Below are 72,089 nucleotides of genomic sequence, written 5' to 3' on the forward strand. Positions count from 1 at the left end.
AATAGGATAAGGCGCGGAAAATCTGTCAATGAGGACAAACTAGCAAGAAAGCTAACAGCATTAAGAGTTTTCACAAGGATATATAAAGTAAAATAGTGCTGACTTAGGTTTTGGTCCATTAGAGAATGAGAATAATAACTGGACAACGATATACCAGAAGAGGTGAGTTAACATTCAGTATCATAGTATCTGTCTTCATAGTGGATGACAGAAAAAAAACGATGATTAATAAAAAACATCAAGAGGCAGAAAGGATGTTGGGAACCGCAATTATCATCTTGAGAGAAAAATACTTGGAAAACTAACGGTATGAAAGGCTGACATCTCACGGGCTTGATGTTCATGCATCTAGCTTCCTAAACTAAATGGCTGCAGAGTTAGTAGAAACATTGGCTGAAAACTTCCAAAGTTTGCCTGATTCTGGAAGACTCCCAGCGAACTGGAAAGCCGCACATGTAACACACCCATTTCCATTCGAGAAAGAAGCGACACATAAAGCAGGAAGCGATAGGGAGGTTAGCCCAACATCTGTCATTGGTAAAATGGTAGGGTCTATCATTAAGCAAGTAGTAACAGGACGTTTAGAAAATTACCGTACGATCAGCTAGATTCAGCGTTTGGGCAGCAAGTCTTTTAATTCTGCATCTGAACCAACGGGAAAGTAAACTCTTAATGTAAAGGATTTAAAAAATGTCATTCCCTTTCTGCAGCTGCAGAATGAAGTAGAAAGGAAAGCGCTGCTGTGTGCCTTTGCTTTTCGTGTGAATATAGGAATAGGAAGAGGCTATTCATTTACACCCCTCCCTAAGTCTGTATTTGAGTATCTGGAATAGAGTACTGGGCTGCATAAACCTGTTAATTTGCAACAGGAAGCGCACATTCAGCCCATTGAGGTTATTCTGTATTTAGTTTGCTCATGATGGCCGACACTCCTTTTACCCGCTTTGCCTCCATGTCCCTTTGACAATTTTCCCCAGTAAGAAGCTGTAGTCTTTATAAATTCAAATGACCTCCAACCCCCACAGCATCTTTGGAGTAAATTGCATCTACTGAACTGTGCATCACTGACCTTTTCAAATGTCACCGCTGAAAGGTTCAGCTATGAAGTTAACCAGCAACATTCACAGTGTTTGATTGCTATTTTTATCTGTGCACTAGTTCTTTGTGCACTGTAGACAAAAATACCCAAAGCTCTTTTCTCCAGTAACAATCCTCTTAACAAAACAAAAACATTTCCATTATGTCTCAGTTCCAAAGGAAATGTCTTCACCACACCACCGATTAAAGTCCGTTTGACACGGAGTTTCGTCCTTTCATTTCTTCTGTCTACATCCCTTTGTGACCTTTTCCTCGGACGGGCATTGCTTGCTATCCCACCTAAGTTGGTATCAGCATCAAAGTTGGATGTGCAACTCTCATACGGCCCTTCAGGATGTCACACTAGTCATTAAAGCCATTTGGTAAATATTGACCCCAATTCAACTTTTCCCCCTGATCGACAGTTCCCGTGATTCCTCCAGAATCCAAAAGGACGTCATTTATACAAATCTTAATTACGCTCAACGACCGATCATCTGCAGCTCTCTGGTGTAGATTCTGCCAAAGCGTTATACCCCTCTAAGTCAATGACTTCTTCCTTTCTCAGTGTCAAACTTCTGACCATTTACCTGAGACTGTGCTCCCTCGGCCTAGACTCTTAAACCAAGGGATACAACTTCTCAGCATCTACCCTATCGATCACACTCATAATCTTGCAATTACAATTCGATCAACTCTTATTATTCTAAATTAAAAGGCTATATTCTCATTCTGTCAACGTCTCATGGGTGGACAATCGTCTCTTCCCAGGAATCCATAGGCCCTTTGCTGCACTGCATTCAAGGTAAGTATATCCTATCATAGATAAGTAGATTAACATTGTACGAGGTACAGCAGGTTTGGGCGTGCACAACTGCAGCAATACTCTCGCACTGTTCTTCTGTCGCCACGATGCATGAAGAGCCATGGGCCTGCATGCAAAATCAAAACTTGTCGCCATTTAAGCGATATTCCCTAATTCTTTTCTATTCTTCCCACCGAAGTGAGTAATTTCAAGTTGCCAAATGGTACTCCATTCCTCAACCATTTTTCTCGCTCACTTAGTGTTTTGCCTCCACATGGTATCCCTTTGTGTCCTCTGCGCTGCTCAGTTCCTAACTGGCTTTGCATCATCAGCAAGATGTGGATGCATTGTTCATGGGCATTCATCTTACTCATTAAAATAGCTGATGCCAAATATGATCCTTGCAGCACCCTGCCAGGTATGAACTAACCACTCGAAAATTTTCAGTTTATCCCTACACTTTACTCTTTCTCCATTAACCAATTATCTATCCATGCCAAAATGTTATTCCCAACCCCATGAGACCCTATCAAGTGTAACAAAGTTTAAGGTGACGCCTGGTCGACTTTTATTTTTAGAAACCCAAATATATTACAGTCACTGGTTCCACTTTATCTCTTCTAAGATTTACACCCTCAAACGTTTCCAAGAAATTCTTCAGGCAGGACTGGACTTCCATAAGGCCACGTTGACTCTGCCTAGTCATGATCTGATCGTCTGTGTATCTGATTCACACCCATTTGAATATAGACTCCAACTATATTCCGACGAGTATGACAGGCTAACTGCTGTCTGGCTCGCAGTTGTCACTTTCCCTTCTTTCTTGAATTGTGACATTACGTTTCCGACCTTTTGGGGCAGATCTGGAACTTTGGGAACTTTAAAAGTTCACAACCAATACTTCAGCCACATCTGCAGCATCTCATTTACGCGCATAGACCATTAGACCCACGGGCGTTCAGTCCATTCAATACTCTGATACTTCCTCTCTCCTGATACCAATTATTTTAGGTTCATTATGATCAATCGTCCTTTGGCCCACTAGTGTTTATATTGTGTTTTATGTCCCCTACCGTGAAGACAGATACTCAATGTTTGTTCCACGCTTCCTTATTCCCAGTGACTTGCTCACCTGCCTCTAAGGAATGGACGATCACTTTTGCTACTTCCTTCCTTCTTTCATCCTTATAGAAACACTTTCTTCGTTTCTATATTTTTTGCTAGTTCTATAATTGTATTTTCCCCCCTGCTATCAACTTTTGATCACCCGTCTAAAACTCGTCTAATCCTCACATTTACTACTATTCTTCGCAACACCATAAAACTCTTCCCTTAATCTGCATGTTGCCATTAATTTATTAAAATCTCCCAAGGGGTTTCAGATGAATAATTTAAAACCAAGAACGGCATTAAGCCACATAAAGGGATATTGCGATTTACACCACCAAAGGCTTAACCAATGAGGTCAGTTTTACGGAATATCTTAAAGAGGGAAAGCGAGGTAGAGAATTGGGGAGGGATAAGGATGGAAGACCATAGATTACAGGCAACTGAATGCACCAATGACGAAGTGATTAAAATAGGAAACGTTCAATAGGCCAGAATTAGATGAGCACAGACATTTTCGAGGGTATTAGAGCTGGATGAGATTCAAGGAAGTGTGGGGTTGGCGGGCACAGGAGGCAAGACCACGGAGAGATTTGAAAGCAATTGACTAACTTAGTGTCATTTCTTTTTTGAATTTATAGTGTTGTGCATCTTTCTGAAGTGCCCAATCTAGGGCGTTTGGAGACTGCTATTCAGGGAATGACAGGGTATTATACCAGACTCTTCCAACGAACGGGTGAAATTATTGCATGTCTGGATGGTGTGTGACTTGCCATGATGTTCCTGATTTTCTTCCTCTGGTTGGTCGAGCTTAGAGTAGGCGATGTAAGATTGATTAGCGGCTTGATGCCCTGCCTCCTAATGTTCATGAGTTAACAGTTCCACTCGCTTTCTTTGTTACAGGCCCAGAAACGCCAGCTTTTAAAAAGGGAGCTAAAGACATCAAGCTAGATATGCTGCTTACGTATTCATTCGGTCCACGAGAGCCGACCAACATTGGTGCCACACAATTGCCCGGCAATGATCATCTCCAGTGAGAGAATCCAACCATCATCCCTTGATGTTGAATGGACTGGAATGGCCATATGAATACTGTGGCTACAAGGGCTGGCCAGAGGCTAGGAATCGTGTGCCTGTTAATCACCTCCTGAAACCCCAAAGCCTGTCCATCATCTACAAGGCACAAGTCAGGAGTCTGATGGAATACTCCCCGAGATGATGCAGCCCCCACAACATTGAAGCAGCTGGACACCATCCAGGACAAATCACCACAGTTGTTTGGTACCATATCCACAAACATCCACTCCCTTCTCCACCGACGCAAAATAGCAGCAAAGTGCACCATCTGCAAGATGCGCTGCAGGAATTCAGCAAGATCCTTATACTGCACCCTACAAAACCACGCCCACTTCTACCTAGAATGACAAGGGCAGCAGATAGGTGGGAACACCACCACCTGGAGGTTCCCCTCCAAATAACTCAACCATACTGACTTGGAAATATATCAGCCATTCCTTCATTGTCGCTGGGTCAAAATCTTGGAACTCCCTTCCTAACAGCAATGTGGGTGCACCTGCCCTACATGGACTGCAGCGGGTCAAGAAGGCACCCACACAGTCGGTGAGAAATGGAAGAGCAGGTATGCAGGCAAATTTCAGGGAAATGTAAAAATAATAGAGCACTAATACGGGGGGATTTCAACTTCCCCAGCATTAACTGGGTTAGTCATAGTGTGATAGTTTTAGAGGGAGTGGAATTTTTAAAATGACTCCAGGGGGACTTTTTAAGACAGTACATAGAAGGTCCTATAAAAGACGGGGCGGCCCTGGACTAAATTTTATGGATTGAAGGCGGCAAGTGGTAGATCTATCAGTGGGGGAGCATTTTGCAGATAGTCATCATAATTCCATTAGATTCAAGGTTGTCATGCAAAAGACAATGATGGGCCTGAAATCAGGGTTCTAAATTGGGGGAAGATGGATCTTAATAAGATCAGATATGATTTGGCCAAGCAGCTACTTCTAAGTAAATCTGCGTCATAGCAGTGGGGCTCAATCAAGAAGGAAATAGGGAGAGTACAGGGCCAACATATTTTAGATAAGACAAAGGGTAGGACCAACAAATCCAGGGAAACGTGGATGTCGAGGGATATACAGAATGGGATTAAGAGATAAAGGGAGGTCTATGGCAGTTACTGAGGGCTCAAAGCAGCGGAAGCCCTACTGGGGTATAGGATATGTAAGGGGGAACTTAAAATGGAAATTAGGAGAGAAAAAAGGGGCCTGAAAAAATATTGGCAGGTAAAATAAAAGAAAATCCAAAGTTATTTTACGAGTACATAAAGAATAAGCTAAGGAAAGAACAGGGCCCATTAAGGACCATAGTGGAATTTGCGTGGAGCCTGAAGACGAATGTAGGGTTCCAAATGAATACTTTTTGTCAGTGTTCACAAGTGAGAGGGACGGCTTTGATGTGGATATCAGGCTGAAGGACTCTGACAAAACTAAAAAAATTAGCATCGAAAGGGAGGAGGTTCAAAGTGGTCTGGCAGCCTTAAAAGTAGATATATCTCCAGGCCCTGGCGAAATGTATCCCTGGCTGTTGAGTGAGGCAAGTTAGGAGATAACAGGGACGCTAGTAATAATTTTCAATACCCAACTTGCCGCAGGAGAACTGCCAGAGGACTGGAGGACAGCAAATGTGGGACAGTTATTCGAGAAGGGAGGAAGGGATGAACCAGGGAACAAGAGGCTAGTCAGTCGAACCTCAGTGGTGGGGAAACTATTGGAAGCAATACGGGGGGACAGATTTAATCTACACTGGGAGAGGCAGGGATAAATTAAGGACTGTCGGCATGGTTTTGTTAAGGGGGAGGGGGGTCATGTCTGAACAATTTGATTGAAGTTTTCGAAGAGGTGACCAGGTGTGTAGATGAGAGCAATGCATTTGATGTAGTCAACTTGGACTTCAGCAAGGCATTTGATAAGATCCCGGATGGGAGGCTGATAAAGACTCTAAGAGCCTATGCGTTCCAAGGAAATTTGGCGAATTGGATCCAGAATTGGTTGAGTGGCAGGAAGCAGAGAGTGATGGTCGAGGGGTGCTTTTGTGACTGGGTGCCTGTGTCCAGTGGGGTTACACAGGGATCGGTGTTGGGTCCCTTGCTGTTTGTGGTATATATAAACGATTTAGACTTGAATGTAGGAGGGTTGATCAATAAGTTCGCAGATGACACAAAATTGGTGGGGTGGTAAATCGTGAGGAGGATAGCCTCAGATTACCGGAGAATATAGACGGGCTGGTCAGATGGGCTGATCATTGGCAAATGGAATTTAATCCGGATTAGTGTGAGGTGATGAACTTTGGCAGGACAAACAGGGCACAGGAACACACGATGAATGGTAGGACCCTGGGAAGTACCGATGATGAGATGGACCTTGTTGTGCATGTTCACCGGTCCCTTAAGGTAGTGGGGCAGGTGGAAAAGGTGGTTAAGGAGGAATATGGGATATTTGCCTTTACTAGCCGAAGCAGCAAATATAAGAGCAGGGACGTTATGCTGGAACTGTATAAACCGCTGGTTAGGCCACAGCTAGCGTATAGCTTGCAGTTCTGGAATCTGCATTGTAGGAAGGGTATGATTGCACTAGATAGATGCCTACTTGCGTTGCCATGGCAAACAAGGCTATGTGCCTAGTGCTGGAAAATGGGGTTAGAATAGTTAGGTACTTGTTTGACTGGCGCAAACTGGTTGGACCGAATGGCCTTTTTCTGTGCTGTAGACCTCTATGACACTAGATTCTAAGGAAGCTCACTGCCACCTTCTCAAAGGCTACTGAGGATGGACAATAAATGTTGTGCCAGCCAGCGATAACCACGTTGCATGAATGAATGCTAACACAAATATTACCTGGAAGGAATGGGCTCGGACATAATTCCTCCAAGCGTGCGATGAGGCAAATAAAGCTTTGGGACCTCAGTTCACCATCCCCCACCCCTCCTCCCCCCGGACTGTGGAGGGAGCTCCTGATGGTCATTCATGCTTGCACTCAAAAATCCTCATTGTACCGGCAGTCGGCAGGTACGGCACAATCAACCCCATTTACCAGAGGAAGTTCCAATTCAATAGTTGCCTTTAGCTGCTCTCCTCCCCACTGCCTAAGTTAAGTCATAAATCCTACTTAAACTACAGGGCATTTTGGGTGCTCTTCAACGCCACGAACGGGGACAATGTCCGGCTTGGAGAGTTTTCTTGGAATTTCTTGGATCGGGTAGCATCAATGGAATTCCTGAAGCTAAATTCATGGGACAACACACTGTTCCAAATGACCACCGTCTTTCGGAGCCCGAGTTAGTTATTTCTCGGCCTCGCCTTTGGCAAAGGAGGTCCTCGCCCCCATCCACTGAGGTTTTTCAGGTGTCAGAGTGCCAAGTGTGGCGCACCGCAGGTTTAGAATATTTTGCCTTGTGTTGGCAGTGCATGAGGGCACCGCCGTGACAGTGCAGACCCGCAATGGTGCACTTGAAGCAAAGAGGGGGTTGGAATTGTCCCAGGGTTTGCAAGTGCCTTCTGATCTGAGAGATTCATTAGCGTAACATGGCGACATTGCTTTGCAAACCAGCAGTCGCCGCTAAGATTTAAGGATATAAGGATGAGAATTGATGAGGTTTGCCTATTAATCATTAATCCGCGTTTGATTATTCATAATGCACGCTTGATGATTGTTGCCCTGCATATTACAAGCTGACATTGTGTATATCTGTCCCTCCCACTCCTATCCCTTTACTTGTCAGTACCTTTCTTAACTCTCCTCATGCATATTTGTACCTCTTACCGTGTAGGTAAGCATCTGTTTTCATGTGTCCCTTTGTATCCCAGTAGCTGCTTCTCTCTATGTTGGTATATGACACTACTTGTCCATGTGCATGCTAGTGCCTGTTCCTACCTGCCCTTGTGCATGATGTACCAGTCACTACCTAACACAGTGCATACCATCACCTGCTCCTCCGTGTCCCTGTGTGTAACAGTACATGTTCCTATCTGTCCCGATTTGTTTCAGTACACGACTCTTCTTGTTCCATCCTCTCTCAGTACCTGACCCTATATGCCTCTCTTTGTGTCAGAACGCATCCCCGAGTATGTCAACACTTGTCCCTGAGTTTATCAGGATATATCTTTGCCTGTCACTGTAGATGCCAGTACAGCCTCTACGTGTCACTATTATATTTCAATACTTGTCCCTCACTTCCATGTATGTGTGTGTGTTTGTGTGTGTATGCCTGTTTGCCTGTGTGTCTCTGTGCATGTGTGACTATCTCATATGTCCCTGTCCCTGTTTGTGTGACACTGCATATGTTTATCTTTCCATGCATATTTCAGTACATGTACCTCCTTGTCCCTGTGTGTATCAGGAGATACCAGTGTCAGCAGGTGTCCCAAAGTGTGCATAGAGATGGTCAAAAAAGGGGAAAAGTGGAGGTGTGGTTGGATTCAGTATACAGAAGGGGAAGACGGGAAAGGGAGAGAGAGAGAAAGACAGAGAGATAAAGAGAGAGGGAACAGGGGATAGGGGCGAGAGAGAGAGACAAAGGGAGAGGGAGAGGGAAAGAGATATGGGGCAAGAGAGAGAGAGGGAGAGAGAGAGAAAGAGAGAGAGAGAGAGAGAGACAGAGAGAGAGAGAGAGAAGAAAGAAAGAAAGAAAGAGTAATGGGTGGATGATTTGGTGCAGGGAAGATCAGAATGAAACAGAAAGCGGTGAATGTCCAGCATGTGAGGTATGCACACAATCGATCAACAAATAGAACATTTAGAAAACTGCAACAGGAATTTATTGTGGATCGTCAAAATTCTGCCAGACCTTCTGACCTTGCAAATATTGCTGAACAAACTACGTAGCTTTAGGAAAAAGAAAATAATTTCCTCCCTGCCAGTTACAATTAGTTGATGTCCTGAGATAGTGGGTGGAATTCGAATATATGGAATAGATGGACAATCTTTCTGCTATTGTACAATCACCTATCCCCTGAACTTAGAATTAAAGGTTGTTGAGGAGGGGCTCTGATCCGCAGCACTAAAAAAAGAAAATGCTGGAAGAACTCAGCAGTTCTGAAAGCAACTGTGGACACTTGCTTTTGTTTCAGATTTGCAGCATCCGCAATATTCTGCTTTTATCTCTGATCCGCAGGACTGACAGTTTTCTATAGGTAATATTGCAGTTTGCCCTGCCTGGGCACTCGTTAGGCAGAAAAGTCAGTTTTGTGCCCCCAGTTGGAATTTATTGACACTGAATCATGTTTCAGAAAATGTGCTGCAGTTCTGATATTTACACGTAATAAAATCATGGAATGATTACAACATAGACTGAACCCATTCGGCCCTTCGAGGATGTGCTGGCTTTATGAGGGGATAGATGGAGTGGACAGGATAAAATTGATTCCCTTGATGGAGAATTGTAGAAGCAGGGGATATAGATTCAAGATAAGTGGCAGAAGGTGTAGGGGGACATGAGGAAGAACTTTTTTACGCAGAGCGTAGTGAGTGGCTGGAATTCGCCGCCCAAGTTGGTGTTAGAGGCAGAAACTTTAAACTCTTTTAAAAAGTACATGGATCTGCACTTAAGGTGCTGTAAACTGCAGGACTGTGGGCCGGGTGCATGAAAGTGAGATTAGCAAGGGCACCAGGGTATCCTCGGGCTGGCATGGACAAAATGTGCCGAATGGCCTCCTTCTGTGCTGTAACTTTTCCATGGTTCTATGGTTCTGCATGTACTGCACTCTCCCATCCTTTCCCCGGATTCCTATTTTTATTTTCCCTCCGGGTGATTATCCAAATCTCCTTTGAATGTCATGATTGAATCCGCCTCTCCCACGATTCCTGGCTGTGCATTCCGCAATCCACTTACTACATGAAGAAATTCTCCCTCGCCTCGCCTTTGATTTGTTCACCAATTAGAATCTTTGTTCTCCTGGTCCCCGAACTTTCCGCCAATGACAACCACTCCTCTCTCTCTCTCCCTATTCTGTCCTGATATCTCGTGATATGGGCCATTCTATGAAAATTCCTCTCAACATTCACAGCTCCAAGAGGGACAAAGCCGATTTCCTGAACCCCTCAATGTAGCTCTAGCCCTTCATCCCTGGAATCATTCCCCCAAATCATACCCCCACCCTCTCTAAAAAAATTCTCATCCATCATAATTTATGATTCCATTTGACGAGTTATTTGTAGATGGTGGATTTGAGGGGGCCTGGGGGAGGTGGGGGGTGGGGTGTGGGGGGGTGGGGGCGGGGTTGGGTGGGGTGGGTGAGCAGATGAGTTGCGGGCTGAAAAAAATCCAGCCCGCACTTTTTGCCAGAGTATTTCTATTGCTGGTCCAGTTAAATTTATGATAAAGTCGATTAATCCATTATTATAGTATCCTCATTTTTTAAAAAATGCAACCAATAGAGGACTTTAGTATTTAAGATCATGTGACTCCGCTTCATTTGACAGAGAAAGGCACCAAGAGACTTTAGTCAACACGGAGGTAACTTACCAGTGAGTTAATTATAGAACAGCTGCTGCATAGGCCCCTTTTGTTCTTGTTTCCATACTACAGAGTCATATTCGTATGCAGGCTTCAATTTTAAATGGGCAAACTTATATTCTTCCACATGGTTGGATGCAGTATTCCAATTGAGGGCGAGCCAAAGTTTTATAAAGCTTCTGTATACCTTTCCTGACTTAGCCATCTGTTTATTAAACCCAGGGATCCTGTATATGTGTTAATAAATTTTTCAAACTGCCCTCTCAACGACAACTTAAAGCACTAATATGTCAGCTCCGTTGACCACTTTAGAATTGCACCTTTTAGATTATATTGCTTGCATCATTACATTTGGGTTATAATTAGTTCATAATCAATGTTATATGTTTGTAAGTTTCTTCCTGATGCTGCATGATGCAATAATTCATTAAAATTACATGGAAAAGTGGCTTGTTTAGTAGATCTTGATTAAAAGCACTAGAGCACAACTCTCCTGATGTTCAGTGTCACGGTGTACTGTAAGATATATTTGCAGATGCTTTGCATTGAGAAGAAAAATATCACAGTATTCTGCGAATATATTGAAAATAAATAAGGACGATCTGTCATTCCCTCCCCGAACTCCCACTCCCCCCGCACCTTCCAATCTCGGCCTCACTCTGTGCCATTTAACTTTGCAGTGCACGGGTGCCAGGAATTCTCCAGCGTGTCATCAAGAACTGGGTGGATACCCCAACCCAAATCCTAATCCTAACCATAACCCTAACCATAACTCAAATCCTAACCCCTGCCCGACATCCTTCATCACCTTCAAGATCACCAAATGGTCAGCTCTTAGCACTGTATAGAAGGAAGAGCACCAGCGTGGATGATGTACATGAAATATTGTAGCAAGGTCCCGGGGGTGGTGATGAGACATTGCCGTTTGAAATGGAGTGCTGGGTTCCAGAAAACACGTGTTTTTTTGTTTAAATTTCCTCCCCCTTCCCTTTCTTTCCCTAGGAGCAAATGGCATTGTAGTAAACATGGTGGGGAACTGGGAGACTATTCCCCTTCCTACCTTTGTTTGAGGGGCCCAAGGTGCAAAGCTGTCGGTCTGTGAACGTTTGTCTCCCTTGGAATTAGGAAACAACTTGTGCCACTTCTGTGACTGGAGGACACGTGACTTGTTGACCACCCCACCTCCCCCCCCCCCACCCCGCCTCTACCCAACCTACCCCCAAACCCCCTCCCAACATCAGAAAGAGGAATCCTTTCCGCCCCTGTATCTGGGATGAGTTTCAATCCCATTCCTAGGGAAAGGATAATGCATGACGTGATTACCTAAACAGCCCCAGCAGGCAAAGGAACTGCTTATGTTATGGTGAATCTGAAGCTGAAACTATGTTCCCCGATGCGAAATGAGAATATTAGAGCCACTTCCGAAAACCTGCCCCATGTGGGGAGTGGGAGGCTTTTGGAGAGAGCAAAAGGGCTGCAAACATTAAAATATATGATCATATGAATCGGGAGCAGGAGTAGGCCACTCAGCCCATCGATCCATTCAATGAGATCATGGCTGACCTGATTGTAAACTCACGCCCACATTTCCGCATCCCACCCCCCCCACCTTCCCCTCCTCCAACCCCCGCCCCCTCACTGTGACGATCTTCACCCTCTAAATCAAGGAGGGGTGGTAGCTTTTATTGTCTTGTTGGTTGGATCTGGCACTGTACACAGAGATAGAAAAATCCTTCTTAAACATTCTCCAAAATAGCCCCTCATCAGAGTCCGAGGAAATATTCAGCCCTTCTGTCCAAGGAAGATTCACCTCAGGACCAAGAGTGCACTTGGAATTTTTCCTTCCTTCACTCTTTATAAGAATGTTGACGCAAACTATTTTTGCCCCAATTTTTTAGAACATCCTCTTCACATCCCTCTAACCGCAATCACATATACCAGAACCTTTTGCCAACAGACAGCCAGCATTTGCAATGTTAATTTTTGATTCTCATTTTCACACCCTGACTGCATAAAAACCTCACTCAAACACCTCCGCCCATGAATTATTTTTATTTAACCAATCAGCAATGTAGAACAAGAGAGCAGTCATCAGCAAAGCCCGAATGGTGTTTTGATTCCAAGAATATATGATATTGCCCCTACTAATTAACACTGAGATAGCAATTGGTTTGTTCTCTCTTTGAAGGTTACGGGTATTCTGGCGATTTGTAGCATTCTCAAGGTGGTAAGTTTACATTTTACACTTTGATTATTAGCCTGATGTTTGCCTGTGCTGCAAAGTTTATTGCAGTTAATGCAATAGCTGATCCTAATAAGAGATGGAGAAAATATCAATGGCATCATCTTACAGATGATTTACACAGGGGACAGACCATAAAATACAGGATATAATTACGGCACAATTGACTAATGGGGAAGAAAAGGGCAAAAGATAATCAAAAATGCCCTTTCAATTTTTTTAATGCGCCCATGGGCATTTGAGAGTCAACAACGTTGCTGTGGGTCTGGAGACACATGAAGGCCAGACCAAGCAAGGACAGCAGATGCCCTTGCGGAAAAAGCATTACTGAACCAGATGTGTTTCTTTGACAATCGTTCCATAAATACCATTAGACATTTAATACCAATTTTTTATTGAATTTAAATTTTACCACCTGTGCTGATACTCGAACCCTAAAGTGTTACTCCGAGTCTCTGGGATACTAATCTAGTGACAATAACTCTATGCTACCATCAGTCCAATAGGCACCTTACGAATGAAAGAACGATAAAGATAATGGAAAACTTGAATGATTTGAGCTGGGGTATACAAGGCATCAGTGCAAAACATGCAGATGACACCAAACTGGGAAATGCAGTAAATAGGGCGGTGGTTTACAAGCGTCAGGAAGACATAGGCTGATGAGATGGGAATGGCACAGAAGGTTCTCTAAATGGATCTCTTGCATGAAGGCGTTCTCCTGGGATAAGAGGCTGAGTGAATTGTGTTGAGATTATCTGGAGAGTATAAGAATGGGAGGTGATCTCATCGAAACATGCAAAATTCTGATGGGGCAAGACAGGGTGGAAGCGGAGAGATTGTTTCTGTTGGCCTGGGAATCTAAAACGTAGGACCACACCCTCAGGATAAGTGGGGGGCGATCATCTAGGAATGAGATGAGGCAAAACTCAAACGGTTGAGAATCTTTGGAATTCTTTGGAATTTTGAAATGTGGTTGCTCCATCATTGAATACATTTAAGGCTGGGATAGGCAAATCTTTGGTCTCTCGGGGAGTTAATGGATTTAAAGAGCGAGCGAGAAAATGGAGTTGAAGGCAAAGGCCAGCCATGATCGTGCTGGAATACTGGAACAGGTTCGATTGGCCGCGTTGTATTGTCCTCCTCCTATTCACATTACCATTACTATCAAAATCCTAGAGTTACCATGGACCGCAAACTGAACTGGACCATCCATATGAATACCGTGGCTAAAAGAGCAGGTCAGAGGCTAGGAATCCTGCGACGAGAAATTCACCCTTTGACTCCCCAAAGCCTGTCCACAATGTACAAGGCACAAGTCAGGAGTTTTATGGAATTATCCCCAATTGCCTGGATGAGTGCAGCTCCCACAACACTCAAGAAGCTCGACACCACCTGGGGCAAAGCCGACCATTTAATTGGCACCCCAGCAACAAACATTCACTTGCTCCACGAGTGACGCACAGTAGCAGCAGCGTGTACCCTCTACAAGATGCACTGCAGGAATTCACCACATCTCTGTCCTGAAAGGGCGACCATTAATTTCCAACTAATGACGCCTAGTTCTGCACTCACCCTTCAGGGGAAATATTATTTCCACGTCAAGACCGTTCAGGGCCTTTTATATTTCAATCAGGTCACCCCTCATTCTTCTAAACCCCAGTGGAAACAAGCTCAGCTGGCCCAAACTTTCCTCTGCAGATAACCTGCTCATTCCGGATATCAGCCATCCTGAGGAGGGAGGACAGCCTCTTGTGCTCTATATTCCAAATGTTTTCTAAGGTTATGGCGCGGAAATTGCGGGAGGAAGGGTGAAGGTGTTTTTTTGAATTGTCTCGAGACTGTATATGTTATTCTCTGATTGAGATAAATGGTTTATGAGAGGTGCCATACTCACATGAAGCACAGATGGTGAAGAGCTTCATGCAAGGGAGGTCGAGAAAGCATGCGGGACGCTTGAGCCTTGACCCTTAACCCTTGATCCTGCATAACCAACTTCATTAGTTAACGGGACAAAAATGCAAATTAATAACAGGCTGTGGGGAAGGTCTTCCAAAACAATGGCCAACTGACAGCAAATATATTCCCTGAATTTTCACCGAAGTGGTGAGGATTTGTACAAGCGTACGAATGGGATCAGAAGAGTGAGGAGTGGTGTGGGGGTGGACAAGAATGATTCAGAGAGAAATGGCACTTTCAAACAAATCGTATTGCAAGGTTGAAAACGATCTGGAGGCAATCGTTATATCAAAAATAGAAATTCCCAAGAGGCTGAGCAAGAAATCCAAGGATATTGAACGAGAGGGAACGGGAAGGAAGCAGCGATAAACCAGGATAGTCAAAGCAATTGTTCATTTCACCTCAGTTATTGGCACAGGACAGATCCTGCAGTTGCCTCGAATCCACTGGAAGGAAACAGTGAGATTTGGAAGGAGAGCAATTTGCTCCGTAAGCAGCAATAGCAGTGGCTGCTGGATCCGGGGTTTCATTCAAGGCTACATTGCATAAGCACGATGGGCCGATTGGCCTGCTCCTGTACTGTAGCATTCCCTGATTCAATGATCTGTGCTCCCTGGTCGAATGGAGCCATAGTGCCCTGGGAGTTTCCAAGCAACCAGAGAAAGGTGTGGATATTCAATGCAGGCTTCTAAATGACAGAACAGAGGTGGTTAAGGGGCGATTTCACAGAGATATCCAAAATTATGAGGGACGGGGGAAAGGTTTGCATGCGTAGTGAGAGGGAGGCTGTTTCCAGTGGCAGCAGGCTCAGCAATCAGAGGACAAAGTTGTAAGTGATTGGATAAAGCACTGAGACATGACTGTGTCTGTGTGTGATTTTCTCTGTATGTGTGCATGTGTTTGTCTGTGGGTATGTATGTGTGTGTGCGCGTGTGTGTTTGTCTGTGTGTATGCATGTGTGGGTGTGTGATTTTTTGTATGTGTGTTTGAGTTTGCTTGCGGGTATGTGTGTGTTTCAGTTTGTGTGTGCACGTATGTTTGTTTGTGGGTATGTGGGTGTATGTGAGCTTCTCGTTATGGGTGTGTGTATGAGTCTGTGTTTGCGAGTTTGAATGTATACAAGTGAGTTTGTGAGTGTGGATGCGAGAGTCTGTTTGCGTGTCCGTGTGTATGGAGTATGGGTGTGTGATTGTGGGTGTGTGTACGTGTGTGTGTGTGTGTGTGTGTGTGTTTCAGTTTGTGTTTGTTTGTGTGTGAGTTTGTCGGTGCGGGTGTGTTCGTGTTTGTGAGTTGTGTTTGTGTGTTTGCGTGTGTGTGTTCGTGGAGGTGGGGTGGGGTTGTGGGGCGGACTGAGGCTGCGAGAGGATTATTTTTAAATTGGGAGTTGTCATAATTTGGAATGGACTGCCGGAAAGAACTGTGGAAACATATTCAATTCGAAAGGGAATTGTATCAATAAATGAATGTAAAAGCAGTGGAAGGCAGCTGGGAAAGAGCAAAGGAAAGGGGCTAATTGGGTAGCCCGACAGAAAAGCAGGCACTGGTAATCCGGATACTTGTGTGCTTTATAACTTCACCATTCTATGAGCATGCCTAATCAAGTTCGTGTAGTGCAGAGAGGCCTGTGTGGGAGAAGGTCATGGGCACAAATCTTTGAAGGTAGCAGGGCAATATGCGGGGCAAGTTGTGGTGGCTGGTTAAAGGAAAAAGGCATTTTTTCATAGTGGGAATAGTTACAGAAGTTAAGAAAGTTAGGTCAAACATTTACGCAACAGTCTGGTTAGGCCTCGGCTCATTTATGTTGTTGAAATCTGGACACCACACTTTAGGGAGAGGGGCCAGGCTTTAGAAAGCTTACAAAAGAGGTTTTTTGGGAAAGAAGCACCAGGCTTGAGGGAGTTAAGTGATGTGGACAGACTGGAGAAAATCTGGAGTTGGCTTCAGGACAGAGGATCTTGAGAGGAGATTGGGTGGAGGTGTGCAAAATCATGAAGGACTTTGGTAGTTTCAATGAGGAGAAACTGCCTGCAGCAGCTAAAGGAGGGGTCTGCAGATAGCCCACATAGAAGATGATTGGCAAAGCTGACAGAGCTGGCATGAGGAAACTTGTTTTTACACAGCGAGGCAATTGTGAAATGGCATGTAATGAAAGAGGAGTGGAAGCAGATACAAGGACTAGTTTGGAGGGTAACAGTATGCTTGCTAGTGGGGAAATTGCAGGTCCGAGTTGGCGATCTGTGGCAGAGGGATGGCTTAACGAATGCCCACCACGAAAGTGCTCCTGCTGTGCTACATCATTCTGGGATTCTATGGCAACTAGGCGAAAGGTAGGACTCGCTTATATATCTGAAGGCAGATACAGGAAGAGTAGGGGATAAAGTAGAGGGGGTGTACTGTACCTTCCTCATGCTGCAGTTGCAATAGAGTAGCAAGATGTGGATTCCCAGCTTTCGGCAGGACATAAAAGCAATTGGTAATACTGCTACTTTGTTACACCAGAATAAAAACTGATCACCACACATCATGGCAGGAAAAGTTTTTAGCATTGGCGATGGAAGCACGAGCAGGCAACTTTTGTTAGATGCTCAGGAGCGGCTCATAATACATTCATCCCTCTCATGAGGCCACACTTGGAGTACTGCCCGCAGTTCTGGTCAGTGTATTATCGAGAGAGGCGATCGTGGCACGGGGGTGGACGCAGAGGAGGTTGATGAGGTTGAGAGCCGAGATACGTGGGAAAGGGCTATCCAGCTGGCTTCTTAATCGAAAGCATGAGGCCGAGGAGCGACTCAAGAGATATCATAAAAATTATGAAAGGTTTTGATAGCGTGGATGCAGCGAGAATGTTCCCTCTTTAACCAGAGGCCCTCGGTTAAAATAATCACCAGGAATACCAACATGGGAATCTGAATAAGCGTCCTTCTAGAAAGAGTGGCAAGAATGTGGGACTCGCTGCCACAGGGACTTGTTGAAGCGAATTCGATAGAGTCACTTCAAGGGAAAGTAGACAAGCATTTGAACGATAAGGGAATAGGTGCATATGAAGGTAGGTTTCGAAGAGAAAAGATGGGAGGAGGCTCGAGTGGAATATTAACTAGCATAGAATGGTTCGGCCGAACGGCACTTTCCTGTGCTTTATAGAAGCACAGAAATGTCACGGCACATAAAGAGGCCATTCAGCCCATCGTGTCTGGACATTCAGCCCATATAATGACTTGTAATTTAAGGATCATAGCGCTCATATGGACACAGTAAACCCCACACACACAGCAATGAGGTAGTGAGAAGATGATCTGTGTTGTTATACTGCTCACCGAGGGTAGTGAGGAGAACCCCCTTGCTCTTTCTCTGAATAGTAGACTTTTGTTTTTGTGGATAGCCTTTCGGTACCATTGCTGAAAGAGATTGCAGGTCCTCAGTTCCCTCTCAATGATTTCATCCTAAAACCATCCTCTTTTTATGGCTGCTGATTGTCAACTGTTCCTGTGCCGCTGCACTCTAGAACTTCCTTTGCAGACTTTTATATCTTATGCATCTACATAGTCATCCATGATTGAGGCTGTATGTTAGCTGTCTCTGATCCTTCTGCAAGAACAGGCAAATCACTGTTAATAACAACATTGAGGAGTCTCTCACTATTGAAAAGATATTCTGCTTTTGTATTATTTCACCAAGGTGCATTAGTTCCCTCTCCCACAACGATGTCCACTCCCTTTCTCAATCACTTCATCCTTGCACCTCCTTCATGTCCTGCTCACACCTTCCTCCCATCCAAGCTAACCTTGTATGGACAGCAAACACAGAAATATTACAGTGGGTCGCTCCATCTATCTGATTGGAAAAATTTGTAAATAGCTGAAGCTGAAGCACTGATCCTTGCAGCTCTCCACCCCACACGCCCCAACATAACCCATTTGCCTGGATGTGTGCAGCTCCCACAACACTTAACAAGCTTGTCACCATCCAAAGCAAAGCAAACCACTTGATTGGCACCACATCCACAAACATTCACTCCCTCCACCACCAACGCACAGTAGCAGCAGTGCATCCCATCTGCAAGAGGGACTGCAGGAATTCACCAAGTCTCCTTAGACAGCACCTTCCAAACACACGACCACTACCATCTAGAAGGACAGGGCCAGCAGACAGATGGGGACACCACAACCTGGAAATTCCCCTCCAAGTTAGTCACAATCCTGACTTGGAAATAGATCACAGTTCCTTCACTGTCGCTGGTTCAAAATCCTGAAACTATCTTCCTAACAGCACTGTGGGAGTACCTACATCACAGGGACTGCAGCGGCCCAAGGAGGCAGCTCATCACCACCTTCTCAAGGGCAATTAGGGATGAGCAAGAAATGCTGACCTAGCCCACATCCCGTGAATGAATAAAAATAAATATTTAAATTCTACTCTCTGTTTTCTACCCATTAATCAGTCCTTAATCCACACTAATAAATTTTCTACAATCCGATGAACAGTAACTTGTGTAATAAGCACTGTGCGCCACTTTGCCAAATGCCTCCGAAAAATCTAAATATACGACACCCACTGGTCTGCCCCCTTGGCGCATCCTCAAAAACTCAAATAGATTTGCCCAACACGTTCATTGTCTACTCTGCCTACCCGTATCGTAGATTCCAGCAGCGTTTAAGATGATCAAATGGGCTGATAAATTAGATACAGGGAAACTATTTTCTTTGCTCTGGGAGACTATGTCAAGGATGGAAAAAAGATAAGTTAGTGCTCGTCACAGGGTGATGTTTGCAAACTCTTCATCAAATAAAGCAGTGTGGAACTCCACAACCTCGCAGCCCACCAGGCTGTTTAGGCTGCTGTGGGAAATGGGCGTGGGGTGGGGAGGGTTGGGGGTGTCAATGGAAAAAATGTCACAACTGAAATTGATAGATTTTTTTCGTCAGCCAAGGGCTGATGGAGCAGGGGTCGGTTTCGTGGAGTTAAGATTCGGATCAACTTGGGCCTGATTGAAAGCCGGAACGGGTCGGAAGGGAGGAATGGCCTCCCCCTGCTCCGAAGTGTATGCTCGCCTGAGAGGAATGTTCTTGCAGCGCCCTATCTTAGTTGAACCCACAACGTTTTCCAACGTGTTTACGATGTTACAACAATAGGGACAATTCATCGGCTGTAAACATCGCCTCTGAGCATTGGGAAGGTCAAGGTGAAACACTGAGGGCGATGGAGCAACATTGCGGACATATAAATGGAGTCCTCACCAGCTCACCTCCCAGCTGCACCCATCCACCCAACCCCCGCCCCCACCCCCCACCCCCACCCCCCACTCCACCCCCCAAGCAGAAGTTGAGCTTTTGCATTGAAACTGCAACACAGTTCACAGCACCGGGAGAAAATCGACCCTGGTAGCATTTAACTCGTAAAGTGTGAGGGTTTAAGGAATGGAGCCCCTGCTGGAATAGCTTTTTTGCCACTCTGTCGGCCGTACAAGGTGCTTCTAACTTGAGGTATCCATTCAGCCTGAATGGAGCTGTCTCAGTGCCTCAGGGATGATGTTTCTTCCATTTGGTCATCATCAACTGTGTTTTGCTGCCTGACTGAGGGGCCTTGTTAACATTGGCAAGTATCCCAGCTCAGCCCATCCATCACTCGACCCACTTGCTTCATTTTGTGTCAGCGCAGGCCTTTGTCAGGCTTTCAAGCTGTTTCACTGTTAGGGTGGCATTGGCTGGATATTTCACAGTGTGGCAGTGGCTGTCATCTTCGGTGCAATAAGTAACGTCCCATTACCCTCGCGACCTGTTTCCATTATAAGAGAGAGAGAGACAGAGAGAGAGAGAGAAGAGAGAGAAAGGCAGAACGAAAGGCGGAGAAAGCGTGAAAGAGAAGTAATGAAATAAAATACTGGAGCAAAAGAGAGAGGGGAAGGAGAAAGATAAAGGGAAGGAGAGACGAACCAGGGACAGGGAGAGAAAAATGGAGAAAGGGAAAGAGAGCAGGAGGCACTCCAAATGAAAGGGAATCGAGTGAGGGTCAGAGATAAAGAATGGAGAGAACAAGAGAGAAAGAGAGCGAGAAACAGAGTGAGACTGAGCGAGGCGGAGAAAAATATGGAAGGGTGAGATAGTGAGGGAGCGAGAGGGGTTAGAGAGGGAGAGTGTGAGAAAATAGAGAGCAAGAGGGAGTGAGAGAGGAGGGATAGTAAGAGAGGATGTGGGAACCTAAGAATACAGAGAGAATAAAGAGATTGAGAGAACGTGAGAAGAGGGAGGTTAAGAAGCATTGAGATAGCGTGAGAGGAAAGAGTGTAAGAGAGACTGAGAGAGTTTGAGAGAGGAGAGAGAGTGAGGGATATTGAGAGAGTGTAATAGGAGAGAAAGTAAGAGATTGAGAAAATGTGAGAGGAGAGAGAGTAAGAGATTGAGAGTGAGAGAGCAGTGTTTAAGAGAGATTGAGAGTGCGAGAGGAGAGAGTAAGGGAGATTGAGTGAGTGTAAGGGAGAAGCGAGTGAAAGGGAGAGAGAGGGAAAGAGCTAATGCACTTTTCCTTTTAATTGATCACAACATTCCAATATGTGATTCATTGTCGAACTGTCACAAGAGCATGAGAAAGAAAATGCTGTACTTGAGTGATTTTACAACCCAGATCCCCGAGGCTGAAAGGACGGCATGTCACACACAGCACCATCAAAGAGACTGAAAGAAGGGAAAACCCGCCACTCCACTGGTTATAAAGGACATGAACACGCTCACATTACTCTCCCCTGAAAATTCACTTTTAATATTCCAGTGGTTTGGTGTTGATTAATCTGCAAAAAGTAATCTTTCTTATAAATACCGTATTTTAGAATACACTTGAAAAGTAAACCACGTTGAACAGACATCCGGTAAGGCTTATTTTACAGTTGGCTCAGGAAAAAGCACATACTATTTCTGACACAGCTACTCACACTCTGAACATGTTTAACAACAACAGCTCTGCAAACCTGAGACTAACTGTTTGCGAGTCCTTCGATTCTTATCTGATGCTCCACACAGGGAAATTAACTTCCTGTCAATAAACTGAACAGTTAATCATGTCACCATCAGCAATAGCAGCCTGTTCAACCGTTAGAATAAAAGGACATCGAGCTGACAGGTCTTGTTAGGGATGGTCGAGGTGGGGTGAGGGATGGTGTGGGTGTTGAAACACCATCAGTTTGCAAGTAAGAAATGCAACACATTTCTGCCACTTAAGTCACATGTGTGGGGTATTTCGTCTATATATCGACTACTTTAGAGTCTCGTAGGTTAACAACTTCAGAACTGAGTCACAGCTCCACAACTGTCTGCAACCGCAGATATTGTTAAAATAAAGGAAAAAGTTGCATTGATATAGCACCTTGCACGGTCTCAGGACTTTCCAAAGTGATTTTCAGCCACGTGAGTATATTTGACATATAGAACCACAGAAATGTTAAGGCACAGAAGGAGGCCATTCAGCACATTGTGTCTGGCCATTCAGCCCATAAACTACTGTGGTCATGTAAGGAACATAGCTCTCAACTGGACACTTTAAACCCCACACAAACAGCAATCAGATAGCGACAAGATGATCTGTGTTGTGACGTTGCTGCATCAGGACAGTAGGGAAAGCTCCGTTGCTCCTCTTCAGAATAAAAGACTTTTTTTTTGAATGTCGCCTTTCGGTACCTTCGCTGAAAGAGATTGCAGGTCCTCAGTTCCCACTCAAAGAGTTCATCCTAAAACCGCCCCCTTTTTATGGCCACCCATTGCCAGCTGCTCGTACTTTGTTGCCCTCCAGAAATGCCATTGCAGACAGCCTTCTGTGAATGATCAGACAACATTCTATTTTAATTGACATGGAAACAATTCCTTAAAGTTTTCTGTTGAAAATGCATCTCTCCAATGAAAATACCAGCACAGGCACGATGGACCGAATCGCCCGCTGCTCTTCTTTATCATTCAAGAACTCTAAGCATATGATGTTGTAGAAACCACAATAAAAGGCTAAAAGCTCTGCTATCAGTTAAGAACATCCGCTGCTGTATCCTACCAATATTTCCCCCCTTCAAGTGTCTATCCTATACCCTTTTGAAAGTTAGTGTAGATTGAGCTTCCAACGCCCCTTCAGGCAGCACATTCCAATTCACAATTACTTGCCTCGCACTTTTATTACTTCTCATGATGTTGCCCCTTGGTCTTTTGCCAATTTCCTTCAATCTGTATCCTTTAGTTCCGGACACCTCCGCCACAGAAAGCAGTTTCTCCATATATTCTCTTTTCAAAATCGTTTATGTATTTGAAACCTTCTGTGAAATTTCCTGTGAACCTACTCTGCTCTGGCAAGAGGAACTCTTCAATCACTCCAAATTAACCGAGGTCACTCATTTCTGGAGACAGGCAAGTGAATGTCATCTGCACACTCTCCAACCTCTTGACATCCACGCTAAGGTGTGGTGCATTGAACACAACATTCCAGCTGGTGCATAAACATTGTTCACTGAAAATGAACCTGAGCAACTATAATTGTCATTAATAACAACCGTTTATGCAATACCTCCCTCAGTTTTTGGCAATGTCTTACTTTGTCCTTTCTGTTCCTTCTTAAACCCAGATCATTATCTCCCAAAGCCATTCTGTCTGCTCATGACAGGCTAGCATTAAGCACCCCTTCCTGTGCCACTGTCGGTCTCTCCTTTATCTGTGGTTACTAATTTGTGTTTCTCAACTCTCATCATCATTCAGAGCACGACAATCCAGTTCAACAACAGAGCAACTCATTGAGCAGAGTTATCACTATCAAACCAACAAAGCGGCATTCAGTTTGAGGGTGAGATATTTGAGTCTGAGACTAGTTTCATAACCTTAGATGAAGGCATTTGCAAGGGATGAAGATAGGGTTGACTAAATTGCATAGGGGCAATATGTTGAAACGTAAAACAGTAGATAAGCTTTACATGCCTTTAAGGACATATTTCGTAACATTAGCAACGACATATTCTGTTGAGAAAGGATTCGTGGAAAAGGATGCATCAATCTTGGCAAATTAATTTATGGATGGTATCAGAATGCAATAAAATGTGTAGAATGCTGGGAGGATTCGTGGTTGAACAGATGATTAGGACATCCGCAAAAGGTGACTAAAAAAAGGGGGGGATTAGAGAAAGAGTGTAAAATAGCAAAAGGTATCAGAACACACAAGCATTTCGACAAGTAGATGTAACTTTAAAATTTAGCTAAAGTAGATGTTGGTCCATTAGTGAATGAGAATGCGGAGTTAATAATGGGAACAAATGGAAATGGTGAATACTTGTTCAACATCTGTCTTCACAGTGGAAACCACAAAAACAACCCAGAATAAGAAATAAATCAAGAGGCAAGAAGGATGGTAGGAACTTCATGCAATAACTGACCAGAGAAAATTTATCAGGGGAATTAATGGGCTTGAAGGCTAACAAGCTCACTGGGCGTGATACCCTGCACTCCTGGATTCTAGGTTTCTGAACGAAATACCTGCAACATTGGTTGCAAACTTCCAAGATTAGGGAAAACACCATCCGAGTAGGAAAACCGAGGGAGGCAGAAAGCAGGGCAGTAGGCCAGTTATGCCAACATCTGTCATTGGTAAAATTGGAGGAGCTACTATTAAGGAAGTAATAGTAGGACATTTATAAAATTCTAATGCAATCACGAGGAGTCAATATGGTTGAATAGAAGTGAAATAGTACTTGACAAGTTTGTTCAAATTCTTTGAGGATGCAATAAGCAGTGTGGACAACGGGGAAACAGTCGGTATTGCGCCTTTGGATTTCCAAAAGGCATTTGATCAGGTGCCGCATAAATGGTCCCTATACAAGGTAAGAGTTGTTGGTGATAGGGATGATATATTAGTATGGACAGAGGATTGGTTAACAAACATAACACAGCAAGTTGGGATAAATGGGCCATCATCAGCTTGGCAAACTGGGACTGGCGGAGGGTTACAGGGAACAATTCTGGGGCCTTAACTATTTACGATCTATATGAATGGTTTATATGAAGGGGCTGGGAGATTTGCAGGCAAATTTGCCATCGATACAAAGATAGGCAGGAACATAAGTTGTGTGGAGGGCACAAAGATTTCCCCGAAGACCATAAAAATGAAGGGAGATTCCGTAGCGGTGTTAAAAATCCTGAAGTGTTTTGATGCATTAAGAGAGGAGAAACCCTTTCCACTGGCAGAAGGATCGAAAACCAAAGGACACAGGTTGAAGGTAATTAGCAAAATGGTCAGAGGCTACATGAGTAAAACATGCGGCTGCGCAGTGAGCTATTGTGACCTGAAATGCATTCCCTGAATGGTTGGTGGAAGCAGTTTCACGAGCAGCTTTGAAACAGAATTTGTGAATCGTGAAATGGTGGAAAATGATGACGGTGGAGAGGGAATGAACTAATTTGATTTGAACTAATTGGATTGCTCTGGAAAAGTGTTCGGGCAGGCACCATGGGGCGGATGGCCTCTTTCTGTGCCACATCCCTCCATGATCCTACCTGACGCTGTTGGCATGCCCTATTTTCTTGTTTGTTTTGTTACAGGATAACTGAGGCTCATTCATTTCTTGACTCCCGTGATAAGTCGGCGGATCAGCCCCACAGTGAAACATTCCAGAAGTGGAATCTGAAGGGAAAACCAACCTGTCTGAAAGTCCTCACCAGGTGATACCAGAATAAAGGAGCAATGCACCATATGGTTTACATCGTGCTTCTCACTCTGTGTTTGGACAGTAAGTAGTTTAATTCTGTATTTGAATCAACTGGAAAGTCAACTCTTAATGTAGAAGGTTTTCTGAATGGAATTCCCCTTCTGCAGCTGCAGAATGAAGCAGAAAGGAAGGAGGTGCTTTGCAACTTTGCCTGTAGTGTGAATATAGGTGCAGAAGTGGCCATTCATTTACCCCTTAAACCTATTATTTTCAGGCTGGAGTAGACTATTAGACTGCTTGAACTTGTTACTTAACATCAGAAAGCGGACATTCAGCCCATTGAGCTTGTTCTGTATTTATCTAGCTCATGATGACCCGATACCCTATTTACCAGCTTTGTCTCCATGAGCCTCTGATGATCTTTCTCCGTAGGGAGCTGCAGGCAACAGTCCTTGTTAATTCAAATGACCTCGAACACCCACAGAATCTTTGGAATAAATAAATTGTGTCTACTGAACTTTGCACCAACCGTTTCAAGAAGGCAGCTTACCACCACCTTCTCAAGGGCAATCAGGCATGTACAATAAATGCTGGCCTTGCCATCGATGCCCACATCCCGTAAGTGAATAAAAAAATGTCATGCCTGAAAGTCAAGGTACAATGTTAACCAGGCCAACATTCAAACAATGTTTGAGCATTGTGCACTAGTTCCTTGTGCATTGTACACAAGGATACACAAGCGCTCCTTGCTCCTGCCACATTGATCTCAGTAATTGGAACATGCTTTCTTTCTAAAGATCTCTGAAGACCGAGGGGCATATTAGTGGGGTGGTGAAAAAGGCATATGGGACAATTGCCTTTATCAATCGAGGCATAGATTACAGAAGTAGGGAGGTCATGTTGGAGTTGTATAGAACCTCGGTAAGGCCACAGCTGGAGTACTGTGTGCAGTTCTGTTCGCCACATTATAGGAAGGATGTCATTGCACTGGAGGAGGTGCAGAGGAGATTCACCAGGATCTTGCCTGAGAGGAAACATTTGAATTATGAAGAGAGATTGGACAGACTTGGATTGTTTTCGTTGTAGCAGAGAAGACTGAGGGGCGATCTGATCGAGGTGTACAAGATTATAAGGGGCATGGACAGGGTTGATCGGGAGCAGCTGTTCCCCTTAGTTGAAGGGTCAGTCACGAGGGGATACAACTTCTAGGTGAGGGGCAGGTTGTTTAGGGGGTTATGTGAGGATATACTTTTTTACCCAGAGAGTGGGGACGGTCTGGAATGCGCTGCCTTGGAGGGTAGTGGAGGCGGGTTGCCTCACATCCTTTATAAAGTACCTGGATGAGCACTTGGCACTTCATTACATTCAAGACTATGGGGCCAAGTGCTGGTAAATGGAATTAGGTCGGTCCGTCTGTCAGGTTTCTCAAGTGTCGGTGCAGACTCGATGGGCCTCTTCTGCTCTCTGTGAATCTGCGATTCTATCTTAGTTCCACTAATTAATGTGCAGCTGTCACAGCGTTTCCTCCTTTCATCCCCTCTGCCCACGGCCCTTTGTAACTACTCTGGTCGGATTTTTTTTTTTTGCTCATTCATGTATGCCAGCAGGGATTCTACATCACGCACTGGTCACTGAATTTTCTTTTGAAAGATGCTGTCGAAAGTTCTTCAGCTGTACTTTCAATTAGTACCCATCCTATCATAGGAAACAGCTGCAATGACAAAGAAGACCGTTTTGTGATGTTGCTCCTGGTGCGTTTGCCAATTATAGTAATTCTGTGACCAGGTTCTCTATCCTTCAGCCACTTATTACTTACTCTATGAAAAGAAAGATTTTGAAAACCTTTATCAAACCACTGCTTAGCTGTGCCTCCTCTACAAAGGACACTCCCAGCTTCTCTATATTGTCTTCACAATTGAAGGGCGCCACCAGGTAAAATACTGTATTTCCTCTCTGCACCAGCTGCAAGTTCATGCTAGCCATCTTAAAGTATATTGCCGGAAATTGTGTACAAAATCCCAGCTGAGGCCTAGCCTATCTCGCAATATCTCAATTTGCTTTGTTTTAAATGAGCCCCCGGTTACAGGCGATTTATCTGTCTTAAGTGATGTCATTTCTCGATTCTAACTTTTCAACTCAAGGTCGTGGAAAGAATGAAATAATGACCTATTAGTTTGTCACAGCCCTGCATTCCACAAACGGCCATTTTGTATCTTGCAAGTAATACACAGAATTTACAGCACAGCAACAGGCCAATCGGCCCAACAGGTCCCTGCTGATGTTTTTGCCCCTCATGCATCTTTCCACCCCTTTCCATCAAAATTCATGAGAATGTCCTGCTATTTTTTCCCCCACAGATTCTTAAGCAGAATTTCGCAAAATGACCCTCTGCAATTCGCCTCGACATTTTCTTCGCTCTACAGTTAAAGAAGTTCCTCATGAATTTCCAAATCTGATTTCTTCGTCACTAACTTACATTTAGCGTTCTTCGCCCTGGTCTCCAAAACAAGTGAAACAATTTAACCGTGGGAGCAGGAGTAGGCCATTCAGCCCCTCGACCCTGCTCCGCCACTCAATAAGATCATGGCTGATCTAGTGTGGCCTTAACTGCACTTTCCTGGCTGTCCCCCATAACCCTTGACTCCCCTGCAGGTGAAAACTCTGCCTCAGTCAACTTTGAGTATACTGACTGACCCCGGCTTCTCTGCTCTCTGTGGAAGAAAATTCCAAAGATTGCCAATTATTAATGAGAATAGATATTCATGCTTAATTGGGATAGCCCAACTTTTGAATTCGTGCCCCCTGGTTCTAGATACCCCTCCACCCACCACCTCCCGCCCCCGCCCTACTCCCCCGAGGGGAAGCATCCACTCAGCATCCAGCCTGTCAAGTACCCTCTGAAACTGATATGTTTCAATAAGGTCACCTCTCATTCTTCTAACAAACGTTGATGAGTATAGCTCTAATCTGTTCAACATTTTCTCGTAAGATAACAGCTTCATCCCAGGAATTACCCTGAAATGCTTCCAATTGAAGTGTATTCCTCCTTGAATAAGGAGTTCAAAATTGTACACAGTACTCTGGCTGCGGTCTCACCAATACCCTGTATGGTTGTCAAATAACCTCCTTACTTTCATTTTCCATCGCCCTTGCAATATAGGCCAATATTCAATTTGGCTTCCGAACAATTTGCTCTGTCTGAAAGCTGACTTTTTGTGATCCATATACGAGGATACCGAAGAACATCTGTAGTGCAGCATCCTGCATTCTATCTGCGTTTAAATTATATCCTGATTTTATATTCTTCCTCAGCAAGTAGACGAGCTCTCGTTTTGTCACTTACTCCATCTGCCAAATATTTGCTCATTCACTTAGCCCATCAATATCCAGCTGCAGGCTCTTCCTATCATCCTCCTAACTTGGTTTACTAACTAACCTTATATCAACAGCAGATTTGGCTAGAGTACAGCCAATTTCTTCATCCAAATCATTAATATAGATCATAAATAGTTGAAGCCCAGCATTGATCCCTGCAGCAACCTCTGGTTACAGTTTGACTATTTGAAAATGACCCATTTATGCAGACTCCCTGCTTCCTGTAAGTTAACCAATCCTCTATCTATTCTAATGGATTACCCACAACACTACGAGCTATTATCTAGTATTGCAACATTTATGTGGTTCCTTATCGCATGACTTTTGGAAATCCATAGAGCGCACATTACTGATTCCCCTTTGTCCACACTGCTTGATTTTTTTAGAAGCATACAAACATAGAAACTAGGAGCAGGAGTAGGCCATTTGGCCCTTCGAGCCTGCTCCAACATTCATCATGATCATGGCTTATCATCCAAATCAATAGCCTGCTACCGCTTTCTCCCCATAGCCTTAGATCCCTTTTGCCCTAAGAGCGACAACTAACTCCTTCTTGAAAACATAAAATGTTTTGCTATCAACTACTTTCTGTGGTAACGAATTCAACAGGCTCACCAGTCTCTTGGTGAAGAAATTTATCCAAATTTCAGTCCTAAATTGTCTACCCCTTATCCTCAGACTTTGACTCTTGGTCCTGGACTCCCCCACCATCGGGTGCCTCCTTCCTGTATCTACCCTGGCTAGTCATGTTACAATTTTATAGGTGTCTATGAGACACCCCCCCCTCATTCTTCTGAAGTCCAGCGAATATAACCCTAATCAACTCAATCTATCCTCATATGTCAGTACCACCATCCCAGGAATCAGTTAGGTAAACCTTTGCTGCACTCCCTCTATAGCAAATACGTCCTTCCTCAGATAAGGAGACTTAAACTGCACACAATATTCCAGGCGTGGTCTCACCAAGGCCCTGTACAATTTCAGCAAGGCATCCCTGTTCCTCTACTCAAATCCTCTGGCTATGAAGGCCAACATACCATTTGCCTTCTTTACCCCCTGCTGCACCTGCATGCTTACCTTCAGCGATTGGTGTAAAATGACACCCAGGTCTCGTTGCACATTCCCCTCTTTCAATTTGTAGACTTTCAGATAATATACTGTCGTCCTGTTTTTGCATCCAAAATGGATAACCTCACATTTATCCACATTACATTGCATCTGCCATGCATTCGCTCACTCAGCTTCTCCAAATCACATTTAAACATCTCTGCATCCGTCTCACAGCTCACACTCCCACACAGCTTTGTGTCATCTGGAAAGTTGGAGATATTGCATTTAATTCCAGCATCTAAATCATTAATATATATTGTGAATAACTAGGGTTCCAGCACCGATCCCTGCCGTACCCCACTAGCCACTGCCTACCATTCAGAAAAAGACCCATTTATTCCTACGCTTTGCTTCCTGTCTGCCAACCAGTTTTCTATCCAACTCAATGCAATACCACAAATCCTGTGCGCTTTAATTTAATACGCTAATCTCTTATGTGGGACTTTATCGAAAGCCTTCTGAAAGTCCAAATAAACCACATCCACTGGCTCCCCCTCATCAGCTCTACTAGTTACATACTCGAAAAATTCCCGTAGATTTGTCAAGCATGAGTTCTCTTTCATATATCGATGCTGACTCTGTCCGATTCTGTCACTGTTTTCAACGTGCTCAGCTGTTAAATCTTGTACAATGGACTCTCGAATTTTCCCCACTACCGATGTCAGGCTGACCTGTCTGTAATTCCCTGTTTTCTCTCTGCCTCCCTTTTTAAATAGTGGGTTTATATTAGCTAATCTCCAATCTTTAGCAACTATTCCAGGGTCTATAGAATCTCGAAAGATGACCACCAATGCATCCACTATTTCTAGGGCCACTTCCTTAAGTACTCTGGGATGTAGATTATGAGGCCTCGGGGGTTTATCGGCCTTAAATCCTATCAATTTCCCATCAAATACCACGGATGGTGCATCCTTCTGGCAGGTTTCATTCTTGCTCAATTGAATATATCTTTGTTGATATTTATGAAATCCTCTTAAATGCCTGACACTGTTTATCTGCTATTCTTAGTTTTTCACCTATTTGCCCTGTCCACTTCAGCCACTCTGTCTTTATATCTTTGTAATGTCCTTTATTTAAGTTTTAGGCACTTTTTGAGGACAAAGATTCTCACCCTCAAACTGAATCTGAAATTCGAATATAATATGATCACTCTTGCCTAGAGGATCATTTAACATGAGTTTATTAATTAATTCTGTCTCACTACTCATTAGCCTCCCTAAAATAGCCGGTCTTCTGGTTGGGTCCAGAAGATGTTGTTCTAAGAAACTATCCTATTGGCATTCTATGAATTCATCCTCAAGGTTACATTTGCCAATTGCTTTTTTCCAATCACTATAAAGATTAAAATTACATTCATTACAGTACATTTCTTACAAGCCCCCATGATTTCTTGAGCTATACTTGGTTCTGCAATGTAGCTACTGTTAAGGGCCCTGCGGTAAGTTGCTTCACTTAGTTCTTTCCCGTGCTATTTATTAGCCTCACACAAAATGTTTCTACAGCTTGGCCTTACGTGGTGAGATCATTTTTCATTACTTTACTGACCTGATCCGTTGTTGAAGCAAGGCCTTCCTGGCTTCTGAAATGTTAAGTACCCTTGAATAGTTTGTTCCCAGGCTTTGTCACTTCACCATCCCTGCGTCCATCCCGCTGTCTTCACTTTTCTAGTAAACAATGTTGCCTCCCTAAAATATTGATGGATGTAATGCAATTAATTTATTAATTCATAGGATGTGGGCGTCGCTGGCTGGGCCAGCATTTATTGGCCATCCCTAATTGCCCTTGAGAAGGTGGTGGTGAGCTGCCTTCTTGAACTGCTGCGGTTCCTATGGTTAGGTACACCCACAGTGCTGATAGGGAGGGGTTTCCAGGATTTTGTCCCAGTAGCAGTGAAGGAACTGCGATATATCTCCAAGTCAGGGCGTTGAGTGTCTTGGGGGGAACTTTCAGGTTGTGGTGTTCCCATGTGTCTACTGCCCTTGTCCTTCTAGGTAGTTGTGGTCGGGGGTTTGGAAGGAGCTCTATCAGGAGGCTTGGTGAGCTTCTGCAGTGAATCTTGTAGATCGAATTCACTGCTGCTAATGAGCGTCGGTGGTGGAGGGAGTGAATGTTTGCAGATGGGGTGCCAATCAATCGGGTTGCTTTCTCCTGCGTGGCGTTAGCTTCTTGAATCCTGCTTCAGCTGCTCTCATCCAGGCAAGTGGGGAATATTCCACCTAACTCCCGACTTCTGCCTTGTAGATGGTGGAGAGGCTTTTGGGAGCCAAGTGGTGAGTTACTCGCCGCAGTATTTCTGGCCTCTGACCTGCTATTGTCTCCACAGTATTTATATGACTAGTCCAGCTCAGTTCCTGGTCAATGGTAACCCCCAGGATGTTGATAGTGTCGATTCAAGGCAAACCTGTGTGGCAAAGGCAAGTGTTGTAAACCGGAAGTACTTCTCACTCTGCCCTTCCAAGTTGAACATTTCTCCCTCAGTGCATCAGATTTTTGTCCCTTTCCTATTACGACTTCTCTGTAAGAGAAATGCATCCTCTGCCAGTTCTGTGGCTCGGTTGCAGAGGCCAATGTTGTGTTTTTCGACCTCGTCTCCCAAGGACTTATACCCTTCTGAAATGAATAACTGTTGCCTCGTCTCAGTCTCAAACTTTCAGTCTCTTATCCTTTAACTGTGCCGACTATGATATAAACTCTCAAGCCACGTGAGCCTTCTAAAGCATCTACCCTATTAATTCCGCTCAGAATGTTACAATTTCAATTCGATAAACTCTTATTATGCTAAATTGCAAAGGCTATAGTCTCATTCTCTCAACGTCTTGTCGTTGGGCAGCCTTCTCATCCAAGCATTAGACCCACAGGCCCTTTGCCACGCTGCTTTCAAGGCAATTATATTCTTCCATAGGTAAATAGGTGTGGCCGTGCACAATTGCAGCATTACTACCTAACTGTTTTACTCCAACCCCGTTGCTTTCAGAGACAACATGCTCATTTGTCTGCAAGTACCTGCCTAGCTTTCCCCGTTTCTTGTGCCAGCACACCCAAATCTCTCTAACCATCAACATTTAAACATTTCTCACCACTTTAGCAATATTCTGCTTTTTATTCTCCCTACCAATGTGAATAATTTCACTTTACTACGTTGTACGTCGTCTGCCATCCTCTTGCCCACTCACCAAACCTTTCTACACTCCTTTTGAAGACTCTTTGTGTCCTCCTCACAGCTTATATTCCCAGCTATATGTGCATCATCAGCAAACTTGGATGTGGTATTCTTAGGTCCTTCGTCTGTCATGAATATAGATTGTAAATAGCTGAGGCGTCAGCAAAGAACTTGCAGCACCCCAATAGTCACAAACTACTCACTTGAAAATGTTCCGTTTATCCCCCACGCTCCTCTTCCTCTGTTATCTCTTACCTATTCATGCCAACATATTGTTCCCACTCACATGACCTGTTATGTTGTGTAATACAGTTTTATGTGACGCCTGTTCGAATGCTTCGTTGTTTGAAAATCTAGTTAGATTATATCCACTGGTTCCATTCATCTACTCTCTTAGTAACATCCTCAAAAGAAAACAGTTCGCCAGGCAGGACTTGCCTTTCATGCGGCCTCGTTGACTCTGCCGGATTGTATTCTGCCCTACTGGAAAATGGATTCCAACATTATTGCGACAAGTGATGGCAGTTTTACGGCTGTCTGGTTCGCTGTTTACTCTTTCTCTTCTTTCTTGAATGGAGACTTTACCTTTCCAATCCGCTGTGTCAGCTCTAGAATCTCGGGAACTTTGAAAGGCCATAGCCAATAAATCAACCCTCTCTCTGCAGAACCGCATTTACAAGCACGGGACGTAGGGCTTCTGACCCATTGGCTTTGTCGGTTTTCAGTCCCATTCAATTCTCTGATCCTTTCCCTCTCCTGCTATTAATTACTTTTGGTTCCCTGTGCTCATTCGTCCCTTGGTTCCCTGATATTTCTGGTATGTCTTTTGTATCGTCTGCCTGAAGACAGATACAAAATGCTTCTTCCACGCTTCCTTATTCCCCATGACCTGTTCACCTGTCTTGCCCTCTAAGGAATGGGTGGTCAATTTTGCTACTTCCTTCCTACTGCAACCTTGTAGAAACTCTCAATCTGTTTCTAAATTTGTTGCTAGTTTCCTCTCATATTTTATTTGCCCCCTTTTTAATTAACCCTTTTTGCTCCGCTTTCTAAAAATCTCCCAGCTCCCATGTTTTTCCGATGTGCCTCACCGCGCCATAAAACTCTTCCCTTAATATGTATGTCGCCTCTAACAATAAAACTGCCCAAGGGCCTTCACAGGAGCAATTAAGAACAACGTGTGACACCGAGCCACAGGAGCGGGTGTTAGGTCGGATGACCAAAACTTGACCAAAGAGGTGGGCATTAAGCAGCGACTTGAAGGAGGAAAGTGAGGTGGTGAGAGGTAGGGAGAGCATTCCAGAGCCAAAGGGCTGGGCAACTGACGGAAAAAAACGGCGGAGCATTAAAAGAACCTGCGATATTATTCCAGGACTGGATGGAGTGACTTGCCGTGATATTATACCTCTTGGCGATCGAGCTTAGGAGGTGATGGAAGGTCAATTAATGACTTGACGTCCTGCCTCCCAATGTTCTTGAGTTGACAGAAAACTGTAAACCGATAGAATTCTAACATAACTAGACAGGGTAGATGCAGGAAGGATGTTCCGATGGTGGGAGAGTCCAGAACCGGGGGTCACAGTGTGAGGATATGGGATAGGCCATTTAGGACTGAGATGAGGAGAAGATTCTTCATCCAGAGAGTGGTGAGCCTGTGGAATTTGCTACCACAGGAAGTAGTTGAGGTCAAAACATTGTATGTTTTCAAGAAGGAGTTAGAGATAGCTCCTGTGGCAAAGGGGATCAAAGGATCTGGGGAGAAAGCGGGAGCAGGCTATTGAGCTGGATCATCAGCCATGATCATAATGAATGGCGGAGCTGGCTTGAAGTGCCGTATGGCCTACTCCCGGTCTTATTACCTATGCTTCTATATTTCAATGGCCAAACCACTCGCTTTGTTTTTCACAGATCCGAGAACACTAGCTTTCACGCATGGAGCTAAAGACACCAAACTGGATATGGCGATGCGTTCTGCCGCTTACATATTCACCCAGACCCCGGCAGCCGACCAGGCGGCGATTGATTACATCAGAGAGGAATGGGCAAACAGAAACGAATTCCTCAGAGTATGGGGCGAGGCAAATAAAGCTTTCGGGCCTAACGTTGCCATCCCAAAGGGTTTGCGGAGGGAGCACCTGATGGCCATTCACGCTTACACTCAAAATTCCACATTGCACTCGGAGTTTAACTCAGCAGTCAGTCAGTGTGGCGAAAGTGACACCATCTACCAGAGCAAATTCCACTTCAAAAGTTTCCATTACCTCCTGTCGGTCGCCCTCAGTAATTTAAAGACAAATCATCACACCACCTTTAGAGGGGTTAAGAAACTATTCAACGCCAAGAAGGGGGAGAAAATCCGCCTGGGAATATTTGCTTCCACCTCCATGAAAGATATAATCGCGAAAAAATTCTTGAAGGCAAGATCAAGGAGCAACACTGTGTTTAAAATTCAGACCAAATTTGGGGTCCCTATCAGTAAATTCTCGCAACTAGGCTATGAGGAAGAGGTCCTCGTCCCGCCCATTGAGGTTTTTAAGGTCAAACGGAAGCCAGTGGAGGAAGAGGAGGGCAAGCGGGGCTGGAGGTATATTAAACTTGTGGCGGCAGGATGCCAGGGCATCACCGTGACCGTGCAGACCAAGAACGGTGCATTTGAAGTGAAAAGAGGAAAGGGGAAATGTCCCAAACATTGCAAGTGCCTTTTGGCCTGACAGTTTCCTCAGCTTAGCTTGTGGTCGACAGTGCTTTACTAACCAACTATCGCCGCTCATCATTGATCATATACTGTTGATAATTGATAAGATGTGCTTGGCAATTGTTAAGGATACACAGGTGTGTATCTGCCCCTGTCCTTTCTGTGTCTGTGCATATCAGTGCCTCCCTTAACTCTCCTCATATATGTCTATGCCTTCCGTTACCTCTCCTTGTATGTAAGCACCTGTTCGTATTTGCCCATGTGTATTCCAGTACATCTCACTTTCTCCCTAAGTGCTAGTACTACTCCCCACCTGACCCTATATATCTCAATGCTTATCTCTGTGTGCCACTGTCTCAGGGTGGCCAGTGTCTGTCTCAGTATATCATAGCACCTGACTCCTTGCAGTCTAGTAACTGATTCAGTGTACCCCAGCACCTGTTTCTGAATCTGCCAGTACATGTCTCAGTCTATCTCAATACTCGTCTCTGCGTGTTCCAGTGCCTGACTCAGTAACTGTCGCTGTGTAAGTCAGTTCCTGTCTCAGTGTAACCCAATACCTGACTCTGTGCATCCTAGTACCTGCCTCAATGTGTCCTCGTTCCTGTCTCAGTGTATCCCCAGCGCCTGTCCCTGTGTATGCCAGTACCTATCCCAGTGTATCCTCGTACCTGCCTCTGTGTACCCCAGTATCTGACTCTGTGTATCCTAGCGCCAGTTTCATTGGATCCCAGTACCTGTCTCAGTGTATCCCAGTAACTTTCTCAGTGTATACTCGTACATGCCCTTCTCTATGTCGGTAGGTGTCACTATCTGTCCAGTTGCATGTCAGTATCGTTCCCTACCGGGCATTGTGCATGTTTGTGCTGGTCCCTACCTTGCCCTCTGTATATTGTCAACTGCTCCTGCCAGCCCCAGTGTATGAGTACATACACCTATCTGGCCCACTGTATGCCAGTAATGTACCGTCCTGTTCTGGTGTCTGTCAGTACATATCCCTATTTGTCCCAAAGTGTGTCACTACCTGTCTGTACGTGTGGCTGTACATGTATGGACTTATTCGATCTATAATTTTGTGTGTCAGGACCTGAATTTATCTTTCCCTCGGCATAGCAATACTCGTCCCTGTGTCTATCAGTACAGTTCCTTCTCTGTCATTCTTATCCATAACTATCCATTCGTGCATCGCTGTTGTTTTTTCTCCCTGCGTATGCCGGTACATTTCTCTGTCTGTCAGCACATGTCCCTATCTGCTCCTATGTGTGTCAGTGCATGTTACTCTATGCCTCAGCGAATGGCAGCACATGTCACTATCTGTCTCCGTGTCTGTCATTACATGTCCCTTTCTGTCTGTTTGTCAGTCAGTGCATGTCCCTATCTGTCTCTGCGTTTGTCACCACATGTCCCCATTTCTCTTTGCGTCTGTCATTAAATGTCCCTTCCTGTTTGTGTGTCTGTTATCACCCGCACCTCTCTGTCTCTATGCTGTCAGTATATGTGCCTATCTGCCTCTGAGTCTGTCAGTGCATGTCCCTATCTGTCTCTGTTCCTGTCAGGACATGTTACTATCTGTCTCCGTGTCTGTCAGAACATGTTTCTATCTGTCTCTGTGTCGGTCTGAACATGTCCCCATCTGTCTCTGTGTATGTCAGATCATGTCCCTACCTGTGTCTGTGTTTGTCAGCACATGCATCGATGTGCCTCTGTGTCTGTCAGAACATGCCCCTATCTGTCTCTGTGCCTGTCAATGCATGTCCCTATTTGTCGCTGTGCCTGTCAGGAAATCACAGAATCACAGAATCACTGTGCAGAAGAGGCCCTTCGGTCCATCGAGTCTGCACTGACACGTGAGAAACACTTGACCTACCTTCCTAACCCCATTTACCAGCACTTGGCCCAAAGCCTTGAATGTTATGACGTGCCAAGTGCTCATCCAGGTACTTTTTCAAGGATGTGAGGAAACCCGCCTCCACCAGCCTCCCAGGCAGCGCATTCCATACCCTCACCACCCTCTGGGTAAAAATGTTTCTCCTCACATCCCCCCTAAACCTCCTGCCCTTCAACCTGCTATTATGCCCCCTTGTGACTGACCCTTCAACTAAGGAGAACAGATGCTCCCTATCCAACCTGTCCATGCCCCTCACACTCTTGTTAACCTCGATTAGCTCGCCCCTCAGTCTCCTCTGCTCCAATGAAAACAACCCAAGTCTATCCAACCTCTCTTTGTAACTTAAATTTCTAATCCAGGTGAATCTCCTCTGCACCCCCTCCAGTGCAATCGCATCCTTCCTATAATGTGGTGACCAGAACTGCGCACAGTACTCCAGCTGTGGCCTCACCAAGGTTCTATTCAACTCCAACATGACCACCATACTTTTGTAGTCTATGCCTCGATTGATAAAGGCAAGTGTCCCAATACGCCTTTTTCACCAACCCCCAACATGCCACTCTGCCTTCAGAGATCTACAGAGATCAGTACATTTCCCCATCTGTCTTTGTGTCTGTCAGTACATGTCGCTACGTGTCTTTGCGTTTGTTAGCAGATGCCCCAATGTGTCCCTTTGTCTGTCAATGCATGTCCCTATTTGTCCCTCTGCCTGTCAGTACATTTCCTCGATCTGCTCCAACGTATATGTGCAAATACATATTTAAAAAAAAACACAAATCATCAACGGCAGTATGGATGGATTCAGGATGTAGAGAGGGAGGCAGGAGATAGAGATAGAGAGAGATAGAAAGAGAGAGAGAGAGAGGGAGGGAGGGAGATGTGGATAAAAAGACAGAGAGACAGAGAGCAATGGGTGGATAACCTGCTGCAGGGAAGATCAGAAACTGACAGAGAGCGTGAACTTTCCACTGTTCGACGAATTCAAACAATCTATTGGCAGATAGAGCATTGGAGAACTGCATCGTGAAGCTGTGCCTTGAAAATTCCCCAATGAACTTAGAAAAATTGTTGATGAAAGGATGTATCTTTTGAAATTCAAATCACTACCTCCCTGGCACTTGCAATTATTTGATGCCTTGCGATAGTGACCGGATTTTGAATATTTGGAAAAGATGGACAATCGTTCTCCGATTTTACAATCACCTGTCCGCGCTGAATTTGGAACTATAAGTTAATGAGTAGGGGCTCTCATCCTCAGGGCAGTTATCTACAGGCCTTATTCCATTTTGTCTTGTCTGGGCAATCCTTGTGCAGAGAATCCAGTTTTGTGCCTCCAGTTGGAATGCACTGGCAATGAATCATGTTTCAGAAAAGGTGCTGCTGTTCCGATATTTACAGGCAATAAAATCACAGAATAGTTACAGTATAGAACTTGGCCATTCGGGCATTCGAGTTTGTGCTGGCTTCCTGCAAGACCAATATAGCCAATCTTACTCTCCCACACTTTCCCTGATGTGAGCAAATATTTTCCCTTCACGTGCTTATCCAATGCCCTTTGAACATTATGATTGAATCTGCCTCCACCAGAATCTACAACGGTGCATTCCTCATCCCAGCCACTAGCGGCATGGAAAGCTTCCCCTCCAGTCGCCTGTGTTTCATTTGCCAATCACTTTCAATCTTTGTCTCCTGGTCCTTGTATGTTCCACCAATGGTAACCATTTCTCCCTCTCTCTCTTCTGTCCGGACAACACGTGATTTGGAACATTCCATGAAATTTCCTCTCAACATTCTCTGTTTTAAGAGGGACAAGACCAGCTTCCTCAATCCATCCACGTAGCTCAAATTCCCTCATTCCTGGAATCGATGCTCCCAACCCCACCCTCTCTAAAGTTTCCTTCCTAATGTATAGTGCCCAGCATTGAATGAAACGCTCCAGTTGAAACTGAGCCAGTGTTTTATAATGGTTCGGCATGTCTTCCCTGATATAGTAACCAACGCCTCTGTTTATGTCACCCAGGGATCCTGTACACATTTTGACGGATTTCTCAAACTTCCCTGTCAAAGACAACTTATAGCCCTGAACTTTCAGCTCCTTCAACCGCGTTAGAATTGTACCTTTTAGATTATATTGCTGGCATCGTTGCATATAGATTATAATTAGTTCAGATATTTTTTTTATATGTTTGTAATATGCTCCATTTGCTGCTTGATGCTGTAGTTCAGTAAAGTCACGACGGAAAGTTGCTTGTTCAGTCAATCTTGATTAAAAGTGCGCCAGTAAAAGTCTGCTGATCAGTGTCATGATGTACAGTAAGATATATTCGAATTCGCTTTGCATTGAGAAGAAACATATCACAATATTCTGTGAATATACTGAATATAAAGAAGGACTTCTGGCATTGCCCTTCACTCTGTGCCATGTTCCTTAGCAGTGCACGGGTGCCAAGAATTCTCCAGCTTGTCAACAAGAACATGGGTGGAAACCCTTAACACTTACCCTAATGCTCACCCTAAATCTAAACACAATCCTAGCCCTAACCCTAACACTAGCGTTATCCCCATTTGGACATCCTTCATCATCTTCAAGATCCAAATCAGGTCAGCCCTTGGCATTGAAAAGAATAGAGACCCCACCCCCCAACATGTCTGATTACAGAATACATGGTCTTGTATCACTAATGTCCCCACGCGATGTTCCCCGAGGAGACTTATCCTAGCAGCAGTGACTACGGCTGTGATGGACACATAGCTTCTCTCTTTCTGCAGCACCGAGACCCTCCTGAGGTGGTGCCACCCATTATCCTGTGAGCATCCTCTACCCTGTTCATTGAATTTATTGAGGAATGCGCAGTGAGGCATGGGACTGGTGGGGGGCTGGGGAGAAGGTGATTCAGGGTGGTGCGGTGCAGTGGGGGGGAGGTGATTCAGGGTTGGGGTTGGTGGGGGAGTTGGTCAGGGTGGGGGCTGTGCGGGAGTTTGATCAGCGTGGGTGCAGGTGGGGGAGGTGGTGCACGGCCGGGGGCTGCTGGGGACGAGGTTCAGGGTTGGGGGTTGTGTGAGGGAGGTGACTCAGGGTGGGGTGGGTTGGGGAGGTGGTTAAGGGTGGGCGGAGTGCATGAGGGCGGTTGGACACGGTGGGGCCGGTGGGGGAGAAAGTGGAGGATTGTGCCTTGGAGAGGAATATAAATAGGGAATGGAACATACTCGAGCTGAACCCCGAGGGGGAGGCTTCAGGTCCCCATTTTAGCAGCTTCAGGAAATCTCCAAGGTGGCGCTGCCACGAGGACGCAGTGGGAAGCCAATTCTGCAAATTATGCTGGTAGTTAGCTGTCATTACAGTACTGCTGAATGTGATTTAGTGCAGGATGTCGAATTGAGCAAGCGGCGCATGGGGCTAACGGGCCTTCCGATCCCCCAGCGTGAAAGGTGGTAGCACGCAGGCGAGATTCCAGGTTCGCCTGTGGCAGTCAGCCAATTCAGAGACAACTCCTGATGTTCTTCACATTGCTGGAAGGAAGAGGAGAAGGGGACAATACCGAAGTGAGGCAGGAGGCCTCTAAGAACGGATCCAAAGGCTGTGGATAGACTGGGACGAGCTGAGGGACCAGGGACTTTGGATAGGTTGTGAGGAACTGAGAGGCAGGATCCTGTGGATCGACATTGAGGAGTTAAGGGATAGGAGGCTATGGATATTCTCTGAGGAGCTGAGGGACTGGAGCTTATGGATTGACTCTGAATTGCTGAATGGCAGGGGCTTGTGAATAGTGTCTGAGGAGCTGTGGGACAGGAGGCTGTGGATAGGCTCTGAGGAGTTGAGTGATAAGATGCTTTGGATAGGCCCTGAGGAGTTGAGGGAGAGGAGGCTGTGAATGGACTATGAGGAGCTGAGGGACAGGAACTTGTGGATAAACTCTGATGAGCTGAGGGTCGGGGGCTTATGGATAGTGTCTGAGGAATTGAGTGATAGGAGGCTCTGGATAGGTTCTGATGAGCTGAGGGGCAGGAGGCTCTGGATAGTGTGAGATGAGCTGAGGGACAGAGGCTGGGTATAGGCATTGAGGAGCTGAGGGACAGGAAGCTTTGGATAGTACCTGAGGAGATGAGGGACAGGAGCCGGTGGATAATGTTTGAGGAGCTGAGGGTCAGGAGGCTAAGGAGCCGCTCAGAGGAGCTTAAGGACAGGAGGCTGTGGATAGGTTCTGAGGCGTTGAGGGAAATTAGAATGTGGATGGTTTCTGAGGAGCTGAAGGAGAGGAGACTGTGTTTAGGCCCTGAGGAGCTGTGGGACAGGTGGATGTGGATAGGCCCTGAGGGGCTGTGGGACAAGAGGCTGTGGACAGGCTCTGAGGAGCTGAGGGGCAGGTGGATTTTTATAGGCTCTGAGGAGCTGACTTTCAGGAGGCTGTGGATGGACTCTGAGGAGCTGAGGGACAGGAGGCTGTGGACATTTTCTGAGGAGCTGAGGGATGGGATGGTGTAGATAGGCTCTGAGGAGCAAAGGGACAGGAGGGTGTGGATGGGTTTTGAGTTTTTGAAGGAGAGGAGGCGGTGAATGGACTCTGAGGAGCTAATGGACAGGAGTCTGTGGATAGACCCTGAGGAGCTGAGGGGCATAAGGCTGTGTATGGACTCTGAGGAGCTGAGGGACAAGAGGCTGGATAGGCTCTGAGCAGCTGTAGGAGACGAGGCTGTGGATAGGCTCTGAGGAGCTGTGGGACAGGAGGCTATGGCTAGTTTCTGAGGAGCTGAGGGAGAGGAGGGTTTGTATAGGCCCTGAGGAGTTGAGGGAGAGGAGGCGGTGGATAGACGCTGAGGAGCTGGTGGACAGGAGGCTGTGGATAGGCCCTGTGGAGTTGAGGGACAGGTGGCTGTGATGAGGCTCTGAGGAGCTGAAGAACAGGAGGCTGTGGATAGGCTCTGAGGTGTTGAGGGACAGGCGGCCGTGGATAGGCTCTGAGGAGCTGAGTGAGCGAGGTTGTGGATATGCTCTGAGGAATTGAGTGACAGGAGGCTGTGGATGGACTCTGAGGAGCTGAGGGAAATAAATCTGTAGATGGACTCTGAGGAGCTGTGGGCCAAGAGGCTGTGGATAGGCTTTGAGGTGTTGAGTGACAGGAGGCTGTGGATTGACTCTGAGGAGCTGAGGGAAATTAATCTGTGGATGGACTCTGAGGAGCGGAGGGACAAGAGGCTGTGGATAGACTCTGAGGGGCTGAGGGACAATGGCGGGTCGAGTCCCTATGGAGCTGAGGGTGAAGCTTGTTCCCATGGTCTCTCAGCTGTGCATAGAAAGGGTCTTTGCGGTTGGGTCCAAGTGCTATGAGAAGCCAACAGTCCCAGCGGAATTGACCTCAATGGTAGAGCAGTATAAGGGAGACACCGACAGCCATGGAAATCATTCGCTCAGTCTCCCTGGAAACCCGTGTTGAGGGGGAGTGGTGCAGATTGAGCAAGGGCCAGGCATCAGGTGAACCATTGCGGGCGTGGCTGCAGGAAGGCCAGCTCCTGGCTGGGTAAGCACAAGGGCACAGGGTCGATCTGCAGCGCGAGGCCACGCCAACCCACCAACTGCACGGTTGAATCATCTGGGCTTTTGCAATAAATCTCAAGAAGGTCACCCATGCGTTATTAAAGACTGTCAGATGCTATCCCACGCTCCAAAAGGGATTAAAGGCATATTCGGGGTACTCCAGACACGGATTTAAACCGACAATGGGAAGGATAATGATAATTGCTTTAGACCATGCTTCAGAATGTAATGAATTCACAATGAATAACACAAGCAGATTCTCAAAACAAAGCTACATTTAACAAGCCTAGTCAAGTTCTGTTTTGAGCGTGTGTATGCGAGTGTGCATGCGTGAGTCTATGTGTGTGTGTGCGTGTGTATGTGTGTGCATATGCGAGAATGTGTGGCTGTGAGTGTGTTTGTCAGACGGTGTGTACGTGAGACTGGATAAGTATGTCAGTGTGTCTGTGAGTGTGTTTGTTTGAGAGGTAATGATGCAATAATTGTGGATTTGAGTGTCTGTTTGTTTATGTGTTCTGGTGTCTGTGTCTGCGTGCATGATTTCGTGTTGCGCACTAATGATTGTGTGCCTGTTTGATTGTGTCATTGTATGTTTACTAGTCTGCCTATATATTTGAGTGAGAGAGAGAGAGAGAGACTCTCACTCTGTGCATCCGTGTGCGTGCATGTGGTGGAATGTGGCTGCGTATTATGTACAAATATTCATGTGGCCTTTTTGGGTGTGTCAGTGTGCGAGACAGAGAGTATACATGTCAGTGTGCTGGTATTTGTGAATGCTTGTGTGTGTGAGAGTGTATATGTGTATATGAGTGTGCATGTGAGACTTTGTGAATGAAAGGGTCTGTGTACCTGAGAGTGCATGAAATTTGGCGTGGGTGTGACAGAGGACTGAGTTTGTATGTCCGAAAGAGGGCGTGAGAGAGATAAGGTCCATACGTAAGGAGCTTGCCACATTCAATTGCACATAACCCACAACACAGAAACAGGTCTAGCATCTCAGCTAGATAACACTGGTATTTCTGCTCCACGTGATGTTCCATCCACCCCTCCTCATCCCACCTTATCAGCAGATCCTTCCATTCCTTTGCACTTATGGTTGTCCATAGAATTAATACAATAAAGAAGGGAGCCATTTGCCCCTTCGTCCCAGTGCAAAAACAACTCAGCTATTCGCTATCTCCTGCCTTTCCCCTTAGTTCTGCATTTCTTTTTTTTTATCTTCAGCTTATTATCCATTTCGTTTCGAAAGACAAGATTATATCTGCCTTAGCAAACTCTCGGGCTGTGAACTCAGGCACTCACCACCCGCAGCATAAGAAGTTATCCACGTCGCTGCAGTCTCTTTGCCAATCACCTTGAATAAGCGTCCTCTGGTCCACTAATGTTGCATCATTAGGAACGATTTCTCCCATTCTGTTCCGCGTAGTTATTTCAGATATCTTAAATGGCCAATTGCCAACGCCTCAGTGGGAGTTTGAGACACTATTCTGGGCAGTGCCCTTTACGAAGAATGCCGAGATTTCAGAGAGGGTGCCAGGGAATCTTACTGCGACTTTACGCTGAGAGCGGGGTGTGAGCGTGGGGGATGTGAGAGAAGTTTGCTCTGCCCACAGTGTGACTGCCGAGGGAAATGCACGATGTGCAGAAGGTGTTGTTTCAAGTCAGCCAGTGTCGGTCGCTGTGTAAAATTAAGCACTTGAGAGCACTTAGCTCAGGTAGTGCATCACACCCTTAACACTGATTGCCAACGGGTCGTGTCCCTGTTCTTCTGGTGCTTTTAAATCAAGATTATGAATTGTTGCATCCATAGAGCTCATGCAGCAACAATTCACGGTGGTGATTCCTCTCCTTTATTTAAACTCATCAGTATATTTGAACATTTTCTACAGCACCCGGTTTCCCCCATATAGTTTACTTTTTGGTGGCAGCGCTTTAAGGTAAGTGGAGTGGAATTTTCATTCGTGAAACGAACGACCAACATGAGTGAAGCATCGGCCCCCAGCTTAAAATTCTGGCACAATTCCCATGGAAGGGCCTGAGCATTGCAACGAATTGAGCACAGCGACCCCAAGTGGCTGAAGAAGGGAATTACACTCCCTTCACTCTCAGGCACCCTCTGCACACAGGGACAGTCACAAACATGCTTCAGCTCAATGCCTCTTGTCAGCCCAAATTACCTCCAACATTTCACCCTCCAAAGGCAATCAACCTGCCCCACACCATCGCATCCGATCCCACAACAACACTTTCTGCTTCCCAATTCCCATACTGTGAACATTAGACATGGCCAGATTTTCCACGCTTTTCTCGCTCTCTGCTGTCTAAACTTTCACCAAAACTCTCCCCACCACGTCCTTCCTCCACCCAATATTTATCTGCCAGAGCGAAATCAATTTCTAAAAGCAGCATGAATAGCCCCCTGGCGAGATAAGCAATAGCCACAGAAAGGCATAGAGGGTTTGCATGATAGAGATTGGCAAGGAAGGATCGGCGGGGATCAGGTGGAACATAAACACCGACATGGACTAGCTAGGCCGAATGACTTCCTCCTATACTGTACATTAAATTGAATGCCATTCTGTCGATCTATTAGCGAGAATGAGGCCAGGCATGTGCAAGTTGTGTCATCTGGAGAACCGGGATATGTTCAGTATATTTCTCAGCGCAGAGGTGTTAAAGAGGCGGTTTTCTATTTAATTTGTAGTGTAAATAAGGATCAACTGTTTCAGTGGGAAAAGCGCCTGCACTCCAGAGAACACAAAATTAAATCGATTTGCAGGAGGTCCAGAGTTAAGGCGGGGAAACATTTTCTCACGTCACGAATTGTGATCTGGATTATTTTGTCTGAAAGGGCGACGGAAGCAGAATCAATTGTCACATTGGAAGGACAATTGTATCAATACTTCAATGGAACAGCTGACAGGGTTACGGGAAGGCAGTGGCATATTGGCATTCTTACTGGACCCTGATTCTTGGAGACCATGACCGGGTTTCAAGTCCCAATATGACAGGTAAAGCAAGCTGATCGAAGTAATAATCTGGATTTTAAGGCTCCATAATAATCAGAAAATGGACGTAAAAACTATTCACTAATGCTGTCCTTACCTGGTCTCGCCTCCATGTGACTCCAGACACACAGCAGATCTCCTTAAATACCTTTGAACAAGGGTAATTAGGGATTCTTGACTAGAATTAAAAGGATAAAATTAATTGGGCGCCTCTACCGAGGGGAAGGTCCTCATTCGATACGGCATCATCCAAGGATCCTTCTTTGCGCTTTTGTAAAAGTTCAGCATTTAACATAAGACCTTTCTTACACTTTTTTATTTCTTGATCATAACGTTCAAGGCTATTAGCCAAGTGCTGGTAAATGGGATTAGGTAGGTAGGTCAGGTGTTTCTCACGTGTCGGTGCAGATTCGAGGGGCCGAAAGGCCTCCTTTGCACTGTGGTTCTTTGATTTAGCTCCCTCCCCTACCCCGCACTTTACAGAAGCAGAATGCCTCGTTTGCCTGCAAATTTGCGCCTTTAATTTCCGTCGCCTGCTGAGTTGTTCCTCTCCCAATCGCCGTGAAGTGACGAATGTGTGAGCATTTGCTCAGCCTGTCCACTGACAGGCACTGAGTGTTGGCGTGAGGGAGGAAGGAATAGTGCAGACGGGATTACGGCTCAGGGAAATGGGAAGCCCCAAGTTTGCAGTGCTGCACGTCAGCTGGTGAAGGCGGTTTTGTGAATCGGGACATTTTCCTGGGCTACCTCACCGGCAGAATGTCAGCTTTTCCTTAATCTCATGGCCTAGGATATAAATCCCTATTCGGGTGATGTTTGAAAATTGTGATTCTGAAAGCTGGCTGGTAACAATGTCACTGGGATAATAACCCGCACAGTCAGGCTAAGGTTCAGAAAATACTGGTTAAAATACAACGATGATAACTAGTACATGTTGTAACATCTGAAATTCAAAGCTCCTGTCTTGAAACTATTGAGTGGGCTCAAACAAACAAAGAAAAATATTTGGTGCATTTTAAGCATTTGGAACAGAACATGAATTTGAAGAGATGATTGTCATGTGACGGTGATTCAAAGTGTAAAGGATAAAAGAGCGCGAGGAGAGCAGCGGAGACACAGGATAAAAGAGCGCGAGGAGACCGGCGGAGACACAGGATAAAAGAGCGCGAGGGGAGTGAAGGAGTCACAGGATAAAAGAGCACGAGCAGAGGGGCGGAGGAGCTGGATCAAAGTGCGTGAGGAGAGCGGATGAGACAGAGGATAAAAAAGCGAGAGGAGAGCGAGGGAGACACAGGATAAAAGCGCGCGAGGAGAGCGGCGGAGATGCAGGATAAAAGAGCGAGAGGAGAGCGGAGGAGACTCAGGATTAAACAGTGCGAGGTCGGCGGTGGAGACACATGATATAAGAGCACAAGGAGAGCGACGGAGATGCAGGATAAAAGAGAGCGAGGGGAGCGGCGGAGACGCAGGATAAAAGGGCGCGAGGACGACGGCGGCGACACAGGATAAAAGAGCGGCGGAGACGAAGGATAAAACAGCGTGAGGATGGCGGCGGAGACACAGGATAAAAGAGTGCGAGGACGGCGGCGGACAAACAGTATAAAAGAGCTTGAGGAGAGCGGCGGGGATACAGGATAAAAGAGCGCAAGGACGGTGGCGGAGACACAGGATAAAAGAGCGAGAAGAGAGCGGCGGAGAGGCAGGATAAAAGGGCAGGAGGAGAGCGGCGGAGACGCAGGATTAAAGAGCGCGAGGAGAGCAGTGGGGACGCAGGATTAAAAAGTGCGAGGAGAGCGGCGGAGACACAGGATAAAAAAGCACGAGGAGAGCGGCGGAGACGCAGGATAAAAGAGCGCGAGGAGAGCGGCGGAGACGCAGGATAAAAGAGCGCGAGGAGAGCGGAGGAGACGCAGGAAAAAAGAGCGCGAGCAGAGCAGCAGAGACACAGAATAAATCTGAAAAAGTGATGTCACAGGAAAGCTGTGACCTAATTGGTTAGTAGGAAATCTGAACTAAATTTGAAAAAAAAAACACTGCAAGCTAATCAATAAATGAATTAACTAAGTAGAGATGGCTGGGCAGGTGATGTGCTGCAGCTCTATGATGTGGGTGCTGGCAGATCCCATTGCGAGCCGCAGTGACCATATCTGCTGCAAGTGTTGGTTTCTGGAGGAACTCCGGCCCACAAATGATGAGCTGGAGTCCAAGATCCGGACACTGCGGCACACCCGGGAGGTGAAGCATTACCTGGACGCTTTGTTTCAGGAGGGTTCACACCCGGTAGATTAAGTACCTCAAATTCGGTCAGTGGTCAGGGTCAGCAGGGTGTGACTGCAATTGAGGCAAGTAGAGGGATCCTGTGTTCAGGAACAGAGGAGCCTCAGGTCTTGAAATGTCCAACATATACGAGGTAAATGCTCCCTGTGTGGATTAGGAATAGGGCAGTAGGGAGGATGTGCCAGCTCACCATGGCACCGTGGCACAGGAGGCCATTCAAGAGGGGGGAGCAAAACTACAAGTGGTAGTTGTAGGGGATTATATAATTAGGGGAATTGATCGCAACCTTTGTAAGCAGGATCGAGAGTCCCACATGGTATGTTGCCTGCCCGGTGCCAGGGTGAGGGACATCTCTGACCGGCCTGAAATGATTTTGGAGAGGGAGGGGGAGGGTCCAGTGGTTGTGGTCCACGTCGGGACAATTAACATAGGTAAGATTAGGAAAGATGTCCCGTTTTGGGATTATCAAAAACTGGGAACTAAATTGAAGAACAGGTCCTCAAGGGATATAATCTCTGGATTACTACCCGAGCCACGTGCAAATTGTCATTGGGACGCACAAATAAGGGAAGTAAACACGTGGCTAAAGGAGTGATGTGGGAAAGAGGTGTTCCATTTCATGGGGCACTGGCATCAGTATTGGTACAGGAGGGATCTGTACCATTGGGACAGTCTCCACCTGAGCCGATCTGGAGCAATATTCTTGCGAAAAAGGTAAACAGGGTGGTCAACAGGACTTTAAACTAGAAAGTGGGGAGGGGGGTGAAAGGGAAGGATAAAACTACAAGAAGCATGATTAATGGGAAACAAGGCAGCAGGTTAGCATGTGGGGGGTGGGGGGCGGGTGGATTCAACTCCATGGAAAATTATGAAAATACTGAAATGGAAGGAGAGCCCATTAAAGTCTCCAGAACACAAAATAGGACAGAGTGTTTGGAAAGTGCTACGAATCTAACTTCAAGCACATCAAATAAAGGGACGACAATGAGAAGGGCGATGGGAAAGATAGTGCTGAAGGTGTTGTATCTGAATGCAGGCAGTATAGAAAATGAGGTAAATGAGCTTTTGGCGCAGATTGAAATTGGCATGTATGATGTGCTGGGCATCGCGGAGACATGCCTGCAGGGGGATCAGGACTGGGAGCTAAATATCCAAGGATATACATGCTATCAAAAAGATAGGTAGGTTGGTGTAGGGGGTGGGGTTGCTTTGTTAGTAAGAAATCAAATAAAATCGATAGCAAGAAACGACGTAGGGTCAGATGATGTAGAATCGGTGTGGGTCGATTTGAGGAACAGCAAAGGTAAAAAAAAACATAATGGGAGTTATGTACAGGCCTCCGAACAGCAGTCAGGATTTAGGGCACAAGATATATCAGGAGATAGAAAAGGCGTGTAAGAAAGGCAAGGTTACACTGGTCATGGGGGACTTCAATATGCTGGTAGACTGTGAAAATCAGGTTGGTAGTGGATCCCAAGAAAAGGAATACGTGGAATGTCTACGAGATGGCTTTTTGGAGCAGCTTGTGGTGGAGACTACTTGGGTACAGGCAATTCTAGAGTTAGTGATGTGTAATGATGCAGATATGATGAGGGAGCTTAAGGTGAAGGAACCCTTAGGAGGAAGTGACCAAAATATTATAGAATTTACCCTGCAATTTGAGAGAAAAAAGTTGGAATCAGATGTAATTGTATTACAGTTGAATAAAGGAAACTACAGAGGCATGAGGGAGGAGCTGGCCAGAATTGACTGGGAGATGCACCTAGCAGGAAAGACAGTGGAACAGCAATGGCAGGCGTTTCTGGGAGTAATTTGGGAGACACAGCAAAAATTGATCCCTAGGAAGAAGAAGCATACTAAAGAGAGTACGAGGCAACCATAGCTGACAAGGAATGTCAGGGACAGCATAAAAGCTAAAGAGAAAGCATACAATGCGGCGAAGAGTAGTGGGAAGCCACGTGATTGGGAAGCCTACAAAGACCAACAGAGGACAACTAAAAAAGAAATAAGGAGGGAGAAGATTAAATATGAGGGTAAACTAGACAGTAATATAAAAGAAGATTGCAAGAAATTTTATTTAGATATACAAAGGGTAAGAGAAAGGCAAAAGTAGACATTGGGCCACTGGAAAATGACGCTGGAGCAGTAATAATGGGGAACAAAGAAATGGCGGAGGAACTGAATAGGTACTTTGCGTCAGTCTTCACATAGGAAGACACAAGTAACATCCCCAAAATTCAAGAGAGTCGGGGGGCAGAGGTGAGCATGGTGGCCATTACCAAGGAGAAGGTGCTAAGAATACTGAAAGGTCTGAAGGTGGATAATCACCTGGACCAAATGGATTACACCCCAGAGTTCTGAAGGAGATAGCTGAAGGGATAATGGAGGCATTAGTGGCGATCTTTCTGAAATCACTGGAGTCAGGGAGGATCCCAGAGGACTGGAAAATCGGTAATGTAACCCCTCTGTTTAAGAAGGGAATGAGGCAAAAGACGGGAAATTGCAGGACGATTATCCTGAGCTCAGTCATGGTAAGATTTTAGAGTCCATTATTAAGGTTGAGATTTCAACATATTTGGAAGTGCATGGTAAAATAGGGCAAAGTCAGCATGGTTTCATCAAGGGGAGGTCATGCCTGACAAATCTGTTAGAATTCTTTGAGGAGGTAACGAGCAGGTGAGACAAAGGAGAGCCAATGTATGTTATCTACTTGGACTTCCAGAAGGCCTTTGACGTGGTGCCGCACAGGAGGCTGCTCAGTAAGATAAGAGCCCATGATGTTAGAGGTAAGGTACTAGCATGGATGGAAGATTGGACGTTTGGCAGGAGGCAGAGAGTGGGGATAAGGGTGTCCTTCTCAGGATGGTGGCCGGTGAGTAGTGGAGTTCCGCAAGGGTCAGTGAAGGGACCACAACTTTTCACTTTATATATTAATGATCTAGATGCAGGAACTGAGGGCATTCTGGCTAAGTTTTCAGATGATACAAAGATAGGTGGAGGGACAGCTCGTATTGAGGAGGCGGGGAGGCTGCAGAAGGACTTAGACAGGAGAATAGGCAAAGAAGTGGCAGGTGTAATACAATGTGAGGAAGTGTGAGATCACACACTTTGTTAGGAAGAATAGAGGCATAGACTATTGTCTAAATGGGGAGAAAAATTCAGAAATCTGGAGCGCAAAGGGACTTGGGAGTCCTAGTCCAGGATTCTCAGGTTAACTTACAGGTTGAGTCGGTAGTTTGGAAGGCAAATGCAATGTTGGCATTTATTTTGAGAGGACTAGAATATAAAAGCAGGGATGTGCTGCTGAGGCTTTATAAGGCTCTGGTCAGACAGCATTTAGAATATTATGAGAAATTTTGGGCCCGGTATCTCAGGAAGGATGATGTGACCCTGGAGAAGGTACAGAGGAGGTTAACGAGAATGATCCTAGGAATGATAAGCTTAACATATGAGGAACGTTTGAGGACTCTGGGTCTATACTGGATGGAGTTTAGGCCGATGATGGGGGGGGGGGGGATCTGATTGAAACTTACAGAATACTGAAAGGCCTGGTTAGAGTGGACGTGGGGAAGATGTTTTCATTAGTAGGAGTGACTTTGACCCGAGGGCACAGCCTCAAAGTAAAGGGAAGACCTTTTAGAACAGAGAGGAGGAGAAACTTCTTTTGCCAGAGATTGGTGATTCTATGGAATTCATTGCCACAGAAGGCTGTGGAGGCCAGGTCGTTGAGTGTTTTTAAGACCGAGAAAGATAAGTTCTTGATTGGTAAGGCATCAAAGGTTAGGTGGAGGAGGCGGGAGAATGGGGTTGAGAAACTTATCAGCCATGATTGAATGGCGGAGCAGACTCGATGGGCCGAATGGCCTAATTTCTGCTCCTATGCCTTTTGTTCTTATGGATTGAAGGGGGCAGAAATATTTCTGAGGAAATAAAAGGAGCTGTGCTGAATTTCTATCTCGCTTTTATGTTTGCAGACAGCCTTTGCAGACTCCCAGACCGAGACGATTTACAAACGGGAAACTGATGTCAAGTTTCGCTCGGGCACAGCTGCCTCTGTGCTTCTCGTCCCCCACAGCGAGGGCAGAAGGAGTCTTCCTTCCATCTTCCCAGGTTGTTGCCGTTCAGCTTCTGCTGAATCGAGTGATTCAGTCAGGAACCAAACATTCCGAACGCGCATTGAATCAGCCCGCGAACTGGCACCTAACTGCTGTACCGTCCGACTGGTAGTTTGTTGAAAAATGAATGACTGACATACACGGGGTCTGAAATCCCTAAAACCAACAATAACCGGCTGTTGTCGGGAATTTCACTGCCCAGTCTCCGCGCCCCCCAACCCCTCCCCCCCAAACTCTCCACCCCACCATACCCTTCACTGCCCCAGCCCCTCACTTCAGGCTCACGGCTGTCTTCTGAAACACTGGCATCTTCGCAAAACGGTCTGAGCTCAAAACCTCTTCGCAGCCTGGATTTGCCACAATCCAACCCTTCCGGTCAGCTTTCTTGAGTTTGCTCCAGCCGCGATCCGCACTTTCACCGGATGTTGACCCCTTGTCGCCGACAGAACACAAAATTTAATCGATTTTCAGAAGGTCCAGAGTTGAGGCGGAGCAAAATTTTCTCACGTTACGAGTTGTTGTGATCTGGATTGTATTATCTGAAAGCATTATCTGAAGTATTATGTGGAACGGAAGCTGATTCAATGGTCCCACTCGAAGGACAATTGGATTAACAATTGCATGGAACAGCCGATAGGGTTACGGAAAGGCATTGGCCTTTTGGTATTTTTGCTCAATTCTTATTCTTGGAGCTGATGACCGGGTTTCAAATCCCATATGGCAAATAATGCAAGTTAAACTCATGTATCAATCCAGAATGAAAGGCCCCAGAATAATCACCAAATGGTCGTAAAGGCCCACCTGGTTCACTAATGCTGTTCTTACCAGGTGTCGTCTCCATGTGTCTCCAGACCCCCAGCAGTTATCAGTAAATGCCCTTGAACAATGGTAATTAGGGATTCTGGCCCAGAAATAAAAGGAAAACATTAATTGGGCGCCTCTACCGAGGGGAAGGTTCTCCTTCGTTACGGCGGAAAACATTAATTGGGCACCTCTACCGAGGGGAAGGTTCTCCTTCGTTACGGCGTCATCCCAGGGTACTTCTTTGCGCTATCTTAAAATTACCGCTTTTAACCCAAAACTTGCTTAACCTTTTATTCTTGATTATTTATCTCCCTCCCCTACACCGCACTTTAACAGAAGCAGAATGCCTCGTTTGCCTGCAAATTTGCGCCTTTAATTTCCACCGCCTGCTGATTTGCTCCTCTCCCAATCGCCGTGAAGTGACGGATGTGAGAGCATTTGCGCAGCCTGTCCTCTGACTGGCACTGAGTGTTGGCGTGAGGGAGGAAGCAGTAATGCCGATGGGATTATAGCGGAGGGAAATGGGAACCTCCAAGCTTGTAGTGCTGCATGTTAGCCAGTGAAGCCGGTTGTGAGAATCTGGACATTCGACTTTGGCTACCTCACTGGGCAGAATGCCAGCTTTTCCTTAATCTCAGGGCCTAGGATATAAATCCCTATTCGGGTGATGTTTGAAAATTGTGATTCTCAAGGGGAAGCGCTAGTGTGGTAGCAGTGTCACTAATGGCTAATAACCCACACAGTCAGGCTAATGTTCTGAAAATACAGATTCCAATCCCAGGATGCCAACTAGTCTAGATAGTAGTTCAAAGCTATTCTTTTGAAACTATTGAGTGCCCTTAAAATAAACAAAAACAAAGATGGTGCATTTTAAGTATTTGCAACAGAAGGTGATTTGGAAGAGGAGATTGTCACGTGACAGTGATTCAAAGTGTCAACGCTTGAAGGGGGCAGAAATGTTTCTTAGGAAATAGAAGGAGCAGCGCTGAATTTCTATCTCGCTTTTACGTTTGCAGACAGCTTTTGCAGGCTACCAGACGGGGACGATTTACAAACGGGAAACTGATGTCAAATTTTCCTCGGGCGCAGCTGCCTCTGTGCTTCTCGTCCTCCACAGTCAGGTCAGAAGGAGGCTTCCTTCCATCTGCCCAGACTGTTGAAAATTCAGCTCCTAACTGAATCGAGTGATTCAGTCAGGAACGCGATATTCCAAACGCGCATTGAAACAGCCCACGAACTGGCACATACATGTTGGACCGTTCGACCGTTAGTTTGATAACCTAATGAATAACTGACCTACACGGGGTCTGAAACTCCAACAGTCAACAACAACCCGCTGATCTCGGGAATGTCTCTGCACCGCGCCCCTCCCCTCCCCCTTCCACTCCCCCCCACCCGCCAGCCCCCCGCCCCCCGCCCCCCACTCCTCGCCACTTCATGCTCACGTTAGCGCACTGAAACACTGGCATCTTCGCAAAACGGACTCAGCTAAAAACCTCTTCACAGTCTGTAGGTCCCACTCCAACCCTGCCCCTCCCCACCCCGCCTCGTCAACTTGCCTGAGTTTGCTCCGACCGTGATCCACACTTTCACCGGAAAGTTGACCCCTTGTCGGAAACCTGATTCTCCCCTTCAATCTTCCCACTTTCTCCGGCTACTTACAATTCCTTTGCAGCCTAGGAATGTTAAAAAAAAAAGGTGTTGGTGGGGGTTGGGGACGTGGGGGTTGTTTTTGGGGGACGTGTCATTTAGCAGATGGGCCATATTTGCCGATCAATTAAATGGTGAGTTATCTTCCCCTTAACTACCTTTACCCCACAATGCTGTAGTGTCTCTTAATGCCCCCGACTAACGAAAGACTGAAAAATCCCACTATCAGCTTTTTAATTTGACTGCTTGTCCCTCCCCACCACTCTACCCAACTTCCACACCCCTTCCAAACTTTACACGTTTTTGGCACTGTGCTCCGGAGTTCACTAACCCTTTGACAGAGGAAATTATTGTTCAATTCACCATGAACGGCTTGTTTCGAATGTTGAACTTCTGCACATTAGTAGTGCAATTCCCCGGTCGCAGGGAGTTTTTTTTTCTCTCTATCTACCCAGGTGCCCGGATAATTATCCTTTATATTAGATATTAAAGATCAATATTTCATCGTTTTACGTTCAATGGATGACAGATCAAAACTATATAATCTACTTTCATAAATTTTGTCCGTCGTATCATTGTAGTAAATGCATTCACTCCGAGCAGAATGTGTGAGCTGAGGTGACCTGACGCCAATTTGAACGATGAAAGCATCGGAAAGTTACGGCGCAGAAAGAAGCCATTCAGCCCATCGTGTTTGCGCCGTCCAAAAAGAGAGTGAAGAAAAGAAACTAGATTGAGCCGCTCGTCTCAATCCCACTTCCCAGCACCTCGCCCGTAGCCCTTGCAGGTTACAGCGTTTCAGATGCTGATCTGAATAATTGCTTCAATTTTCCTACCTTGGGCTGAAGGTGCACATTTCGTGCCCAGACACCCAGCACGGTATTCCTGAGTGAATTGAAGCGCAAGTGGTCCTGGATTTCAATCCTTAGAGTGAAGGATCATGGGGGGGAAGTGAAGCCACGCCCCTTTCGTAGGTCACGAGACGTCATATTCCATGAAGTTTAAATGTCCCAAAGCCACTTTGAAAAGCTCAAAGCTAGGATCGGAGGTGAGCTTGTGATGTAAGTGATTGAGGGGGTAGAGTGAGTCGGCAGTGGGTGTCTGGTGGTCGCGGGGTGGGGGCGGGGCGTGTTTTGGAGGTTTGAAGAGGGGTTGGAGCGTCGAACAGTCAGGGTGAGGGTACAGTCGGGCTTGGTGTCGTAGTCGTGCTGTGCAAAGGCTGGGTGTAGCCTCCAGGTGGATGAGTTAGACGGGAGCACGAGTTTTTCAGGCGGTGTAGGTGTTGAACGGGAGCCGGGTATTGAGGGGGGAGTCCAAGGTAACAGAAGTTGGTTCTTAGTTGGGGTGGGGGGAGACGGCTCTGGATTGGTCATGGGGCTAGCTGGCCCATGGGGTTACCGGGGGCTGATGGTCGGCGTGGAATGTATTTGGGTGTAGGGACATTCGGGGGCGCCGGTGAGGTAGCTCTGAATGGCGTGTTTTCGAGGGTTGGGTACTCTGGTGTGGTCGCATCGTGGAGGGGGCTTGGGACTGCAGTCGGGCAGTCGGGATTTGGGGGGTTGTCGAGAATTAGGAGTGTCGTGAGCTAGTTTTCTTTTGCAGCGATAGTTGGCATTAGGGACTCATTTGGTGGTGAGCTGTTGTTGGGGCTTAAGGGTAGTCAGAGGTTGGGTGGGTAGTCGTAGAGTCGGGGGTGTAGTAGTGGGTTTTAGGGATATTCTCGTAGCCAGGGCGTTTGGCGTGACAGTCTGTGAGTGAGGGTATTATCAGGTGGTCAGAGATGGTGGGGGTGGGTTACCTGTGGGCGTGGTATAATCGGGGGCTCTAGTGGAGATCGAGAGTTAAGCATTATTGTTACCCAGGAGCCGTAACTGGGTTTAAGGCTTCCTACTAAACTCCACTACCTTTCAGGCAGCGAGTGCCGGACCCCGACCACCCTCTGGATGAAAAACGATCCTCATCTCTCTTCTAAACCTTGCAAAAATCACTTTAAATCTATTCCTCATAGTCACTGATCTCGTCCATCTACTCTATCCACGTTTCCTTACTAAGTTGCATGCCTCGATCTACCACTTCAGTATCCTCTGTTCCAGGGAAAACAATACCAGCCAATCTAATCTTTCCTCATATCTACAATTTTCCAGTTCTGGCAATAACCTCATAAATATTCTCTGTATCCTATGTAGTGCAATTACATCCTTTCTGTAATGAGGTGACCAGGACTGAACACAGTACTGGAGTTGTAGCCTAACTAGTGTTTTATACAATTCTAGGATAACCTCCATGCTCTTATATTCTATGCCTCGGGCTAATAAAGGAAGCAATTCCACATGGCTATTAACCAAGTTATCGACTTGTCCTGATACTCTCATGGATCTGGGGGCATTCACTCCAAGGTCCCTCACTTCACCTGCACCTATCAGTATTTTCCCATTTATTGTGTGATCATTTGCCATGTTTGATCTCCCCAGATGCATCACCTCATTCTTCTCTGAGTTGAATTCAGTTTGCCACGTTTCTGCCCACCTGGCCAGTCCATTGACATCCTCCTGCAATCCACAGCTACTCTCAAGATGCGGCCAGTTTTTAATTTTTTTTGTGTTACCCCTATATTAATGTTGTAAACATTAATAGGCTGTCAGTTTATACTAAGAAAAAAATCTAAATCTAAATTCCAGTTTGATGGGTCAAGAATAAGAATTCCCTTATGGCTCACTCATAATTTCGCTTCTAATCAACGCTGAATTGACACTTACACCAAGTTTTCAACGTTTAGAATGGTCATTTCCCTCCGATTTCAATCTCAATTGCAGGTCAGAGTGGGATACAGAATGATTTTCCATTGCCCCGTCCAAAAAGAAATAACGGGACTGTTGACCTCATTCACTTTCAGATACGTAGCAAATTTCTTTTCAAAAGTCATTATTGAATCTTCTTCACTCACCCTTTCAGGCAATGCATCCCACATGAAAGCAATAAGCTGCATTAAAAAAATAAAGCGCCTAACCTTGCCTCTGGCTCTTGAGCCATTTCACAGCATAATTTTGCTTGACTGTTGGCTAGTGGGGACAGCGTACCCCCATCCACTCCATCAACACCCTGCAGTACAACATTCTACAATTACATAGTAGGTAATCGTGAAAAGTTCCCGCTGAACATGTAAATATTCCCAGCATACATATAAAAGAGGCAGACACGAGTGTAACATGTTAGCAGAAACACACCAAGAACACAAGAGTTTATTTTGCTCACATTTCTGATATTACTCCAACTGCTGCAATAGTATAATAAAAAATATTTATGTTCACTGATAAATAACAAGAATAACCTGAAATTCCATCCGTGCAGGAATTAACGGCCTCTTGGATTCGAAGCTGCAAGGTCAGGCTGAGAGCGCTTTCTGGGTGTACATATTGTATGGAACATATCTTTTTATTTTTTCTACATTCTGTGCAACCGTGGTTTTAAAAGTTGGCCTGTGGTTTTAAAAACTGCCATGAATGCGGTTGAAAGGAACGTTCACTGGAACAGGATGTGGAATGTACAATGCTGCAATCTCCTGGAACAGCGAGTGCCAAGTTGGACAAAATGGCGCTGGAAAGGGGAACAGCCAAGTAACAACATTTTAATTGGTTCCTTATTTGTTGACCACGGTTTTGTGAGCAGAGAAATCCTAGCCTGCAAAGAGAACACACTTAAAACCTGTCTTCCCTGTATATGTAAGATTCTAGCAAATCTACAGAGCTAGCTAGCTGGATTTTTCTTCATATATCTGTAACCTGCTCTCTTTGAAAACGCCCCCGTCATCAGGAAAAGGGGAAAATCACCAGTAGAGGCAGTGAAAAGCAAGTTTTCAAACATTGAACCACAGACTGCAAGTGCGGGGAGGCCACCTTGTGTCATCAAGAACAGACTGCAAGAAATTTGGGAGACATCTGTCAACATCAACCCACCCAATCCTGTAGTACGGATTGGTGCAATTAGACCATTTTACCTCACCCTTGACATCCATGTTATGTCTGTCTTATGTTTGCGTATGTGTGTAAGAAGGGGTAGCGTTTAAGTTATAGTGTTAAAAGTTAGCAATGCATATTACTTTCTTTTGCCACTGTTTAGAGACAAATTGGTTATTTAGTTGCTAAGTTTACAAACCTGGCCCTCCTATTCTTTTTGATGGTCTGATTAAACTTTTCACATTTGTCTCGGCTCGAGGAACAGTGGGACTTGGTACGAAAGCACACTATCCCCAGTGAGTACAGACAATACGTACAACAATGAATATGTCAGACGACATTAATTATTCATGACAATATGTGTAGCAAGGAATATGTCTCACGACATTAATTATTCGGCCGACGAACACCTTGGAAGAAAGGAATTAAAGCTGGTTCTCAATGTCCGGGGAACACATTGTCAACGTATGTGAGCACATGATCGGCGATGTCCTTTAGCAGAGAGAGCAGCCTCGCTGAATCATAATTTGGTAGGATCTGGTCTGAAGAAGCTACCTCTATAACGCCATCATTTGTTATCCCTCTCTGACACTCTTCTGAGCCTCCCGCTCTAACTACGCTCAGATGCTCTTTTAAATCAAAATCTCCGTTCGCACTGTTAGACAGCAGCCGCTCCCAGAGGGTTCAAGTCCCTGGTCAGGCAATGCTACCAGCTCAATGTGAAGACTATTCACCAAGTTATGAACGTCGATTTTCCTTGCTCCATGAATGTAAGTGATTGCGAAGCGTTCCAGAAATTCGGAAAATGCGCACCTTCTCGAACTTTTGGTATCTTCTCTTATTTTTTCTTTTGAGAACTATTTTGTACATTTCCAACGAGCCATTTTTTAAAACTTGCACTCTGACCTGGCTCCTGATGGGCCTTAGATTTGCCCGCTCATCAAGATAGGCTGAAACAGTTTCGCCCATTTAAGAACTTTAACACGATAGATATCACCATCAGGAAGCAAGTTGTACTCCGGATTAACCCATTCAAAAGCGGAATGCTGTTGGCGAACCTGCACTGCTTCCACTCCGAGATCAATATATCACTCTGGTGTTGCTGTGATGAGTGTCTGTAAGAATATCAGAATTGGGAACAGGAGTAACATCTACTGCCCTCCAGGGATGCTGCAAAAGTCAATATGTTCATCGTTCACCTTTTATCTCAATGTCACTTTCCTGAATTATGCTCATACCCCTTTGTTCTCACAGAACACCGGCAGACATCGATCAGTCTTGAATATAATCAGCGAGAATCCGCAGTGCTCCCGCGAGCCTAGAATTCAAAAGGTTCGCAAGCCTTTAAGGAAGGCATTGTCCTCACCTCAGCGAAAATGGCCGACACCTTCTCCCGAGATTCTTGACAGCTAGTGCTCCAGTTCCAGTGACTGCAAAGCTTCTTACCACACCAAGGCTGTGAAACCCGTTGAAATGTTATGTTTTCCAGTGCAAGCTCTTCTCGTTCTGCTACGGAATATGGAATACCAAAGAGAAAATGCTGGAAATTGTCCGCACCTCAGACACCATTGTCGGAGAGGCGGAGTGGCTTTAAGTGTCACCACGCAGGCCTTTCAATCGGACGCTTTGTTTCCTCAATGGCGAATGATACCACCGGCTCGGAAGGAACCAGGCTAGGGGGAAGGTGCTTCCGATCCAAACGGCATCACTGCGGGTCAGTGCCAAAAATAGTTTCAATGGCACCTGAGATGCCATTGATACCGGCAACCTGGACAGACTTACCACGGGAAATGCAAAATGGAAGGTCAACTCAGCCTAAGGCTTAAAGTATCACGAAAGAGCCAATTAATGGGCCAATGGAAAACACTGCCAGTGAAATTGCCTCCGCCACCCGTGGGCACTCAGCGTCGGAAGACCATTTGCTGTTGATCGAAAAGTTCACCCCAAATTCACTTGAGAGGAAAGGAAAGATTTAACACCGCGGGTGAAATTCATCCCCAGTGCCTGAATGGCGGTCGAAAACGTCGAGAGTATTAGGCGACAGGATGTTCGCGGGTGTGAAATAACACATGAGACGTGATTTCGATAACACAAAAGTGTGCCGCTGGAATAAGCATGCCTGCGGCCGATTTTGGGAGAGTTATTAAATAGACATCACTACACTTCAGAAGTGAGAGAACAGGGGTGAGAAATAGGCGCGGCTGTATCTGAGCTGGTTCAAGAGTCGCCAATAGCGGGGGTGATCCGAGTTTGAAACTTTGCGTTGCTCCTTTCTCTACACCCAATTCACAGAGGAGTTTATACCGACTCATCAAAATGTGAGGACCAGCCATTCTGTTGCGTTAACCCTTTTTTAGAAATCTTTGAGGACGAAATCCGGACAATAAACTCAACACTGTCAAACTTACTTTCAAGGGCTTGTGAATCATCTCTGTTCTCGCTGATTATATTCAAGAGAGGGGCCGATATTTCTCGGTGTTCTGTGAGAACAAGGGACATGAGGACAGCTCGGGAAATTGCGTAATCCTTGTTCCTACTGACTTGAGCACAGACGAATGATGACTGGGCTCATCAATGTCTCCAAAGTTTTAAAAAGGTGAAATAATGAGAAACTGTCTCCTCTGGGCCCGCGTAATGGGAATACCTCGACCAATCAAGAACCAAGTCTGCCAGCAGGTTTGACAGAAAGGCTTTTGGGATATGTGTAACACAACTCTGGAGGATATAAAAAGGGCTGAAGGCCTGAAAAATGTGACGGGGTGGGAAGATTCAGATATTCCACGCAACTCTGAGTTAATTGCTTTGCAGGTGAGAAGTGAGGGAGCAAAGGCTCTTGCCAGCATCGCCCGAACAGAAACTTGAACCCTAGACCCTCAGATTAAGAGCCTGATGCTCTACCCACTGAGCTATCTGGTATTCGTTGGATGAGGTTTACCCCATGGCTCTCCACAGTCTCACAACAGAAAATGCACCCTGGCTTTTTTTCGGCAAAATTATACCTTGTTCATAAAACTCGTATCCCTGAGCAGCACGTTGCTGTCAGAGATATTCCTGCTCCGTGTACAGCACAGGTCTGGCCCAGGTGGATCACCCACTCCAGCGCTGACTTGACCCGATTGGACAGAATGTTTCAGCCCGCGTTCAACAGTGAGATGGGTCGCCAATTTCTAATCTGCTAATCTCTTCCCTCTCTTTCTTTCACTAGTAGATGAGGGTGATTCTGCCTTTCCTCGTGGACATTGAAACACTGCCGGCCAGAAGCATACATCAGTGCACTTCAAGCAGGTCTGGGCCGATCCAGTCCTATAGGACCCAGTGGAATTCTGAGATTCCTTTTGGCATTTCCTGCTTACAAATCCAACCTCCACAGTACAATTCCGTCCCACTCAAGCCGACTTGCTCACTTTGGCTTCTCTTCGTCAACCTTATTCTTGCCGCCAGCAACTCGCTATTTCACAGTGGCGTGTCATGTGACACATGCTCCCCCGCCCCCTCCCCCTCCCCCCTCACCCCTCTAGTTTCTGCACTGGGTCCTGAATATGATGAAGATGATGTTAATCAAGGAGCCCCATGAATTTGCATAAATGACAACGGGGGGATACAAATTTACGTCGAAGCATTCAAGCTTAACAAAATATTGCCATTTGCTTTTGGCGGTGGGATAGTGTGACTCGCCCACATTGAAAGCAAGAAGTCAGATTCGGAGTCACTTTACAAATTGTGGCAATCACATAATCTAGAACAGTTAATCGATGTGGAAACCTTCAATCCCTGAAACCAAGTGGTTAATATAGATGGTAAATAATTGGAGCCAAGGCCTTAACCCTGTGGCACACCACTTGTTACAGCTAGCCATTCAGGAAAAGACCCATTCATCCCGAATCTCTGAATTCTGTTGGTTAGCCAATCCTCTATCCAAGCTAATATATTACACCTAACTCCATGTGATATTATCTTGTGCATTAATCTTTCGTGCGGCAAATTTTCAAAGGCCTTCTGGAAGTTCAGATGTACTACATCTACAGGATCCCCATTACTACCAGGATTGTTGGAAATGTTAAGCCCAATTCTGGAACATATAAAAAAAATTGAATATCCGAAAGGTGCGTCGAGATGGTAAGGTGCCGAAATTCCAGGCACTTCTGAGCACAATGCCATCTGGAAGAGAAGTGAGCAGTCAGCAACTACTGGAACAGGGGCATGAATTCCAGACCCTCATATTAGAAGGTTGATGCACTACCAACTGAGCTATCGAGGCTTCATTGCATGTGATGCACCTCATGGCTCTTCAATGTCTGACAACAGAAATTACAAGCTCAGTTTTTTTGCAAAAATATACTTTGTTCATATAACTCGTGTCACTGAGTAGAACGAGTCTGTCAGAGATCTTCCTCCCGGGCTCAGCACAGATCAGCTCCGGGTGGCTCACGAACTCCAGAGCAGACTTGATCCGGTTGGTGATAACCTTGGATTGAATGTTAAGTCGGTTTGTAGAAAGGACTTTAAAATAATTAATGGGGTGGAACGGGAGGTGGGGGGTGGGGGACGGGGTGGGGGGGTGGATGTGGGCTGCTTCAATTGAAGGCAGGTTGTACAAAATCTAGAAGAAACGTGAGAACAGAGGTGCAGTGAGGAGGCGAACATCAACCAAAATGTGACAGGAAGGGTCAGAAAATGTAAACAGAAGAGTGCAGCTGAAGTTAGAACCAGAATGAGTAACAATTGGAAAACATCAAAGCTTAAGGCCCTTAATCTGAATGCAGGCAGCATTTGTAACATGATAGATTCGTTAATTGCACAAATATAAGTAAATTAATATGACCTGAAAACTATTACAGAGACGTGGCTGCAGTGTCACCAAGGCTGGGAACTCAATATTCAAGGTTATGCGACATTCCAGAGAAATTGGCAAAAAGGTAAAGGAGGTGGTGTAGCTTTGTTAATAAAGAAATTTGTCAGTGCGGTGATGAGCAGTTTCAGGGGTCCAATAAATCGTGAAATCAGTTTGGGTGGAAATAAGGAATAGCAAGAGAATGAAGGCAAGGGTGAGAATCTTCTATAGGACCCCAGAGAGTTGCCTCACATTAGGGCAAAGTATAAAAGGGGGAATAATGGAGGCGTGTAAGAAGGGCACTACAATTATCATGGGTGCTTTTAATCTGTATATTGAATGGACAAATCAGATTGACAGGGGTGATAAGGAACACAAACTTATAGAGTGTATCAGGGATTATTTCTTCGAACAATACGTTGCAGAACCTACCCGATAACAGGCTATTTTAGATCTAGTAATGTGTAATGAGGTGGGGTTAATAAGAGATATCAGTTAAGGATCCTCAGGGAGTAGCAATCATAACATAGTACAATTTCAAAGTCAGTTTGAGGGCGAGCAACTCGGATCACAAACCAGTGTCCTTTACTTAAATAGGGACAATTACAGAGGCATTAAGAAAGAGTTGTCGATAGTGGGCTGGGAAAATAGAGTAAGGGGAAGCTCAGTGGATGAGTAGTGGCAGACATTTAACCAGATATTTCACAACGCTGATATTAAGTTTATCACGCAAAAAAAGGACTAAATGAGAAGGATGAACCAGCCATAGTTAACAAAGGTGCTCAAGGTGAGTATCGAATCAAAAACTCTGGCATACAACAGGGCAAAAAGTATTGGTAGGCCAGAGGGTTGAGAATTATTTTAGGAACCAGCTGCGGTTGGCTGAAACTCTAATAAAGAGGGAGAAAATTGAAAATAAATTGGCAAGAAATATAAAAACAAACAGAAAGAGATTCTATGGGGATTTAAAATGAAAGAGATTGACCAACGTGAGCCTGGGACCCTTGGAGGATGCAACCGGAGAATTGATAAGCGGGAACAGGAAATTTGCAGATAATGCAAACCAATATTTTGCATCGATCTTCAGGGTAAAGGACACCATAAACTTCCTAAAGATGTCGGATAAATAATGAGTTAATGGGGGCAAAGACCTTGCAAAAGTCTCAATCAAAAGGGACAAAGTATTTGACAACCTAACGTGACAAAAGGCAAACAAGTCACCAGGACCTGATGGCCTGCAACCATCGGTTTTAAAGGAAGTGGCTGCAGAGATAGTGGAGGCATTGGTGGAAATATTCCAGAACTGACTGGATTCTGTGATGGTCCCAGTGTATTGGAAAACCGTTAGTGTGATGGCCCTGTTCAAGCAGGGAAGCAGACGAAAAGTAGTGAACTAAAGGCCAGTCATTCTAAGATCTGCCATTGGGAAAATGCTTGTGTCCATTATCAAGGAAGGTATAGCAGGGCATTTAGAAAAGCTTAACGCTATCAAACAGAGTCAACATGTTTTTCTGAAAGGGAAATCTTGTTTGACAATTTTGCTGGAGTTCTTTGAGGATATAACAAACAGAGTTCATAAAGGGGAATTGATAGATGCCGTGCATTTGGATTTCCAGAAGGCACTCGATAAGGTGGCACATGAAAGGTTATTGCACAAGATATGAGCTCACAGTTTCGGGGGTAAAGTATTAACCTGGAGTAAGGAATTGGTTAACACACATGAGACAAAAAGTCGGGATTAATGTGTCTTTTTCAGGTTGGAAAGACGTACCTAGTGGAGAACCACAAGGATCAATCCTAGGGACTCAATTATTTGTTATCCACGTTAATGACTTGGAGGAGGGGGCAGAGTGTAATGTGTCCAAATATGCTGATGATACAAAATTCGGCAGGAAGGCATGTTGTGATCAGGACATAAGAGGATGTAGATAACTTTAGTGAGTGAGCAAAAATTTGGCAAATGAAGTTTAATGCAGGGAAATGTGAGGTCATGCGCTTTGGTAGGAATAAGCAAAAGACAGACTATTATTTAAATGGCGAGAAGTTCCTTAAAAAGTACAGCATAGAGGGATCTGCGTGTTCTTGTGCATGAAACAGAAAAAGTTAGCACGCAGGTGCAGGGAGCAATTATGAAGGCAAACAAAATTTTGGCCTGTATTGCTGGGGGGTTGGAGTTTAAAAATAGGGAAGTTTTGTTTCAACTGTACAGGGTGTTGGTCAGGCCGCACCTGGAGTGCTGTGTACAGTTTTGGCCCCCCTATTTAAGAAAGGATATAATAGCATTGGAGGCAGTTCAAAAGATATTCACTAGGCTGATTCCTGGGATGAAGGGGTTGACTTATCAAGAACAGATTAACAGGTTAGGACTTTATTCATTAGGGTTTATAAGAATGTAGGGTGATCTTACTGAAAGGCACAAATTCAGAGGGGGGGGGGGGGTGGGGTGGGTTGACAGGGCACATGTTGGGAAGATGTTTCCACTAGTGGGGGAAAATCGAAATAGGGGACAAAGTTACAGATTAAGAGGACACTCATTAAAAACCGAGATGCGAAAGGATTTCTTCTCTCAGAGGGTAGCGAATGCATGGAATTTTCCATCCCAGGGAGTTGTGGAGGCCAGATGACTGAAAGTATTTAAAGAGCAGGTAGATGGATTTTTGAAATATCGCCGAGTTGAGGGCTATGAGGAGCGGACAGGACAGAAGAGTTGAGGCCGGAGGTCAGATCAGCCAGGATCATATTGAATGGTGGGGTAGGCTTGAAGGGCCGAATGGCCTATTCCTGCTACCGTTTCTTATGTCCTTACATGGCAATAACGTACCGCAGGGCAGTTAATAGTTTTGCAGTACGAGACCTTCAACAGAAGCACCAAGTATTATCGTTCCCCTGCGTTTCGTGACGGGTGTGCACTCATATTGATTATTGAGTCCTTCCTTGTGGGGGTGTTGGGTCTCAGTTTCTGCAACCAGCTGGCAGTTCAATATAATTCCTTACACCACTACTTCAGGAAGACTATTAAATGCACCAGGTATTTAGCGCTGAAATTTACCCTGGAGTATTCTGAATTTTAATTTCCCTGCACTGACCACAGCCTCGAAGGTTTCTATCAGGTGGAAATTTGCACTTCAACTGCTGATACTTTCCATTTTGCTGGGATGTTGAAATCGATCAGCCTGAGATAAGTTGCGAGGCAGCTCTCGGCATCTCCACTTTCCTGAACGGGCTCTTTAAACAACTGATCCACGGGCGCTGACGTTGGGCTGATGCATCTGAATGTAATTTCTTCCCTTGTATCCGTGAATTTCACTGCACAGATCGTGGGGTGGAGAAGGAGAGGGGGAGCAGTAGGGGTGGAGGGGGTGATGGGGAGGGGGATTGGAGTCGGGGAGGGGAGAAGTTCCCTGGAGAGGGAATTGTTTCTGTTTCTTTAACCTCTTCATATCCGTTAGTTTCCTGAATATCTGTATTAAGTCACATCTCAACCTTCCGTCCTGCAAGGAAAATGTTTCCAACCTCTCCCATTTTTCTTCATAGCTACATTTCGTTATCCCTGGAATCATTTTTGTGAATCTCCTTTGCACTCTATCCGAACCCTTCATATTCTTCCTCATGTTTTGTGCACAGAACTGGACGCAGTCCTCCGGCTGAGGCCTAACTAGGGTTTTATATAAGTTGAACATGACCCCCTTACTCTTGTCTACATTTCCCCTGTTCAGAAGGCCCAGTATATTATACACTGTATTAACTGCACTCTCAACATGCCCTGACATCTTCAATGGCCTCTGTACATGTGAACCGAGGTCCCTATTGTCCTGCACCTCGTTTAGAATTTATCCCTTTATTTTATACTACCTCACGATATTCTTCCAGCCAAAATGGGTCAGTTCACATTTCTCAACATTAAACTTGATCTGGCACTCGTCTGCCCTATGCACGTAAATGCCTATGTCCTTTTGTCGTTGGAGCCGATCCTCATCAATGTTGACAACATTTTCAATTTTCGTATCGCTTGGAAATGTTGAAATCATGCCCTGCACACCACAGATTGGTCATGAATAAATTTCGGGAAGAGCAAGTGTCCGAAAATTGACCCCTGGGGAACAGCACTATAAACCCGCATCTAATCTGAAAAACTGAACATTGTTCACTCCTCTGTTTCCTGGTTATCAGACAATATCTGATTCTAGTACTTACTCTGCATTTTATTCAACGACCTATAACTCAAGTTACAAGTCTGTCTTGTTGCAGTTTATCAAATGCCTTTTGAAAATCCATTTAAACCACATACACACAGTTTCCTTTATCAACGTTCTCTGTTACCTCCTCTGAAAACAGCGGCAAGTTAGTTGAAGGTGATTTCCCCAAAATTGAACACGTGATTTTTCTCCTTAATTATCCTGAATTTGCATAATTGAATATTGATTGCAACTCTAAATCAAATTTCTCGAAACTTCCCTTTCACTAAGGTCAAACTGACGGATCTGTAGTGGCCAGCTTTATCCTTGCATCCCTGTTTGAGCATGGATGTAACGTTCGCAATTCTCCAGCCCGAAGGCGCATGCCCTGTTTCTAAGGAAGGCTGCAAGATCATCACTGGTGCCGTTGCAATTTTCACTGTCACTTCATTCTCTAAATTTGGGCGTGAAACATCCGGACCTCGCGCTTCACCTATTTTAAATAAAGGTAGCGTTTCGAACACCTCCTCGTTCTCAATTGTAAATTATTCTAATGTACCAGTTACCTGTTCTCTCACCTCGGCTTGCAGAGAATCTTTCTCATTTGTAAAGGCAGATGCAGAGGACTCGAACAATACCTCCTCAAATTTTCCGGCCTCCACATTCAAGTCTCCTGTTTTGTTCCGAATCGGCCCTAATGTTGCATTCAATGACACCTTTATTAATAATATGCTTAGAGGCGACCTTGGGATTCCTCTTTACCTTAGCTGCCTGCCTCTTTTCAGGCTCGCTCTTTGCTTTTCATCTTAATTTCTTCGGTTCCCCTCCGGTCCTTCAATATTCAGCCAATTCGCCATTCTATTATCAACCTGACATCAGTCATGCGCGCACTTCTTCCTTTCACCTTCACACCTATCTCCCTCGTGATCCAGGCGCTCTGCATTTATTTGTCCTACCTTTCCCTTTCAAGGAAACAAAGCCCGACATTGCCAGCATTGCCTCTTGTTTGAAGGTGGCCCATTGTTCAGCGACCGTCTTTTCTGTCAACATTTGATTGCAACTCACTTGACTCAGGTGCATTCTCACTCCGTGGAAGTTGTTTTTCCGCCTGTGAATTATCCCACTCTGGATTGTGCCCAGTTCTTTTCAATTACCAACCTAATCTTTATGATAAAATGATGACTGTACCTAGAGGTGCTCCCACAGAAATTTGATCCACTTGGGCCTAGTAATTCGGTGTAACATTCAAGATACTCCTAATAACTTACTACCTGACAGTTACTGGATTCCGCAGTCAAAGGTTTTCTTTCAAACCCACCACCACGTCCCCCACCTCCCCACCCCCCCCCCCCCCCCCCACCCCCAACCTCGTTTTTCCCACCCGCCACCTTTCCTGTGGGGCCTGCAGTCATATAATTCATTCAATAATTCATTTCCGGAAATTGGTCACAGCTCTCGCCAGCAAAACGCAGCTCAATAAGACTCCAGTATATAAGCCTGTATGATAGGCACATTACTAAGCAGAGTGTCATCCATGTGGTCAAGGGTTCATTAGACCTTCTCGTGCTGTTATTTTTTGGTCGCACCTCATTCTCAGTGATTTGTTCTGAGAAAAGCCGCACATCAATTGCAGACTGTTAAATCATTGCTTGAGAAAAGACACAACGTGATGGACATGTTCAGCATGTCTGACGGCAGTTGTAAGGAAAGAAGCACAGCTTACTTTTCGAGTCCAATGCGAATCTTCTTCGGAACTCCTGTCAAGGTCCTAACGTTGAAACTAAAACAAAGCTGTTTCATGTGAGCTGTGAAACCTCACTACTGGGGTGAGCAATTCTGTGATGGATTCTGCAGCATGAAGCAAATATTAGAAGCTGTGGGGAGTGGATTTATTGCGAGTCATATATATGAGGTGTTAGCGAACACGGACGGGTAGTTGGAGCTTAGAGACCGTCTTGCTATATTCAAATTGAATTTAGCAATAGGCTCTAAAGAAAGGCTTTCCTTTGTTCCTGTGATCTAGCATTCCGACAGTTAAACTGGATTTTCTGGGAATAAAATAAGGAAAAAGGATATTGTTTGGAGGTGGCACATTGTTCAGCCAACATTTCATTGCGACTCCAAGGTTGGATCCTGATTTCAGATTACTCGTCGAGGTGCCGCTGCTCTGCAGTGTCACCAAGTGGTCAGAATTTGTTGATCTTTTCATTTTAGGCCAATCAAGAATCAGGTCTGGAAACAATGGTTACATATTTCTCAGAGGTGAGCGAGAACACTGAAACCTGCGGGGATTTGCATTATGTCAATTTGAAAACAGGGCTCTGTGACTTTACTTGCGTGCTTAAGAAAATGCTACGCCGTTTTAATTTAGATAGGTGAATTGAGCTAATGCAAGCGCTTGGAACAGGGACTTGAACCCTGGGCCCTCAAATTAAAAGTCTGATGCTCAACCGACTAGCTATCCGAGCTTCACGCTAGCAGCGCCACTCAGCGGTCCAAAATGGTAATTACACATGATAACAGTTTGTGTCTCGCCTTCCCTCGAAATGCACCCTCGATAGAATACTTCCTTCAACGCTCGACCGACTGCCTCCACATGCCTTCTCTTCAGAATATGTCTCATTTCAAACAAGTACTCGATCCTGCACAGTGAGGCGTGATGTCAGAACTGCTGCAACCCAGGTTTCTGAAGATGGCTTTAATTCATTAGCCACATTAAGTTGCAGAAATGTCAGCGGCAAATTACAAATTGACGTGAATGGATTTAAGGCTAGAGAAGCGATATCACGTTGGCCGTATCTGAAACATTTGATCCAGTTGAGTTGGAAATCCATAGTGCTCATGAAAAAACCTTTAAAGTACAGTTGGAGATCATTCGGTTCATCGAGTCTGCTCTGGACCTCTGAAAGTGCATTTGCCTTACTCATATCCCCTGCCTTATTCCTGCAGTCTTGCACAGTCTTTCTCAGAAATAGAAAAAGTTGGAAAAAGTGGGGGGGTGTGGGGGGGGTGGGGGTGAGTGGGGGTGTGTGGGGGGGGTGGTAGGGCGTTTAAGGAACAAAAAGGCGATATGCACATGGGGTCACAGCATATAACTGAGTATGCACAAATTAATACATTATTTCTGTCCTCTGGGCAGATATTGGAGGCGTTATCAGTAATGAAAGTTGGGATGGTACCGGGACTAGATAAGACGAGGACCATGAGATTTTAAGTCTCGTGTTCCGCCTGCTGGGCTCTCCGGTCTCCAGTCGTCACACAGCGGGGCATTTTAATATCTAAGAATAGATATATTTTGCCTTTTCGTCCCCTATTTCTGGCCGTCTGCAGAACATTTTCCATCACACGCAGACCGACTGTCCCCCTTTGTTTTATCTTCATGAATTTACTTACTGCCACCCACTACTTGTCCTTTCACAGCGGCGGATGACGTGACAGCTGCTGCTTCCTTAACTTCTGCACTGGGCCCTCAAAGTTATAAGGGTAACGTTATTTATGGAGTGACATCTAATCGCAGAAATGTCATTGGGAATTTACAAACTGACATGCATGGATTTAGAGGCAGGGAAACGACCCCAGTTTTTCTTTCTGGTTGCAGAAAATTGTGAGGCCATCAGCGCTGCAGTCAAGATTGCTAATCCAGTATCACTTTCTGAATGGTGCGAATCACATACTGTAGGTGAGTTGGTAGATTTGGCACAACAAGGTCTTCATTAAAACGCTCTGTGCTCTATCCTTCATCAAACTTTCATATGAATCATTGAACACTTCGTTGTCAGAGCCCGATCTCAGCTCTGTCAGTCATGTCATAATATAAAATGCTGCAGGGCAGGTGGAGGGAACAGTTATTAAGGCATGAATAAGGCTTTATTGGCAGGGGAGTAGCGTACAAGAGCAAGGAGGTTATGTAGAACTTGTACAGGACTCTATTAGACCTCAGGTGTAGTGTTGTGTGCAGTCCTGTATCCACACTTTAAGAAAGATGTGAATGCATTGGAGGATTTGCAGAAGAGCTTTGCGGAAATGCTTCCAGAGATGAGAAATTTCAATTATGAAGATAGTTTGGAGAATTTGAGACTGTTCTCGCTGGAGAGCAGAACGGCTAAGAGGAGATTTGATAGAGAGTTTCAAAATCATGAGG

The 72,089-nt window shown here is 45.3% G+C and overlaps 1 protein-coding gene across 1 annotated transcript; it reads left to right on the forward strand.

The window, feature by feature from the left end:
- Positions 1-12,685: 12,685 nt before the first annotated feature.
- Positions 12,686-36,222, forward strand: LOC144671977 (GPI-linked NAD(P)(+)--arginine ADP-ribosyltransferase 1-like). The gene is made up of 3 exons (XM_078533914.1): positions 12,686-12,743; positions 25,268-25,455; positions 34,928-36,222. Exons 2-3 carry the CDS (start codon positions 25,410-25,412, stop codon positions 35,728-35,730), a joined length of 849 nt encoding a protein of 282 aa, XP_078390040.1. The 5' UTR covers positions 12,686-12,743; positions 25,268-25,409; the 3' UTR covers positions 35,731-36,222.
- Positions 36,223-72,089: the final 35,867 nt, after the last annotated feature.

The sequence above is a fragment of the Cetorhinus maximus genome, chromosome 35, assembly GCF_964194155.1.
Source record: "Cetorhinus maximus chromosome 35, sCetMax3.hap1.1, whole genome shotgun sequence".
Classification (NCBI taxonomy): domain Eukaryota; kingdom Metazoa; phylum Chordata; class Chondrichthyes; order Lamniformes; family Cetorhinidae; genus Cetorhinus; species Cetorhinus maximus.

Excerpts from the sequence above, each read along its gene's own strand:
- LOC144671977 (XM_078533914.1), top strand. The coding sequence starts at position 25,410 with ATGCACCATATGGTTTACATCGTGCTTCTCACTCTGTGTTTGGACA. Across the intron at positions 25,456-34,927 it reads TCTCACTCTGTGTTTGGACA|ATCCGAGAACACTAGCTTTC; the intron begins GTAAGTAGTTTA and ends TGTTTTTCACAG.